The following is a 72,089-nucleotide window of genomic DNA, read 5'->3' as shown; positions in this document are numbered from 1 at the left end:
TATGATCGTGAAACCATCACCACTTCTGTTAATGATGGCGATAACGATTATATATGATGGTGAGTGGTGATGATGATATTATTATGATAAAAATGATGATGAATCTTTGATTATGATTGAACGAATGATGATGGTTAGGGGTATGTACAGTATATGACGATTGATTATGATAATGATGATCCACGGTGATGGAAGAAACCGTAAGGTATGATTTATGATGATGATATATGGAGACGATTTATGATGATGATTGATGACGAAGAAGAATGAAGTTAATGATGTTAATAGATAATAACGATGATGGTGGATATCGATAGTATGATAATGAATATAGAATACGATCCTATAATGTTTGATGACTACCGGCGTATTTTTTTTGTTGATGTTTCTACTTCTAACTGACGTCGACTGAATTCCAAAACTAAAACCTATTTGATAAATTAATTGACAATGATTTGGGCTACTTTTGATTTATATTGTTGGGCTTCCTTAAATGATTAATGGATCATTTATTCGGGTGGGCCGTGAATTTCTACTTTTGGGCCGAATGGGCCAGTTTTATGGGAATAGCGACGACGGGTTAAGGTAATATAGGGCTGCATTAAAACAGAGAAACAAAATCGGAGTAGATGGTTATGGGTGTTAACGGGTCAACGAGAGGTCTCGGGTTCGAATCTTGTTTGGAGCATTTCTTTTTGGAAAAACAATTTAGAAGGGTATACACTTTTGTTTTCATTTCCATTATTATTATTATTATTATTATTATTATTATTATTATTATTATTATTATTATTATCATTATTATTATTAACATGACTTTTATTAAAATAATTATTATTAACATTAATTAATCAAATAGATATTGTAGATATTAGATACATAAAAGTATATTTGATACATAATATAATGATATTAGTATTACATAAAATTTTAGAATAAACCTATTAACATTAATTATATAAATATTACATATAACAAACTACTAATTTTTACTAATTACTTATATACATATATTAATATAGCTATATGTATGAATATTAATTATTTTACAAAATAAGTATATGTAACATAATTAAAAATATAATATAAGTAAAGTATATATATGCATGTATATATATATATCTTAATTAGAATTGGGTATGAGTATTATAAAATACTTAATAAATAAATACTATATAATTATTAGATGGAATTATGTGATTATAGGTTTTAATATATATTACTGATATAGGTTCGTGAATCCGAGGCCAACCCTGCATTGTTCAGTTTGACTAATGTTGTCATATGTATTTTTACTACAAAATACATTAGGTGAGTTTCATTTGCCTTTTTACCCTTTATATTTTTGGGCTGAGAATACATGCGTTGATTTTATAAATGTTTTACGAAATAGACACAAGTATCGAAACTACATTCTATGGCTGGATTATTAAACCGAATATGCCCCTTTATAGTCTGGTAATCTAAGAATTAGGGAACAGACACCCTAATTGACGCGAACTCTAAAGATAGATCTATCGGGCCCAACAAGCCCCATCCAAAGTACCGGATGCTTTAGTACTTCAAAATTTATATCATGTCCGAAGGAGGATCCCGGAATGATGGGGATATTCTTATATGCATATTGTGAATGTCGGTTACCAGGTGTTCAATCCATATGAATGATATTTTGTCTCTATGCATGGGACGTATGTTTATGAGAAATGAAAATCTTGTGGTCTATTAAAATGATGGAAATGTTTATTTATGTTAAACTAATGAACTCACCAACCTTTTGGTTGACACTTGAAAGCATGTTTATTCTCAGGTACGAAAGAAATCTTCCGCTGTGCATTTGCTCATATTAGATATATTACTTGGAGTCATTCATGACATATTTCAAAAGACGTTGCATTCGAGTCTTTGAGTTCATCAAGATTATTATTAAGTCAATTATATTTGGATATATTATGAAATGCTATACATGCCTGTCAACTGTCGATGTAACAAAAGTTTGTCTTTTAAAAACGAATGCAATGTTTGTAAAATGTATCGTATAGAGGTCAATTACCTCGCGATGTAATCAACTGTCGTGAATCGTTTGTAATCGATATGGACTTCGTCCGGATGGATTAGGACGGGTCTCTACAGTAGTGGTCCATTATTCCATGGAAAAAGTATCAAAGGCTATTGTCATTGAAAAGGAAAAAGAGGCAGAGGGTATCAAAAAAGCACTGTTTACAACCAAAAAGTATGGTACAAAACCTAACAATGTGGTCCTACCTGATAAGTCAACTTTAGCTTTAGATCCGTTGGCCCAAAATTCACCTTTCAACTTGAACGAATTTGACTATCCTACCCTTGATAACTTACCACCAAAAAACCCTTCCAGTTCTTTTTAAAAATCTTCTGATTTTAATTCTTTCAACAAAAATAAAGACTCATTTGTTTCCAAAGTAACAGAATCAAGAGAAACAATCGATAATGAACAATGTGTTGGAAGCAATTATCGTTCTTCATGTGATAAAATCAGAGCTCGTTGCCTACATAAAGAGAATCCCGATGTTCTTTTTGCTCAGCCTTTATTCGTTGAAAGAAAGAAAAAAGAAAGTTCCAAAACACATTCATGGATTGACGAGGTTCCTAATTTATCTGGTTTCTTCGACACCACAAGCGAGATAAATCATGTTGTTGGACAAGATACCAATTCAAAAAAGAGTAAGATAAACGGGCATTTGTTCGGAGTCAAAAAATTGACGTATAAAGAGGAGTTGAAGAATTTTGATGTTCTCATGAGTAATATGGCAGAAGACGAAGTTGCCATGTCAACCCCCAAACCATGATTCATACTTGGATTCAAGAGTGGGACTGTTATCAATTTCAAATTTAATTTTCAATTGCAACTTCTACCAATAAAAGTGACCATGGATTAAGAGCTTACACTTCCCATTAGTAATGAGATATTGATAGCTACGCCTTTAAAGCAATCAAAGTAGCAGTCAATGTTTTAATGCAATTCAAAGAAGCAATCAAATTACACTTCCCATTAGGTTTTAATGCAATTCAGGTTAATGGCTTCTCGACACCTTTATTTGGTCGCCTCTCCATCTCTCAGATGTCTATTACCCGTTCCATCAATTCTAGTGAAGAAATTGATTTCTTTCAAGCAATCATCGTCTTCTAGGGTTTGTTTATGTTTGTTGTAATCTAGTTATTTTGGGGGTGAAAGGCTTCAACCTGGACGTTACAATTCTGGCTATAATTTTGGGCTCTTAAGTCCTATCGCTGTTGGGCTTATTAATGTTGGTTAAAGGGCCTGTTCAATTTGGAATTTGGGTCTGCTCAACTTATAGTGACCCGAAATTTTCCATGTTTATATATATTAAATGAAATTGATATTTACATGATTAAGTGTTTCCAACATATTAAGCAATCAAACTTGTTAAGACTTGATTAATTGAAATAGGTTTCATATAGACAATTGACCATCCAAGTTGACCGATGATTCACGAACGTTAAAACTTGTAAAAACTATATGATGACATATATATGATTATATATATAGTTAACATGATATTATGATAAGTAAGTATCTCATTAGGTATTTTAACAATGAGTTATATACATAAAAATGAGACTATTGAATTTAAGAAACTCGAAAACGTTATATATAACGATTATCGTTATATCAACGTCTTACTAAGTACATATGAATCATATTAAGATATTGATACACTTGGTTAATTATGTTAAATGATAAGTAAATATATCATTAAGTGTATTAATAACGAACTACATATGTAAAAATAAGACTACTAACTTAATGATTTCGAAACGAGACATATATGTAACGATTATCGTTGTAACGACATTTAAATGTATATATATCATACTAAGATATATTATATATCATAATATTATGATAATGTAACAATTTAACATCTCTTTAGATATAATAAACATTGGGTTAACAACATTTAACATGATCGTTAACTTAAAGGTTTCAAATCAACATTTACATGTAACGACTAACGATGACTTAACGACTCAGTTAAAATGTATATACATGTAGTATTTTAATATGTATTCATAAACTTTTGAAAGACTTCAAGACACTTATCAAAGTACTTCTACTTAACAAAAATGCTTACAATTACATCCTCGTTCAGTTTCATCAACAATTCTACTCGTATGCACCCGTATTCGTACTCGTACAATACACAGCTTTTAGATGTATGTACTATTGGTATATACACTCCAATGATCAGATCTTAGCAGCCCATGTGAGTCACCTAACACATGTGGGAACCATCATTTGGCAACTAGCATGAAATATCTCATAAAATTACAAAAATATTAGTAATCATTCATGACTTATTTACATGAAAACAAAATTACATATCCTTTATATCTAATCCATATACCAACGACCAAAAACACCTACAAACACTTTTATTCTTCAATTTTCTTCATCTAATTGATCTCTCTCAAGTTCCATCTTCAAGTTCTAAGTGTTCTTCATAAATTTCATAAGTATAGTTTCATAAAAATCAAGAATACTTCCAAGTTTGCAAGTCTACTTCCAAGCTTTCTAATTCATTCCAAGTAATCATCTAAGATCAAGGAACCTTTGTTATTTACAGTAGGTCATCTTTCTAATTCAAGGTAATATTCATATTCAAACTTTGATTCAATTTCTACAACTATAACAATCTTATTTCGAGTGAAAATCTTACTTGAACTGTTTTCGTGTCATGATTCTGCTTCAAGAACTTTCAAGCCATCCAAGGATCCTTTGAAGCTAGATCCATTTTTCTCATTTCCAGTAGTTTTATCCAGAAAACTTGAGGTAGTAATGATGTTCATAACATCATTCGATTCATACATATAAAGCTATCTTATTCGAAGGTTTAAACTTGTAATCACTAGAACATAGTTTAGTTAATTCTAAACTTGTTCGCAAACAAAAGTTAATCCTTATAACTTGAATTTTAACATCAAATAAACACATGTTATATATCTATATGATATGCTAACTTAATGATTTAAAACCTGGAAACACGATGAACACCATAAAATCGGATATACACCGTCGTAGTGAAACCGGGGGCTGTTTTGGTTTGGATAATTAAAAACTATGATAAACTTTGATTTAAAAGTTGTTCTTCTGAGAAAATGATTTTTCATATGAACATGAAACTATATCCAAAAATCTTGGTTAAACTCAAAGTGAAAGTATGTTTTTCAAAATGGTCATCAAGATGTCGTTCTTTCGATGGAAATGACTACCTCTTTAGTAATTGACATGTAACTTAAATTTCTGACTATAAACCTATATTTTTTATGTTTGGATTCTTAAATTAGAGTTCAATATGAAACCATAGCAATTTGATTCACTCAAAACGGATTTAAAATGAAGAAGTTATGGGTAAAAACAAGATTGGATATTTTTGATCTTTTTAGCTACGGGAAATGTTTAACAAATCTATACAAATCATAACCTAGCTAACTTATATTGTATTATACATGTATTCTAATATATTATGTAATCTTGGGATACCATAGACACGTATACAAATATTTTGACATATCATATCGACCCATGTATATATATTATTTGGAACAACCATAGACACTCTATATGCAGTAATGTTGGAGTTAGCTATACAGGGTTGAGGTTGATTCCAAAAATATATATACTTTGAGTTGTGATTTAGCCTGAGACGTGTATGCACTGGGTCGTGGATTGATTCAAGATAATATATATCGATTTATTTCTGTACATCTAACTGTGGACAACTAGTTGTAGGTTACTAACGAGGACAGCTGACTTAATACACTCAAATCTTTAAAACATAATAAAAATGGTTGTAATTATATTTTGATCGTACTTTGATATATATGTACATATTTGTATAGGTTCGTGAATCGATCCGTGGTCAAGTCTTATTTCCGAGGAAGGAAATATCTGTGAAAGTGAGTTATAGTCCCACTTTTAAAATCTAATATTTTTGGGATGAGAATACATGCAGGTTTTATAAATGATTTACAAAATAGACACAAGTACGTGAAACTACATTCTATGGTTGAATTATTGAAATCGAATATGCCCCTTTTTATTAAGTCTGGTAATCTAAGAATTAGGGAACAAACACCCTAATTGACGCGAATTCTAAAGATAGATCTATTGGGCCTAACAAACCCCATCCAAAGTACCGGATGCTTTAGTACTTCGAAATTTATATCATATCCGAAGGGTGTCCCCGAATGATGGGGATATTCTTATATATGCATCTTGTTAATGTCGGTTACCAGGTGTTCACCATATGAATGATTTTTATCTCTATGTATGGGATGTGTATTGAAATATGAAATCTTGTGGTCTATTGTTACGATTTGATATATATAGGTTAAACCTATAACTCACCAACATTTTTGTTGACGTTTAAAGCATGTTTATTCTTAGGTGAATACTAAGAGCTTCCGCTGTGGCATACTAAAATAAGGACAAGATTTGGTGTCCATGTTTGTATGATATTGTGTAAAAACTGCATTCAAGAAACATATGTCGATGTAATATATTTCTATTGTAAACCATTATGTAATGGTCATGTGTAAACAGTATATTTTAGATTATCATTATTTGATAATCTACGTAATGCTTTTAAAACCTTTATTGATAAAATAAAGGTTATGGTTGTTTTAAAAATGAATGCAGTCTTTGAAAAACGTCTCATATAGAGGTCAAAACCTCGCAACGAAATCAATTAATATGGAACGTTTATAATCAATATGAACGGGACATTTCACAACTCTTTGCAATCAAATGGGCTTGGTGGGTTTGGCTTTTCCAGGTCCCTTGGATGTGTTAAGAAGTTAGGATCGTCAAGCTATCATTTGTTGTAGTTTCAATTTCAATTTGGTTTCCATTTTTTTTAGGGCTTAAAAGCCTCTTTCATTGTACCATGTTGAATTTTCATCTTTTTGATGAAAGTTTTTATATATATACATATCTCCTTTTTCGCCGTAAAAAAAAAGTTACCGGAAAGAATCTAGATCCATTATTATCACTTGTTTAAAAGATTTTTACTTTTCTACACACACACCAAAAAAAAAAATAAATAAATAAATAAATAAATAAACAATTTTTTGGGCTTAATAGAATAAGTCCATAACTCTTAAAAAGGCTTTGTAAGCCTAAATACATGAACGCATCATCTATTTGTATTTACACATTTTATTGTTGCTATCGTTATGATTTTTATTTTTATTTTTGCCAAAAAAAAAGAAAAGTAAAAATGTGTGGAAATATCAATTCCTGTTGTAAATTTAGTAGTAAAATATGGATGGTAATTAGTCAAATATGGATAGTAACATTTGTACTATATATATGTGGATAATGAACACACATATACACACCATTTTCTTACATATAAGAAGTATACTCTCTCTCTATCTTCCATTACTACTCTCTCATATTTAAGGATTGTATAGGCTTAGGTCAAAATTAGTTATAAGCCTACTGAATTATAACACGTTATCAGCACGAAGAGCTTAGTGTAATCAAATGATATCTCAAACGATCACGAGTCACTAATCAAGGTATGAAATTATTAAGGTTTTTCAGACTCGGACATATCAAATTTTGGACTATTAACATTTTGAACTACTAATTTTTATTAAGTTCTTAGTGCATTTGTATTGTTCTTATTATATGGTTGGCTCTGCCACCTAAATTATATATGGTCGACACTGTCGCCTAACTATCATTTATGTTTACTAACTTTTATTAACTTCACTAACATTTATATTTATGTTATTTAAGTTATATATGGCCGGTTATACCGCCTGAATTATATTTTCTGTAATCTAACTCTTATTAACTTCACTAACATTTATATTTATGTTAATAAGACCTCATGATTGTACGCAACATGTCATTTGACAACACGGTACTTTATGTACGCAACACGTCATTTGACAACACGGTACCATGGGTCGAAATTAATTCCGATCAATACGAATACGACGGGGTCTTTATATGTTATCTAACATTTATGATTACTTATGCAATTAATCATTATTTATTTCATGCATACTAATGTTTATTCTTAAATTTATAATTTTAAAAGTTAAAATAAAAAAAATAGTTTGTATTTTTATTAAAAGTAAATCTTAAAAGTTAAAATAAGAAAAAGTAGTTTGTACTTTTATTAAAAGTAAATCTTAAAAGTTAAAATACAAAAAATAGTTTGTATTTTTATTAAAAGTAAATCTTAAAAGTTAAAATAAGAAAAAGTAGTTTGTATTTTTATTAAAAGTATATCTTAAAAGTTAAAGTAAGAAAAAAAAGGGGATGGTAAAATGGAATAGTTTTTTTGTCAAAAATGAAGTATTGAAAATGAAGTGGTCTCTTTCTATAACTAAAAAAAATATATATATACTTTTATCAAATGAATTTTTTTGTGGCCGACAATTTCAAACACGAGTCCGTGTTTAGTTTATCAAGAATATCTCTTGCTTTGGTGAAAGGTCACGATCACGATATCAGGTGTTGTGAAAGAATTAAAAAATTGGTCAAGTGGCCTTTTAAAAACTAGAAAAAAAATTTAAACAAAAAGTTTTTTTTATATATTTATAATTTACGGGTAGCGTAAAAAAAAGGAAGTTTTTTTTAAAAAAAAAACAACAAAGAAAGTGTTTAAATGAGTTTTACAGAAAGGGGGAAAGCAAAGTAAAAAAAAACTTTTTTCCAAACAAAGGTAAATGAAAGTAGGACTTAATACAAGAAAAAAGTAAACATCTCCTAGACGTGATAAAATCTATCAATGATAAGTATTAGACTTGATGAGCTAAATGTGACAAAAATGTTTCAACATGTCTTATGTTAATTTTCTAAATTAAGTTATTATTATTCCGAGTTTAACACATATACATATGTTAATTAAAAACAACCTTTTTGTTCTTATGTAGTGTTGGGTTGCAATTTTGGTTGTATGCCATAATTCCATCCAGTAGAGTGACAATAGAAAACTTTTGATGATAATCAATAAAAAACTTTTTTCCAAACTTGTCAAATGTTTTGTTAAAAACGTGACCGTTGAAAAAAGGAGGTTGAATAATAAAACTTAAAAAACAAATTATTTTTTTTAAGAGTGTGCATCAAAATGGCCCGTTTAATAATGGGGAGTAAAAATATAGTCAAATTGTTTCAACGAACAAGGGTTCAATTGGATGTCTCTTAAAAAAAAATCCGCGGGTACGGGTGATGGATCCAATGGATCCGCATCCACGACCCGCGGGTGCTATCTCTAATTGTGACAAGTACAAATCAACTAAAAGTCTAAAAAATAAATGCTCTTATAGGGACCAAATGTTCACAATAATTGCCTAAGCTAGATATGAAACAAATAGTTCATAAAAAAAAAAAAAGGTCGTTGTGCGTTTTCGGGATGATAGCCGAAATACACTTACAAAAGTAGGTCAGCCGTCAATTCTTTATGGCCATATCAACGTAGATCAATAAAATCATTTATGGTTTTGATAAAAGATTAATTAAAAATTAATTTTTTTTTGGTCTTGGATTCTCGGTAACAAAAGCAAAGGTTGTTTTTGGTTGCCACAACAAACAAGACAGAGGTTGTTGACTTTTGTTGTTAAACATGGCACAAGTGAACAATAACAATAGATTATTGTTTTTGAAAAGAATAATGATGCGTTAATTTTATTGTATAAAATAAAATTAAAGAAAATGATTTTCATTGATGACTATGAACAAACGCAAACAAAGTGTTTGTGGTATTTGGTGATTAAAAAAAAGTGCATCTAAAGCTTCTACTGAAAATAATATGCATCTAAAGCTTCTACTGAAAATTAATGTGCAAGGTACAACGTATAACTATATGGTCAAATTCATTTGAGCCTTCGGAGTCACAAGTATATGATGTATATATATATTACTCAATTAACAAAATAGTAAATCTAAATTAATTCATATGAATAGTAAAACGAAATTAATTAATTTACTATTCACATAAAAAAGCGCATATGATAAAAAGCGCATCGCATATGATAAGCGCATATGATAAAAAGCGAATATGATGAAAAGCACAACGCATATGATGAAAATCGCATATGATTAAAAGCGCATATGGTGAAAAACACAGCGCATATAATTAAAAGCGTATATGGTGAAAAGGATATATGATAAAAAAAAAAAAACACATATGGTGATTTATAAAATAAAAAAAAAACACATATGGTGATTAATGGAAAGCACATATGGTGATTAATGAAAAGTATATTGTGAAAAAGAATCACAAATGTTTCTTGAAAGAATTCAAGGTAAGATATATGAACCAATTCATCCATCATGTGAACCATTTTGATATTTCATGGTTCTAATAGACGCATCTAGCGGATGGTCTCATATTTGTATGTTATCAAGCCGTAATATGGCATTTGCAAAGTTTCTTGCACAAATTATTAAATTGAGAACACATTATTCTGATTACACCATTAAAAGGATGAGACTTGATAATGCTGGTGAGTTAACATCTCAAGCATTTAATGATCATTATATATCTACAGGGATTGTTGTTGAACATCCAGTTGCTCATGTGCATACACAAAATTGGTTTAGCTGAATCAATAGATAAACGCTTACAGCTAATAACTAGACAATTGATAATGAGTACAAATCTCTCAATATTTATATGTGGACATGTAAATTTACATGCTGCGACATTAATTCGCATTATACCATGTGGAAGTCGTAAATATTTTCACTTAATACTTGATTTTGGCCAAGAGCCAAATATTTTCTACCTTAAAACATTGGTTGTGCAGTGTATGTTCCAATTGTATCACCACAACACAATAAAATGGTTCTTCAAAGAAAGATGATAATATATTTTGGATATAAAACATCTTCAATCATAAGATATATTGAACCCATGATGGGTGATGTTTTTACAGCACGTTTTGCTGATTGTCATTTTAATAAAACATTGTTCCCTAGATTAGGGGGAGAAATAAAAATAAAAAATAAAATGATGCTTCATGATGCCAACATCAATTAAGGTATATTGAACTCGCACAAAAGAATGTGAAACGAAAGTTCAAAAATAATGCATATGCAAGAACTTGCAAATTAATTACTTTATGCATTTACAGATATAAAAAAGTGACTAAATCATATATACCAGCGATAAATGCTCCAGCTCGAACTGAAATTCCAAAAGCTGTCAATAATGTCACTGTTGAGTCTTTGCCACGCATCAAACGTGGAAGATCAATTGGTTCCGAAGATAAAAATCCTCGAAAAAGAAAATCAGCTGATAATGAGGTAAGAGAAAGTGTTCAAGAAGAACCACAAATCAATATTCCTTCTGCAGAGGATATTGATAAATGTAAATACTAAAATTGCGATAAATTATGCAATATTATGGAACCGAAATGAAACTAAAATCTCTATGAGATATTTTCATATAATGTTACAATGACATCATGAATAAAGATGATGATCTGGAACTAAAATCTGTCATTGAATATACAAAATGGACATGATTGAGCTCAATGGAAAGGAGCAATAAGAGCTGAATTAGAATCGCTCGATAAAAGAAAAGTTTTCGGATCAATCGTTATCACTTTTAAAGATGTGAAACGTATGGGATACAAATGAATTTTTATCCGAAAAGAAATGTGCAAATGAAGTTACAAGGCAAAACTAGACTTGTAACTCAATATTTCCCACAAAGACCAGAAATGAATTAGGAGGAAAAATTATCCTCCTGTAATGGATACAATTACTTATTAGATACTTAATCAACCTGGTAGTTATTTAAATGCATCTCATGAATGTTGTTACTACTTATCTGTATGGATCACTTAATAGTGATATATATGAATATACCTAAAGGGTTAAGGTATCATAAGCATATAATGTAAAACCCAAGGGAATATATTCCATTAAATCACAAAGATTTCTAAGTGGGTTTATACAAACGGGACGTATGTGGTATAACCGATTAAATGACTACTTGATAAAAAAAAAAGGTATAAATATAAACTTATTTTGCACGTATGTTTTATAAAAACAATGTTCGGATATGAGATCGTAGTTGTTTATGTCAATGTTCTTAACATCATATGAACAAATAAAGAGATCTATGGAATCATTCAACTTCTAAAGAATTATTTTGAAATGAAAGATCTTGAAAAAACCAAGTATTACCTTGGATTGAAAATTGAGCATATGCCTAATGGTTTACTTGTACATCAAACAACTTATACCGAAAAGATTTTAAAACATTTTTTTTAAAGACAAACTCATTGTTGTTAGATCACTCAATATTGACACTGATCTATTTCATCCCTGCGAAGATCATGAAAATTTTAACAGATCGGAAGTTCTATATTTTAGTGCAATTGAGGTTCTTATGTATCTTATAGATTATACAAGATCTGACATTTCTTTTGCAGTTAATTTGTTGACAAGGTTCAGCTCAGCCCCTACCAAAAGACATTGGAATGGGATCAAACAAATAGTTTGATACCTTCGGGGAACTACTGATTTATAATTATTTTATTCTAACAACTCGAAACAAGATTTGTTTGGTTATACAGATGCAGATTATTTATCCGATCTACATAAAGCTAAATCTCAAACTGGATATGTATTCCTAAATGGAGGCACCGCAATATCATGACGTTCTCAAAACAAACACTTGTTGCAACATCATCAAATCATGCCGAAGTGATTGCATTACATGAAGCTACTCGGGAATGATTTTAGTTAAGATCAATGATACAAATCATTATTGATTCTTGTGGACTAGAACGCTATAAAAGCCTAACAACTATCTATGAAGATAATACAGCTTACATAGTACAAATGAAAGAAGAGTATCAAAAAATGACAGAACAAAACATAAATGCTGACGAGGCGCTAAAGTTATAAACAGTCTCAACGGTCATAAGTTTGATGGAAAAGAATGGTATATTAGTAAGGCTCAGAAAAAGACTGAAAGGGAATAGGAATTGAAACAACAGTTTGAACAAACCATGAAGGAGACTGTAGACAAATCACGTGGACCAAACTTGTACATAAAAGATTTAGATGATACAGTTTCAGATGAAAACCTCAGATTCTTCTCATATACTCAAGATCTCGTAAAAGACAACCAGATTAAAATGAGATACGTTCAATCAACAACTCTGTTGATCTTTATACCAAAGCACTGTCAATCGCTGTTTTTCAAAACATACATTCACAATATTGGCATGAGGCAAGTTCAAAAGATGTGACGACTCAGCGTTGTCTACTTGAGGGGGAGTCAACTCTATGCTGCACTCTTTTTCCCTTAGCTAAAGTTTTATCCCACTGGGTTTTCTTTAGCAAGGTTTTTAACGAGGCAGTATTAATTGCTTTTTAAAAAAAAAAATTACCATCCAAGGGGGAGTGTTGTAAATTTAGTGGTAAAATATGGATGGTAATTAGTCAAATATGGATAGTAAAATTTGTACTATATATATGTGGATAATGAACACACATATACACACCATTTTCTTACATATAAGAACTATACTCTCTCTCTCTTCCATTACTACTCTCTCATGTTTAAGGATTGTATAGGCTTAGGTCAAAATTAGTTATAAGCCTACTGAATTATAACAATTCCAATATTAAAATAAATACTCGTATAAAATGTTTTTTTTTTTTTTTTTTTTTTTTTTCCCAAATCATATTTATCTATTCTCTTCGTGAAACCCTAAACTCAGCTGGTCGATCCATCTATTCTATATCTCTTTAATTTGTGATCGTTAATCGTTATTCTTTCTTAAGGTAAGCTCACAATCTACACTACATGTATGCGATTCTTGGTTATTTTCTATTCAATTTTGAATGTTTTATTATGGCCATAACTGACGCAATCGTAAGTGGCATCCTCTAAGCTAATTGAATTCAATTCAACTATCCGTTTGTTGGATCAGTAGTTGAATTGGTCCATGTTTATTGAATGGTGTTGATTTAATATTGGTATACTGTTTTTTATTGCTTGTATGGAATAAAATAATTCTTTTTTGCCAAAAATAAATTCAATTGGTACGATTGATGGATGATTTTGGTTAAAGTTATGATTTTTAATGTTTTTCGGGTTCAGAACCAAATTAAAATTTGATTTTCGATTTTCGATTTTCGATTTGGTTTTGGAACATAGATACATAAAGATAGATGATTATGATTGATTTTGATGCTACAGTTGTTGAACATACATACATACAGGTGGTGATGAAAGGCATAAAGGTGATGGGGATGATGAGGATGAGGATGATGATGATGAAGCCTCACTCATTGATTCCTTTTCGTAATGCATCTGCTGTTAGTGTGAGTCTTAAGATCACTATTTATATTTATATATATTGTGTTTTATATTGTAAATTTTAAATTCTAAATTCATTGTTATGGGTAAATTTCAACATCAAATTTAACTTGACTTTGTTGTTTGTTTAAGAGCCTGTATTTTTATTTACGACGTATATGTATATACTTACAACAACATTGTTCGATTAATATCCCATTCCCAGTATGATAATCATGATGATGATGATGAAATGTACAAGCCAAGTCAAAAGACTGTTGCTAATGAGTTGAACAAGATAGAACCATTCAGTTTGATTATCCCCGGAATTGGAAAAGTGGAAGATGTGAAAACGTCGTGTGTGAAACTGCAAAACGGAGTGGTTCTTTTGAAGAATTACGTCAGCCTGAGGGATCAGGTATATCAATTAATATTATTAATTATTATTATTACATACATACATGTTTGATTCTGATGTGGTCTACTGTTAAACAAACAAACAAACAACAGGTTGAATTAGTGAAAACTTGTCAAGAATATGGTATGGGTCCCGGGGGATTCTATCAACCTATAACAAGTTCTGGAGGAAAACTTAATTTACGTATGATGTGCTTTGGTCGAAATTGGGACCCAATAACAAAGTATAATTCAATATACAGAGGAAACGATGGGTCTGAAGCACCACCCATTCCTCCGCAACTCGTTTCGTTGGCTGTAAAATCAATACAAGATTGTAAAGCATATGATGATTGCATGCCTTCAATGGACCCAGACATTTGTATCGTCAATCATTATAGTGCCGTCACTGGCCAACTTGGTCTACATCAGGTTAGTTTTTTTTTTTTTTTTTTTTTTTTTAATCATGGTAGTGTATTTGATTTAATTTTTTTATAATATTTTTTATGTAGGATCGGGATGAAAGCAAAAGTAGTTTGGAAAGAGGGTTGCCGGTGGTTTCGGTATCGGTTGGTGACACTGCAAAATTCATATATGGTCATAGTAAAGACGTGAGGAGGGCGAATCGGGTTTTGTTGGAATCGGGAGACGTTTTAATATTCGGGGGAAAGTCTAGACATGTATTTCATGGGGTCACCAAAATCATCTCGAATTCAGCTCCTCGCTTATTGATTCAACAAACCGACCTCAGACCTGGCCGTCTCAACCTTACTTTCAGACAATATTAATATTAAATTTTTTTTTTTTTACTAAACTACTCTCTTTTCATTTATTTCCCTATCTATATCAAACTTTCTTCTTTAGATTCTAAATAACTGCTCTGCTACTTCTACTACTCTTAAGGCTTAACCTTAATAATTTGGTTTTGATCTGTATTTTATATCATCTTATCTTCATTTAAGATGACTACTGTATAAGTAAAACTTACTTTAAGATCATTCTATTTCATTTCATTTTCATCCCGCTGCAACAGCAATTTGGGATGTTGAGCTCAAACAACGAATCACTTAAAACAACAATGAATCACGTGGCGTGCACACATTTGCAATGTGTTTTGGGCAAAGAACTAGTTTCCTTTTCTTTCTTTTTTTGGGCAAAGAGTAAAGACAGTGGAAATCAAGGTTGCAAAAAATGTGAGACGGGGTCGAGACGTTCAAGATGGGGGTCCAGGCGGACGTTGACCAAAGTTGACTTTTAAATATATAAGTATATAAATGTATATATGTGTACATATTTTAAAGCCAAAAACTTTAATTGACTAATTTGTACCCATAATCGCTATCACCGTTAATATAATACAGAATATTCAAACTAAAATACGATAAAATTGACCGATTTTACCGACTTTCTGACTTTTTCGAAATTTGGGAGACTGTGACCTGATATTTTTCAACTTTGACCCGAATTTTGACCGTTGACTGTCATATTAGACGGTTTTCTTCGAGACGGGACGGGCTAGTCACCAAACCGTCGCAACGGGCGTCGCAACGGCTCGAGACGGGGTGTTTTGCAACCGGGGTGGAAACTATGCAAGAATTACAAAGTGAAAGAGTAGAGCTGCTACTATTCTTACAACCGTTACAAGGCAACGAAAATTGGAAGAGGGCGGGACCCACGACTATCTTCTCATCCAGATTTATTTCTGAACTAGTTCATTGACCCGTGAATTCACGGGTTTGATGAAGAAATCTACATTATAATATTAATATCATTGATCTGTTAATTAATATTTATTACTCCGTATTTAGTTAAATTAGTTAAATTTAAATATTACTCCATTTAGGAAATATGCGTACATGTACACATAAAAATGGGTCCAATGTAAATGGGTCAAAAAACATAAAATCGGAAAGAAAAACCGATACAAAACACATACTATATATCAAATGTTTATGAACAAAATTACATATAATTACCAAATAAAAAAAGCTCCATGTTTGATATTGTTAAGCACATTACAAAGAATCATCCAACTTCTTAATCCTAGTCCAAATTATGTAGTAGCCTTCAGAGAGCACTTTCATGAGCTTTGTAGCAGAGGGTTTACTTGGCTCACCAAGTGACATAATTCCTATTTCCTAAATGGAGTGAAACTTTTTCACCTACACATTAACAGTTAGTGTGCATCAAAATCAAATTATTGCAATTCATTTCTATTAGTTCATTACCCAATTTAATGATACATGTACATTAAGAGTCGAATGTACCTCCAATTTCTGGTCAAATTCAAAAGTACTAAACGGAGAACTGACCATAGTCTAACTCTTTTTGACATATCTCAGTGTAATCAACCTAAGCAAACCCACTACAAAAGGTAGTCCGAGAATCATATTCATAATGTTGGATTGAAGCAAGTTGTACCGAAAAAGAATAGGAGATTTACAGGTAATCTGGAGGCAATAGTAACAATTCCAAAAGATGAAATGTCAATAGTAACAACCAGTAGATTGAAGCAATAGTAACAATTACAAAAGATGAAATGTCAATAGTAACAACCAGTAGATTGATTATTTCATTACCTGGCTCAATAAACCCATTCATTTACCTGCAAAAAATCAACCATGAAACATGAAATTGTAATAGAAAGAATTGAGGGTCGGTTGGATTACCTAGGGTTTAATTTGAATTGGAGAAAAGATAAAACAAAGACAGAAGGCTTTTAAAAGTAATGTACACCACTTTTACTCCACCTTCTATCTATATAGATAATAAAACCCTAATATCTTAACCTCCGTTTTTCTATTAAAACAGCCACCATTCTTATCTTCATCATCGCTTCTTCCTTTTTTGCTTTGTAGTTGTCAGCGTGCATCACCTTTCCTGCCACAGGTAATCGCCGATGGTCCAGCTGTTTATTGTTATCTAGTAAGTTTCCGCCGACCTCTTTGATTCCCTTTATTAGCTCCTTCTAATGAAAGAAAGACGGATACAAAACACAGAGATAAATTTTTTGAAACAACCACGATGCATCTTCAAGATAAATCGAGTTGGAGTGAATCAGATGTAATTGACAAATTTGATAATGATGAAACAAAATAGGTATTGTTGAAGGAGATGAAGATGGATTGTTGGTTAGATGAAATGAGAAAAAGTAAATGATTAGTGAATAATGAATGAAGAAGATATATGGATAAAGATGAAGATGATAAAAAATTTGAATTTCAAATACATATGAGAAATTTGAATCAGGCGTAGATGTGTGTGTAGAGATTTCTGGTTTCAATACACAACATACGGAGTAATTATATTGGGTGATGTTTCATATATTATTTTTGTATGTAAAGTTAATTGTGGAAATATAGTAAGATAATTATGACATATAAGCCAAGTTCAATGTTACAACATAACATAGAAGCACATATTACAACCTATAAAAGCATGTAACGACATCAGCTTAAACTCCCTTTTATAAGATAGAATAGATTAAGTATATGATCCTTTGACTTCGACTTCTTTTTTTCTTTACTTATATACTCCGTATTTTTTTTTTTTCCTCCATAGCTTGTTTTGTACTCGTAAAGCTAATAGGTATGAGAAATTAGTGTGGTTGGTCATGCTTCTTTTTTGTTGTATTATTTTCTTACTTAAGTGGCTATGTATAAGAGAATGACATCAGTAGCAAATGCAGTGATGTCACTGGTATGGCTATAATATGAGGCGTCTCGATAGATGGGTGTAAAATATTACTCCAAGGAGGCTAGCAGAAGAGGTAAGTAGACAATCTATTCTTGCCACTGTCACTGGTATGAAAGTGCTTCTCCGAAACCACACAATTTAATTGGGTCATCTTGTAATCGTTCACAACTATAATGCAAGCGAATATTTTTATTTACTTTCCAATTGAAAATTGTGTTCCAATGCTCATTAACTGAAGATTAAATTATAGGGTTCTTTTTAAAAGATTGAATTGCTATAATCGAGCTCGAAAGAATATAAAGATCTCGAGCCTTAAACTATATAAAGAGCTGATCTCGAGATTATAAACGCTACTTTTAACTTTTAGAACTTTAAAGTTGTCACGTAAACAAACTGGTATAAGCATAAGATTTTTTGATGTTCTAACTAATCAAAGAAGAGAAATGCCATCAAAATTTGTTAACTAAAATCTCAAAAACGTTTTAATGGTAAAAAGAAAAATCTCTGTGTAACATTTTTAACAGAACAGTTACAGCAATCTTTGACCATCTTGACTGGCGCAACGGGTATGGTATATTCGCAACCCACCCGTGACCTATTAAAGGTACAAATTTTTACTCGATCCATAATCATTGGTTTATTTTTCAATTTTATCCGCCCGTTATGAGCACGAATACTCACGGGTAACGGGGAACTGTTCTCAAACCGGTTGACAGAAATAAGCTTGATCAAATATGAAAGATCACACATCCTTCTATGTTGCTTCCGTTACCAGATCATCCCCCAAGTGTTTTCGTTAGTAAAATGGGCGTACGGGTCTGTTTGGGCAGCCGAGTAAAAAAGGGTTCAAGTCATCAAACAACAATGTTGCAAAAGACATGAGACGGAGTCGAGACGGTCGGGTCCTAAAAAGGTCGAGACGTTCGAGACGGGGTCGAGACGGACATTGACCAAAGTTGACTTTCAAATATATAAGTATATAAATGTATATATGTGTACATATTTTAAAGTAACAACTTTAATTGACTAATTTGTACCCATAATCGCTATCACCATTAATATAATACAGAAAATTCAAACTAAAATACGACAAATTTGACCGATTTTATCGACTTTCTTGCTTTTCCGAATTTTGTAAAACTTTGACCTGATTTTTTTCAACTTTGACCTGAATTTTGACCGTTGACTGTCATAGTAGACGGTTTTCTTCGGGACGGGACGGGCTAGTCACGAAACCGTCGCAACGGCTCGAGACGGGGTGTTTTGCAACAGTGAGCACAATGCATCACAAAAATCTAGATCAAGAAACTTCAAATTTACTAATGCTGAACAATAAATACTTCACTTGAACGTTAGATTACCTTAGATGATTCATACGCTAAAACAGAGTTAACAGAGTAATTAAACCTGGAATTCAATACCCAATTCGACAACCCAACTTTGAATAAAAACTAACAATAGAAGAAGGGAATCAGTTTTTTTTATTTATTTAAGGTCAACAAAGTGCAGGGCGCAAGACATGGAGTGAAACAAACAAGATATCTACAAAACCATCCTGAAGGTTAGGTTAATTCGTGTAGATATAGCTGCTTTCATAACTCGTTTAGGAATCGAGTGTAGCCAGTCACGTTGTGTATTGCCCCTCATCATCAACAATGATCCATGTTTCAACTTGAAATTGTACTTCTCCTCTTCACCATTAATCTTAGCTCGCTTACTTTCAGGCTCTCCATCAACTTCAACTACATCATCCACAACAACAAAATTAGTATAAAATATCACACACACACACACACACACACACACACACACACACACACGTACCAGTGTGTACCTTGAGATTTGTTAGTACTAGTTTTTTTAGGCTTTTTCTTCAACAAGAAATCGCCCTCACAACCAAAGGATATGGAGGCAATATTTGGTGTGGGCCCATAAACCTTCTCATCATCAGCATGCCAACTAACATAGTCGTTACCAGTCTTGTATCTATTCAAAAGTAAGCTGTTGAACTGACTCTCAGGAACAACTTTTTGTACCTAAAATAAAAACCAACGAATGTAACTAATGTGCACCCATTCAACAGTCGATCGATCAACAAAGTAAAATAAAAAAAAAAAACTTATTTTCTTTTAAGTTACCTCATCCAGAATCTCCTTGAGCGGCGGGTAATCATCCCAACAATACGTTTGTGGCGTATACCCACTATAACTATAGTCCTTCAATCCTTTACTTGCTATATAGCATACATCTCTAGGCTGCAAACACAACCAACCGGTTAATTCAATACAAATTGTTGGTGCATAAATCCCGAGTTCTATTACGTTTATTGTTCTATTTGTTATGTACTTGATATTTCAGTCATATATGTACGTGGACATTTATACTTTGTGTTTATGATGCTTAGTATAATGTCGTGAATAGGTCAAGCAGTCGGTTGGCTGCTCAAGACCATCGACCGATGGTAGGGACCATCGGTCGAGGGACTGTCACCATCGGCCGAAGGTCCCCGACCACCGGCCGATGGTCACTGTATTTAGTATAAATACGGGTTTCGTGGTTTTGTGTTAGGTTACACACCATAAACCCTTAGGCCGTCGAATTACTTGCTGCTAATCGTCCCAAAACCCTTACCAACCGAATACACAGTCTTAGGCATCGATTCTATCAATTATTCATTGGTTAATTCGATCCCGTTAGTCTAATACGTATTCGACTCATTCTAATTAGTGTTTCCGCCATTAATCTAGATACAACGTATGATCTAAGGTCCGAATTACATCTTCAAAGTGGTATCAGAGCGATGTGTTGCTGATCCATACGTTATTTGAGTCGAATTTTTGATTTTTGTGATTAGGGTTTGTGTCAAAACGGGTTTCAATTAAAAGGTTGGAACTTTTACGTTTAAATCCAGTGTTTTCGAGTGTTTTTGTGTTCAAAGGTGTTTTTGTGAAGTTTTCATCGGTTTTGTTTGAGTCCAGAACGTTAGAATCAATCAAAATTTGAGTTTTGGCCAAAAACCCTAGTTTTTTATGCCCAGATACGTAAGAACTACCCTCGACCGGTCGTCATTGACCATCGACCGAGTGTCTTGACCTTCGACCGATAGTTTCTCACACTCGACCGACCGTCTTAAGTTGAACCGGAGGACAGTTTGTGATAACCTTGAACCGTTTGTCTAGACCATCGACCGTTCGTCCTTAGACCATCGACCGATTGTCTCAGTCCTCCGACCGATCGTCTCAGTCCATCGGCCGATCCTCTTTTAATCCAGAATAATTTAATTAATCCATAATTAATCACTTAATCAGTTAATAATGTCTGATACAAACGAGAAATTAACAAACGAATACAGTGCACTTATTATTGCACCCGGAATTCAAAGACTATTATTAAGCGAAAGTGAATCAGGATCTAACAATAAAGTTCCGAGGCTTGAAAACTTAAAAGACTTTTTAGAATGGAAAGTTAGGTTTGTGATTTACCTTAATGGACAAGATTCTCGACTTTGGGAGTGTATTGAGACTCCTTTTGTTTGGCCATCAGGGGCTGACGGTGAACCTAAAGAAACTCATGATTTTGATCCCGCAGAACGCGAAGGGTATAATCTTGAGTGTCGGTGTTATGCTCAGTTAACGCAAGCCTTGTCTAAGGAAATCTTCGGTCAGTTTAAGAACCGTTATAAGACATGCTATACTCTTTGGCAGGCTATTGTGTCCGCAACTGAGGGTACTGCTACTTATAAAGCAACTAAAGGTAAAGTGTTGAAGGATGAGTGGAAGGTGTTTGCAGCACTTCCAACAGAAACTTTGAGCCAGACCTTAGAAAGGTACAGGTTATTGGTTGCCGAGATGACGGATTATGGGATTGAGGTAAAAGATGATAAGGCAATAAAAGTGTTGGCACTTGGTCTTCCTGAGAAGTGGGATTATGAAGTAGAGAAGATCCAAAACCTATATGTTGCTTCGGCACGTCCTTTGACATTGACTACATTTACTTCAAAGTTAATGGAGAAGGATATTCAGGTTGAGGCCAAAAGGAAAAGGCTTGGTACTGTAGCAGCCAATGTCACATCTAGTGCTTCTTCTTCTGGTCATGCTCCATTGCAGACAGCGTACATCATAGCAAATGCAAATCAGATATCTGCACCAAAGTCACAATCTGGTTACTTTAATGCCAAAATACAGAACTCTACAATTAAGATGATTGAGGACGTTCCGACTCAGCAGACTCAGATTCCACCTCAGACTCAGACTCAGAGTCCTATGTTTCAAACTGACAATATCAGGAAAAGGTCTATTGAGTCCATTCAGGAGGACATGGCTTTAGCTGCTATCGTTGTTAACTCTTACAACGATATGATTAGTGGACAGGTTCTTAACAATCATCTCGAGAATGAAGATTATGATCAGATCGATGAAGATGAGCTAGAGAGGATGGACATTCTGTACTGTATGGGTAGCATTGTTAGGCGTGCAAGGAAGTATTTAAAGAGAACTGGTCAACGATCTTTGAGTTTAAACAGGGATTCTAAGTTTGGTTTTGACATGGCGAAGGTTAGATGTTATAACTGTGATGAACTTGGTCACTTCAAGAAGACTTGTACTAGACCACCAAAGGCTGGTTATCATGATCCTTTTCTTAGTACAACCATCTCAGTGACTCCCCAACACGTCATTGTTGAGAAGGAATCATCTGGTTCTGCTCAACCTAAAGCCTTAACCGGTTCCACAATATATCCTGATGAAGTTTGTGACTGGTCTATTCCAGTTGATGCTCAGAAAGCTAATGTTGTATTTGTGGGAAAGAGTCCGGCTGAAATTGAGGAAGAAAGAGTAGTTCGTAGAAGAGCAGGTTGTAAGGGTAAAGATAATCCAAACTGCACATGCTACGTGTGCAAGTGTGATGCAAGGTTAAAGAGAGCTGAGGAGCTTATGAAATGGTGTTTCAGAAAGAGGGTTAAGGAACAGCTGTATGATAAGTTCCGGAAAGCCAAGGATTTGTCAGACATTGAGTTTACTACTGATCCATCCGATGAAGAAGAAGGTAAAAGTTGTCATGAGGGTACTTGGTTCAGAGAAGTGTTGGGTCATTTGCTCAACCGTGATTTTGTGAGTGGTGATAAGAAAGTTGTGACGGTTCAAAGTCAAGTTAGTTCAGATAATAGTGAGGGTAAGGAAGGTTATGAAGCTGATTATTCGGACAGCACAAGTTCGGAGTACGAATCAGAGTCAGATGCAGAATCACAGGATGGAAGGCATAACTATGCTTTTATGGCTAATACTTCCAGTAACGATAAGGTATGTACTGATTCAATTTCTAAATGTGCTTATTGTTTTGGTTATGAACAGGAAATTGAAAGACTTGAATGCGTTATTTCTAAGCTAAGTGAAATACCTGTTACTTGTGAGACCTGCCCTAAACTTAGGACTGACCTTAAGAACCTAAGCTTAGAAAATCAGACCAACAAGAAGAACTATGAAGATGCCCTTTTCTACCTTAACAAACAGAAAGAATATGTTGAGGTGATTAAGTCTCTAGAAAACCAAATAGGTCACATGAAATCAACGATTAGAGATGATGAAAAGGTGATCACAATGTATTTGGGGCAAATAGAGACTCTTAAGGCTGAAAAGGATTCTTTTAAGTTAAAATATGAGTCGGAGAAAGCTAGAATAGATAACTGGCAGAGGATGTCGTATGTGACTCAGACTTTTAATCATTCTAATCGGGAGGGTCTGGGATATTCTGAGGTTGCACCACCTCTTATGGGTGAGTATGTTAATAAGCCCGTAGAGAAGTTTAAGGAACCAGTGGTGGAACCACCATATGGTAAACCTAAGGAGACCCCAGTGGTTAGTGCTAGTAAGGTTGTTGATTCTAAGAACCCTACAGAGGTTGTTTATGAGACTGAGTCTGATACTGACATAGACACTGAGAAAGATAGCAAACCATTTGTACCAGTGACTAAGCCATTTACGATTCTTAAGAATCCAAAACACAGTGAGAATAGGAGTGAGAGTCTTAAGACGCCGACAAAGAGTGTAGAAAGGCCCAAACAGAGTAAGAAAAAGACCACTTTGTCTACTCCTATTAAGTTTGTTAAAGAAAATAATTCAGGAAAACAGCAGGTTAGTGTTCCTAAGGTAGAACAACCACCTAAAGGTGGGAGTTCTAATTCTGAGATAGTGTCCAAGTATGTTCCGCCTAGTCGGTGTCAGATTGTTGAAAAACAGGTTTTGACACCCCCTACGATTAGACAACGTACTGAACAGCCTAGGAGACAGTTTTCACCGATTAGACGCAGGTTGTTTAACGTTAATGATTTTGATAATGTTAACTGTTTCAAATGTGGGAGGCTGGGACACAGGGCTGTGGATTGTGGACCCATTAGACAGACACCCCGCAGGAAGATTGATCTCAGTCCAAATCGTTCTTTTTATAGAAGATCATCTTCTCCTGTGCACAATTCAAATGTGAAAGTAATTGATTCAAAGGTTTTTCAAACTAACGATTATTATAGAAAACCATTGCCTAAAAATACAGTTTGGAGACCAAAATCTGAGGTGAAGGGTGTTCAACGTCCTGCAGGTCCTTCTGGATCCAAGGGACAATGGGTGGAATTACCAGTTGTTGGCATTGACGGGAAACCCACTGCCATTAGGGCATGGGTTGCCCTTTCTAACTAATCCTCTTACTTTAATGTGCAGGTCGCCTACAATCCACGCTGCAGTACTTGGATTGTTGATAGTGGGGCGTCCAGGCACATGACAGGGAACTTGTCCTTACTTTCTAATGTGAAAACAGTGGATGGTGGACCGGTTTCTTTTGCTGGTAGTGAAGGAGGGTTTATTACTGCTCAAGGTGTAATCGCGAATGAAAATGTCAGCTTTGATAAGGTTAATTTTGTGGAGCAGATGTCAAACAATCTGCTTTCAGTCTCTCAGGTTGCTGACAAGAACTATACAGTAGCATTTGATGATAAACAATGCTATATTTTGAAGAAAGAATTTGTTATTCCGGAAGACATGATTCTGATGACTGCTCCCAGATTCAAGGATCTCTATATCCTTGACATGCGTAAGGCTCATGTAAAGGAAGCTACTGGCCATCAGGCTTTCGTTTCTAAAGCTACTGAACAAGAGTCTATCATATGGCACAAGCGTATAGGTCATTTGAGTCTGAGGAAGATGAACAATCTAGTCCACAATGGATTAGTTGATGGTGTTAATCTTAAAAGTTTTCATATTCCTGATGTGTGTCTTCCATGTAAACAGGGGAAACAAACGAAAAAGTCACATGCTACCAAAAAGCATCATTCTGTTAACATTCCTTTGGAGTTGTTGCATATGGATCTCTTTGGTCCAGTCAACTGTAAAACTCTCACAGGAGAATCTTATTGCTTGGTAGTTACTGATGAATATTCACGTTTTTCTTGGGTGGTGATGTTGAAGAATAAATCGGATACTTTTGAGCATATTAAGGTGCTGATTCTAAAGCTCGAAAGTTTATATAAATTGAAAGTGAGAAAGATTCGTACTGATAATGGTACGGAGTTTAAGAACAATCAGATGCTGCAGTTTTGTAACGAAAAGGGGATACAACAGCAGTTCAGTCCTGCTTATACACCACAGTCAAATGGTGTTGCTGAGAGAAAGAACAGGACTTTGATTGAGACCGCAAGAACAATGTTAGCTGATTCATGTCTTCCGATTGCCTTCTGGGGTGAAGCAGTGAGTACAACGTGTTATGTTATGAACAGAGTTCTCGTGGTGAAGCGTCACGGTAAAACTTGTTACGAGCTGCTGCATAAGAGAAAACCTAATATTAAACATTTCGAACCCTTTGGCGCACCTTGTACTATTTTGGTACGTGATGCTGGAGGAAAATTTAATTCAAAGGTTGTTTCTGGTATCTTCTTGGGTTACGGGAATCCGAACAAGCGGGTGTACAACAATGAGACAAAATGTCTGGAAGAACAGTTTGAAGTTGATATTCAGCGCAATGCACCGCCTCGTGTCAGTAAAGGTTATGCATGGCAGTTTGAGTATGATAAGATTTTTGATTCATTCAATCTTCCACCAGGTGCTACAGAGGAAGAACTTCTGACTCAGATATTGTTTGATTCTCGGAATTCTTCAGAAAATGTTATCACTATTCCTACGCAGGTTCAGAATCCGGTTTCTAGCGTGCAACCAAGTCCACAAAGTGTTCAAGGTAATCTTGAGTCTAATGAGGACGGGGTAGTTGATACAGATGAAGATAGTGAGTTAGATGATGATGTAGAACGTACAGTATTGACAGATAGACATCTGAATCCTCTATATAACCAACCATCTACTGTGACTGATCCAGAACAGATAGCAGATGCAGGAGGTGTACGGAGATCGAATCGTGTTATTCTGCCACCAAAGCGTCTGGCAGACTATTATGTGGATACAAGAGGACTGCCTAGTGTCAATCCTCCTCAAACTACTACATCTGGGGCATCCACGTCAGGAGTTATCTCTACATTCGAGGTTCCCGCGGTTACTGAAAATATGACTGCAGTTGAAGATGTTCAAAGTGAAAGTGCGAATTTGGTGACAGCTTTTTATTCATCATTGAACAAGACAGGGAGAGTGTTTGTTCATGCCCACTCGTGTTATGTGTGTCAAATCGAGCCGGAAGATGTATACGAAGCTTTAAAGTACGATGAGTGGGTAAGTGCTATGCAGGAAGAGCTGTTGCAATTTAAACATCTTAAGGTTTGGAGGTTAGTCAATCCACCGCATGGTTGTGTACCCTATGGTCTTCGTTGGGTTTTGAAGAATAAGAAAGATGAGCAGGGTATAGTGATTCGTAATAAAGCTAGATTGGTGGTTAAGGGATATCAACAAATCCCGGAAATTGACTATGATGAGGTTTTTGCTCCAGTTGCGAGACTGGAGGCTATCAGGATTTTCTTGTCCTTCGCGTCCTATATGGGTTTCAAAGTTTATCAAATGGATGTGAAGAGTGCGTTTTTGTATGGTGAGATAAACGAGAAAGTGTTTGTTGAACAACCGCCTGGTTTTGAGGATCCGCATTTCCCAGAAAAGGTGTATCGACTAGAAAAGGCGCTATATGGTCTACACCAAGCTCCTAGAGCTTGGTATGCAACTTTGTCCAACTACATGCTTGAGAATGGTTTTCGGAGAGGTGTCATTGATCAGACACTTTTCATCAAGAAGAAAGGACAACATCTTATGTTAGTGCAGGTCTATGTTGATGATATTATTTTCGGGTCTACAGATCAGAGTATGGTTGATGAGTTCGAGAAGGTTATGCAACGGAAGTTTAAGATGAGTTCCATGGGAACTATTAAGTTTTTCTTAGGTTTGCAGGTAGCTCAAACAGATAAAGGCATCTTCTTACATCAGACGAAGTATGTTGCTGATATCCTTAAGCGCTTTCAGGTAGATACAGAGAGACCAGCTAAGACTCCGTTGTCGGTTAATCATGGGATTTCACCAGATAAGGAGGGTGCTCCAGTGGACCCTACTTTGTACAGGGCTATCATAGGTTCTCTAATGTACCTAACTGCTTCTAGACCATATATAATGTTTGCGGTGTGCCTGTGTGCTCGTTATCAGACAAACCCTAATGTTCATCATATGTTAGTGGTCAAGAAGATTCTGAGGTATCTAAAAGATACTCCCAGCTTAGGGTTATGGTATCCGTGTGAGGATGGTTTTGATCTCACAGCGTACAGTGATTCAGACTATGGAGGTTGCAAGAAAGATTTCAAGTCAACATCAGGAGGGTGTCAATTTCTTGGTAGCAAACTAGTAACCTGGCAGTGTAAGAAGCAGACAGCAGTGGCTCAGTCCACTTGTGAAGCAGAATATATTGCTGCGGCCAGCTGTACATCACAGGTTATCTGGATACAACAGCAACTACGTGACTATGGTTTGCAAATCTCTAACACTCCTATTTATGTTGATAATACTGCTGCCATAGCTGTCACTAAGAATCCCGTGAATCACTCTAAGACGAAACATATAGGGATTAAATACCATTTCATTAGAGATTGCTATGAGAAAAAGTTAATTGATGTAGTGCAAATTGACACTACAGCCCAAAGGGCTGATCTCTTCACAAAAGCTTTTGATAAACCACGTTTTGAATTTCTATTAAATGAGATAGGTGTTAAGTTGCTTCAAGATGTAGTTCCTGAAACTGAAATTCCTGAAACTGAGGTACCTGACACAGAGGAATCTAAGCCTAAGACTGAGTTGTGAATGGTTAGAAACTGCTTGTAGAGTTTGAATAGTTTTGCATGATAGCTTCTAGATCATTTGTATTTTTCGTTTGCATGTTAGATTAGTTTTTACTGAAATTTGCATGTTTGCTTATGTTTTTAGATAGTTTTATGCTTTTGTACAGAGAATATCAAAAAGCCATAAAAATTGAAAAACCAGAAAAACAAATAAAAATTAGAAAAATAGAAAATCCATAAAAAGTGAAAAATCAGAAAATGAGTTGCTTGTTATGTTTGTGGGGAAGTGATTGCAATACTGAACTGACATGTAAGTTGTGAAAAACAAGTAATACAGGATGATTGATAATATGTTGGTAAACTTTATTGATCTAATTCTAGATAGAGATGATCACACTAATAACGCGTAAATATCATGATGACGAAATTGTGGAAAGGTTTACAGCGGTTGAGGGTAGTCACCTACTTATCACTGAATATCTACCGAGAAATGATTGAACAGAAACTCGACAGACGGTTGAGGTCTCCCCTACTACGATTTATACTCGGTAGCAAAAGGATAATTTTGTGAGTCCCCAAGGTGAGCATATTTTGTCTAGGATGCATACTTGTTTCTATTTACCTTTATTACTTGGACCGAAATCCAACAACATACATATCGGGTACCCAAAGGGAGGTGTTTTCTCTAAAAGGGTTGAGAAGTGCAGTTTTGTATCACAGACACAGAATGATTTTTAAAAGGCAACATCATCGGGTTCAAGATTTCCACATACGAAGATTGGTTTTCCGTGCAGTTATAACAAATGTCAAAGACAGTGGTGCGTCATCATCATGTTTAGTTGTAATCTTTTATTTATTTATTTTGTTTATGTATTGTAAGGAGAAAATGCAACATCAAAAAAAAAATAAAAAAAATAATAAAAAAAAAAAATGCAAGTTATGGATTGTTTATGTTTATTTATGTATTTATTTCAATTTGTAAATAACATGATGCACTACATAGCTGCAAGAGAATCAATGAAAGAATTGAACAGAGTTTCAGAGATTTCTCGGTTATCAATGTTTGAGACAACATACATTCCAATCGGAGACTTATTTGAACGATTTCGTTATCTACATCCGAGGGGGAGAATTTATCAGATCATCAGATATAGAGAACTTAAATCATTTAGTTCACATCTCAATTAGTGAACTTTACATCTTTTGTCTGTGATATGGGATTGTGCCTATTGACCTGGATAGAGGAAATATCTTCTGGAAGGTATCTTAGCGTTCCATCACTCAAATATTTATATCACTTCCATCCATCCAACACCATGCATCATACTATTTCCGTTTAAGTATGGGGTTTATAGCGGCCGGTATGCGTCCTTAACAGAGTATGCAATAAATATGAGATTAACAATGTTATCTGAAACGAAAGGTATAAGTTTAAGGTAGAAGCCAAAGGCTGACAGGGTTGCTAGAAACATCGTGAGATGGTTCTGTTCAATAGAATCGAAAGTACATTGATGTGATAAGAGGACAGTGTCAACAGGTTTGTGCTCAATTGTTCTACCCGAGAAATCGTGCGATCTCAAACGAGGACTGACTTTGTGATGTAAATCTGACATTGAAAAATGTTAAAGTAATTAATCTAACGTGATCATCGAAGTCTAGGGTGAAAGTTGATGAATGTTTATTGATATATTTGAAGGTTGTTCTGTATATGCTTTAATGAATAAGTTCGTGAATGAACTATGGAATAACATGTCAATATAGTTCAGTTCTGATCCCCGAATCAAAAGGATTCAATCAATTTTATATGCCAACTCACAAAAGATATGTTATTCTTCTGGAAGTGTGACTGATGATAAGCAGTATTATTTGTTCCTATGCTGATAACATCATGAATTTGTTAATGTTAATGCTTTATGAAACTGATGTTAAAAGTTTATTATCCACAGATCTAAAAGGGTAAATGTTACTGATTATATCTGTTATTATATTGCTGATCATGATACACTTGATCTTGTACAGTTATTTGCTTTGTGTATTTGCATGAGCATGCATTTCTGAATTAGTTTGCATTCATGTGTTAGTTGCATGTGCATTTATATTTCATCTTTTAAGTCCACAACTCAGTTCTGGGTAAGGTTTACTGTGAAAGGAACCTTAGGTTTCTTATTGTTTTGAATATAAGTTGTTTTGAGCTTAAAGGAACAAAGCGTGATGTTTTTTATTGTGGAGATCAGTCCCAGGGGGAGTTAGTGTAAATGGGTAAAAGTCTGATATTGAAAAGTGTTAAGTTTTAAAAGTTTTCAAATGTCAGACCACCGGCCGACAGTCCTTACATCCGGCAGATGGACTCAGACCCTCGCCCGAGTGTCAAGACCATCGGGCCGACGGACTTGACCATCGGCCGATGGTCACTGACAGGGTATAAAAGGACCCAGCGACGAATGGGTCAGTCACTCTGGCCAAAATTGTGTGATTTTACCCTAATTTTCTGAAGTTAAGGAGAAAGGTTTTGATCCAGTTTTTATTATTCATCTTTTCTTTGTGATCTTAGCGCCGTAAACAAGGTAACATAACTCTTAATCGTTTGTTTGTAATCGATGATTTAGTGTTCGAAGTATAAACTTTAAATCGGATGAGTTTTATTTGAGATCTGTTGAAATTGATGTTTGATGTATGATAAACGGCCCCTTTAGCATCTGTTATAACAGGAATTTGAACTAGAAACGTCAAATCGGACGATTTGATCAATTTCGAGTCACAGATCTGATGAACTACCTCCGGCCGAGGGTCTCTGACCATCGACCGATGGTGTCCATCGATCGGCCGGACATCTTGTCACTCGGCCGAAGGTCGTTATTTGACCAGTGTGTGTATGTGGTTAGACCATCTGCCGTAGGTCTAGACCATCGGACCGATGGTCTCCACCATCGACCGATGGTCATTCTGTTGGACTGATGGTAGATTATTTTGATTAATTTTCATTGAATGATTGGTCTCTGATAATTTATGTGATGCCCATCTAATGCTAGTGTTTGTAGTTTGTATTAGAATGTCAGGTGGCTCATTTGTTGGTCAATGGATGTTCAACATCGACCGTAGGAGAATCCTAGCTAGATATCGACCAATCTTAGTAGAACAAAAGGTCATTGCGACTCGACAGACTTATAGTCCTTGGGAACAGATTGGGTGTCAGGCTTTCATAGATATTGGGGATTATTACTGTCCTGCTCTACTTAGAGAATTTTACGCCAATGTTGCTTTAGAGGATGGTAAGAAGAAGTTTGTACACTCGGGTCTATTTAATCAACAGTATAGGTGGACTTTAGAGGAATTCTCAAACCTGTTAAACGTTCCTCATACTGGGGTTAAGATACTGTACCCTAGCAAAGATATCAGAAAGATTCCCAGTAGATTCAGATTGTCAGATGTTATTGTTAGGATATGCAAGCCAGAGAAGGTAGTGTATACTGGTAGAGTTGAGGTTAGTGATGAAGATATCTTGCCACAATATGAGATACATTTGAGAATCATCAAAAGAAATGTGACTTTTAGGAGAGAAGGAGATCATTTGCTGTCTGGTACTGAAGTCTTGTTTCTATATTGCCTACTAGAGGGTATTCAAGTGAATGTGGGACACTTTCTCATTCATGTGATGAAAGATTTTCTTGAATCAGAAGAACCATTCCCATATGCAGCTTTACTGTATAACTTGTTTGAGAAACTTGGTGTGATTCAACATGAAGAAAAGTTAGTGCCAGAGGATTCCATAATGGGATGATTGATTCTGATATTATGTTTATGTTTGATTATTTTCAGATTATTGTGTAATTTGATAATGCTAGCCTGTTAGCATTGATACGGTATCTTATGTCTGTAATGATCTAACTTTGAACATGTGATTATGTAACCGTGATCGTATTAATGTGATATGTACTATGATGATAAATCAGTGATACTTAATTACTCATGAATTTAACGCTGATTAAGAATTGTGTTTGCAGTTTTTTGTTAATCATGTCAGGTGCACAAATGGATCAAGAACAAGCTGTCCACAGTTCTGAGACTGAATCATTAGGAGGACCCACATCTACTAGTCTTCCAGGGTTGAAGGCGAGCCCTAACTCTAATCTGATGGCGTGTCTAAATGACAAAGGTCCAAATGCTAGCAAGTACAAGACTGTGATTGAATTTTTGAAGCGTTCAAGGATATTTGCTGCGGTGTCAATGCCATGTACTGCTTACTATTCTCATCAGAGAGAATTCTGGGCTAACGCTAGAGTGGAAACTGTTGATAATAAGCCTGTGATAGTAAGTCGAGTATGTGATCAAGAGGTTAAGATATCTGAGTATACTATTCGGAACACGTTTTTGTTTGAGGATGATGAGAAAATGCCCAAGAGATTGTTGAAGACTAAGATTACTGGATGTGTGCTGAGATGTGAGTATGCTGGTGATATTACACGTGCTACGATCAAAAGAAGCGGATTCTCTCCACCGTACAGATATCTGTCTTTAGTGATTGTTAAGTGTTTGAGTACGTTACAAGGCGGATTTGATGAGCTGAGTGAGATTTATCAGGGAATGTTTGCTGCCTTGATTCTGAAAGCTGATTTCAATTTTTCGGGTGTTATCTTTGATCTGTTGATGGAGAATGTTACGAGCCTACAGTACTTGATTTATCCGAGGTTCCTGCAGATAATGATTAATTCTCAAACTATGGATCTGCCGAGATCAAAGAAGGACGTCATCAAGCTGAAACATATGACAGAACTTACGTTTAATCGATTAAATCAGAAGAAGAGTGCTAGTGATGGAAAGCTGGTGTGTCATCTTGCGAGGGAAGATTATCAATGTCCACCAGGCAAGAAGTGGAGGAATGAGAACAGTCTATCTGGTCATGAGCCTGATTTTGAGCTAGCAAACAGTGATGAAGAGGTTGATCAGCCGATGAATACTCAGGGTATAGGTGGTTCTGGTACTGGAGGTTTGGCTGATGAGCCCGTTGATGTTAATACTGGTACTGGTGAAGAAGCTCCTAGAGGTGAGAGGAGACGTCTGGTAGAAGATGAAGGTTCTCAGGTTTCTACAAAGATGAGACCGAGCAAGAGGTTTAAGTTGGTTTTGAAGAATCCAGGTGGTTCTGCTACAGGTGCTACACAAAGAACTGCACCTACTCAAGCACAAAGTCAGCCACGGCAACAAACTCAACCGCAACATCAATCACCGCCAATTGTTCAACAATTGTCTCAAGAGACTGTGTCTACTCCAACTCCGGAGGCACCACATACAGGAGCAGAAGGAGGAGTTAGTTCATCTGCGCTTCTGAATCTGAATGATTTGTATGTTCAAGCTATGGCTGATAATCTGAGAATGAAGAAGGATATGGATGCGAAAGTGGAGGAGTTGAGAGAAGAGAATCGTGTGAAAACTGAGGATGTTACTAGGTTGAGAACTCAGGTTGATTTGTTACAGAAGAAAGTTGGTGATCAATCATTATTGTTAACTGCTGCAAAGAAAGAAGCTTCTGAAGCTAGAAAGGTGGCAGAGTCGGCTTTGGCTAGGATTACTGCTTGGGAAGAGAAGTTTGATCTGGTTGAATTGCCAGAAGGAGAAACTGATGTTCAAATGGTGGTGGCTCCTGGTACTTCAAAAGAAACAGCACTGTCAGTAATTCCTTTACAAATTGATTATAGTTTTAGTGAATTGTTGTCTAAACAGGATGAGCTCAAGCATTCTGTTATTTATGATGATTTAGAGGAGGGGGAGATCCCTCACAACTTCACCAGAGCTGAGCTGGACGAGCTGGTGCGTCTAGAGCAAGAAGAAGCTAAAGCTGCTGACGCACAGTCCGATGATCCTCCATCAGAGGATGATTCTTTTGGCCCTGAGATTTCTAAGGATATCGATGATGGGGAAGTTGATGGTTTAATGGAAGATGTTACTTTTGAAGAATATCCTACGTATATGAATGATAGGAATGAAGATCTTCCTGGTTTTGAGGAGTTATTTAGAACAGATGACGAAGTTTTGAATCGAAGGTGTAAAGAGAAAGAGAGAACTGAGGTTTTGCCTGAAGGGTTCTTGCCAGTCAAGTATAATGATGAGGTTGCTGCGAAGTTAGAAACTGACTGGCGTGATATCTTGAGGATTCGAAAGTATTGTGAAAAGCCGAAGCTTGAGCCAAAGTATTTGAAGATGATAAATTTGAGGAATGGTGCGAAAGGAAGGATCTTGGCCTGGGCATACATTGAAGAATTCAACATGTTTGCAATTAAACGAGAGTTTGGAGTTGACTACATCAAACATGGTCATGAGTTCAAGTCACTGCCGTATTTTGAGCTTATGCAGATTGCCAGGTTAAAGATGTTGTATTGTGGAATGAACGATCGCTCATCATTGTTGGTTAAGAAAATTCGAATCGCGTACAATTCGAATAACTGGAAGGATTTTAGACCACAGTATCCGAGGATTAAGTACAGGGTTGATCCTGTTAGTGGAGTATCTCGACAAATTTTGAAGTATAAGCCGGCAAAGACTATGAAGAAGGTTCCGTTAAGAAAATTGCCGCAGAATTGGAGTCAGAGATTTCGTTGGTGGTTTTATGATGATCGTTCTGAGGAAGCTGTGATTGTTTTAGATAAGCTGAAGGAAGATGATATCGATTGTATTCGTGTGTTGGATCCGATCTGGTTAAGGAACTGTACCGAAGCTGATATTTTTACTTTGTACTATAACCGTATGCTTTATCGTCGTGAAAACAGGGTACAGGCTGAACAGTATGTTAAAGTGGCTAAGCTGTGCTACTTGAAAAACATGGTGATCGATCCGTATGATGACTGAAGACTTATGGAATAGAACTAGGTCTTAGGGGGAGTTTGTTGGTGCATAAATCCCGAGTTCTATTACGTTTATTGTTCTATTTGTTATGTACTTGATATTTCAGTCATATATGTACGTGGACATTTATACTTTGTGTTTATGATGCTTAGTATAATGTCGTGAATAGGTCAAGCAGTCGGTTGGCTGCTCAAGACCATCGACCGATGGTAGGGACCATCGGTCGAGGGACTGTCACCATCGGCCGAAGGTCCCCGACCACCGGCCGATGGTCACTGTATTTAGTATAAATACGGGTTTCGTGGTTTTGTGTTAGGTTACACACCATAAACCCTTAGGCCGTCGAATTACTTGCTGCTAATCGTCCCAAAACCCTTACCAACCGAATACACAGTCTTAGGCATCGATTCTATCAATTATTCATTGGTTAATTCGATCCCGTTAGTCTAATACGTATTCGACTCATTCTAATTAGTGTTTCCGCCATTAATCTAGATACAACGTATGATCTAAGGTCCGAATTACATCTTCACAAATAAATAAACATTTTTGTATGATTTGAACTACTTTTAACCGACTTTGGCCGATTTGAAATAAGAAATAATACCTGAAGACATTGTCTACCAAAGACACGAATGGTAGGTCTGGTCCACGGGATGTTTTTATCAAGGTAGTTAAAGTACTCCCATGACTTATCTTCCGTAAAAAGACGGGGACAGTACACCAACTCACTCCCATCTCCCAAATCTGTTATTTCCTTCTTCATGCTCAAATTAGGGCTTTTACATACTAGCTTCTCACTCCCAGTTTTCAAATCCCCAGAATTAGGGCTCGCAAATACCAACTTCGGTTGCATCCGCAGCATCTCTTAGCACTGAATAAATAATTTTATTAAGCCACCTGTGACTTTTTAATGTAGAATAGCATATAATAAATAATAATGCCAATTAAATTGCTATAAAATCGACAATCAATAATTATATTTGTAACAGTAATTATTTCAAATTTCAATTTCAAAAATAACAGTAGAAGTCTTAAACAATATAAACCCTAATAAATAGAAAATCACTTGTGAAAATAAGCTGCGGAGGAGGCAAAAATTAACCTTACTTTCAGACAATATTAATATTTATATTATTATTATTATTATTATTTTTTTTTTTACTACACTACTCTCTTGTCATTTATTTCCCTATCTATATCTAACTTTTTTCTTTAGATTCTAAATAACTGCTCTGCTACTTCTACTACTCTTAAGGCTCAGCCTCCTTAACTTGGGATCTGGAATTTGTTTTATGTATATTTAGTTATTAATTTGGTTTTGATCTGTATTTTATATCATCTTATCTTCATTTAAGATGACTATTGTATAAGTAAAACTTACTTTAAGATCATTCTATTTCCTTTCATTTTCATCACGCTGCAACAGCAATTTGGGATGTTGAGCTCAAACAACGAATCACTTAAAACAACACTGAATCACGTGGCGTGCACACATTTGCAATGAAACATTACTAATCAACGTAGAAGAACTAGTTTTCATTTCTTTTTGGCAAAACAGGAATTAAATTAATAGGATTCTTTACGAAATAGTGACATTTAAAACAAGAGTGAAGACAGTGGAAATCATGCAAGATTTACAAAGTGAAAGAGTAGAGCTGCTGTTATTCTTACAACCTTTACGAGGCAACAAAAATTGGAAGAGGGGGGAACCCACGACTTTCTCCTTATCCAGATTTATTTCTGAATTAAGTATATGATCCTTTGACTTTGACTTTTTTCTTTTTCTCTACTTATATTTTTTTTTCCTCCATAGCTTGTTTTGTACTCTTGAAGCTATGTATGAGAAATTAAGGTGCTCTTTGTTTTTAAAGATGTTTTTGTCAGAAGATCTGCGAACCACGTCTGTAGAGAAGTAGACAATCTATTCTTGCCACTGTCACTGGTATAAAAGTGCTTCTCCGAAACCACACAATTTAATTGGGTCATCTCGTAATCGTTCACAACTATAATGCAAGCGAATATTTTTATTTACTTTCCAATTGAAAATTGTGTTCCAATGCTCATTAACTGAAGATTAAATTATAGGGCTCTTTTTAAAAGATTGAATTGCTATAATCGAGCTCGAAATAATATAAAGATCTCGAGCTTTATATTGAAATTGGTGATCAAAGATGATTTTCATACGTACCAATAATGAGTACATATACAGATACAGATCAAGTTAATAAGGAAACTATATAATTACATGATCATGTCTAAATATAGTGTATCCTAAGAATAAGAAAAGAATATTTGATGGAGCGTTAATTAGGTGGTTTCCAATACTCCCCCTCAAGTTGACGCATGTAAGTTTCTGTGACGACCCGGGAATTTCCGACTAAATTTAAACTCAATCTTCATACAAATTCGACACGATAAGCAATGTCTATTAAATCGAGTTTCAAATTTTTTTTTTAAAAAACTAATTCATGACATCATTTGACCTTTGATTAATCCCGACGATTCACGAACATATGTGTGTAAATAAATATGTAATATATATATATATATATATATATATATATATATATATATATATATATATATATATATATATATATATATATATATATATATATATATTATTTGAGTAATCAAATACACATTAATCAATTTAGAATTTAAAAGGTAAAATAATAAATAAAATAGTTGAGTTACCATAAATATATGTAAATATATATATGATTTATATTAATAAGTATTTGTATATATATATATATATATATATATATATATATATATATATATATATATATATATATAAAACATATAAATATTAAATAAATGTTATCTTATAATATAATAAAATTAATATATTAAATGTAATTACAAGTTTATTTATAGTTGTTACATTAATTATTACATGAAATATTGTTATTAGTATCATTAAAGATTATAAATTTTTAAATTCGATACATGTAATTTGTTATATTATTATTAATATTATTATTAGTATCATTTATAAGATTAGTATTATTTTTACTAGTATTACCATATCTGTATTATTATTGTTATCTATCTTGATTATTATAACTAATATAACTATTAGTATTAGTATTATTATTAGTATTTTGATTTTATTATCAATAATTTTATTAATTTATTACTAGTATTAATATTTGATTAATAATAACATTATCAATATTGAAATTTATGAATTTTAGATACATATAAACATATATATATAAACAGGTATATATATATATATATATATATATATATATATATATATATATACACACACATATACAGAATCGATATATAGATGGATACAAGAATACAGTTAAATAAATAAATACAGTATATAAGATAAATATAAATACGGTATAATTATAAATAAAAATATGTACGTAACCTGTTTTATATCTTTGTTAAACTATAATTGAAATTGAGTTTTTGTCTTTAGAATCTGAACATGAGCAAATTCCATACAGATATATCCAAATTCAATTACCCATCTATATATGTTTTAATTTTTTTTATTCATATTACTGTCTCTAATTGAATTTCTTGTCGAGACATTTAAGCTACAAAACAAATTACAGTTGAGCGAATTTAGCTGTAATATTAATCATTCAACCTTTATATAATACTCTTCTTATACAATTTGAGATTAAAAACAGAAAAATCAAAATTTTATTTGAAAAACTCAGTATTACTTCTTTGTTCTTGTTTCCATTTTCAAACAGCTCGAATTCGTTTTGTTTATCAAAATCTATAAATGCAAAGTTGTTAGAAATGGTTTAATCAATCTTTCTGCAAGGTATTAACTTCCAATTCCTCATAACAATTTCGAATTTTGGGGTCAAAGTATTAATTAAAAAAGTCAAACTATTTGTTCATCGTGAAATTCGTAAGATTTTTGATGTTATAGGTTCAATTGATGATTGCAGAAGTTTATAGGAATGATTTAAAACCTTTTTCATGTAGAAATTTTCATCTAAAACGGTCTTAATGTCGAAATCGAATTTCATGTTCTTCCTTATTTTATTTTCGTTAACAGCGACTGTTTTTTTGGTTTAATTTTTTTTAGTTTGCTATTAATTTGGAAATGATCAAGAGTCGTATAAGTTTCAATTAACATACCAAACCCAACAAACTATTGTACGTTTATGATTATTAGAGTCACAGCCGATTTGTGATGGGTAATGAAGAAGATGAATACGGTTTTTATTATAATAGGAATTAGAATGAATATAAAGACAGAAATATAGCGATGGAGGAATGGTTCTGTGGGAGTTTAGGTGAGCGAGAGGTCTCGGGATCAAACCCGGTTCATGCCATTTTTTTTTGTGAACAAACCCTTAAGGCAGTTATTATATTTTTATTTCTTTATTATTATTATTATTATTATTATTATTATTATTATTATTATTATTATTATTATTATTATTATTATTATTATTATTATTATTATTATTATTATTATTGTTATTGTAATGTATTATTAATTATTATTATGTATTATTAATTATTGTTATTAATTCAAGTATTATTGTTATTATTATCATTATTAGCATTATTATTTAGAAATTATTAGTATTAACATTATTATTATTATAAGTATTATTATTATTGCTAATATTATTGTTAATATTAGTTATTATATTTATTATCATTATTACTAATAAAAGTTATCATTTATTATTGCTAACACAATTAAAAATTACAACTATGACTACTAATATTATCATTATCACTAGTATTATTATTAAGTAATAATATTATTAATATTATCAATTGTATTGTTATAAGTAATATTAATATTATTAATCGTACGATTTTAGTATTATTATAAATATTACGACTATGATTAACATTGGTAATATTATTATAAAAACGATGCGTATTTATTAGTACTTTCATAAGTATTAGTATTATTATCATTTTATATATATAGTAGAACTATTATTATTAACATAAGTATATTATTAACGTTATTATCATTATTTTTATCTTTACTAATACTAACTTAGTATAATTAGAACTACGGCTTTGATAAACAAATGATATATATATACATAAATATATTTAACACATACAACATAACAAAATATATTTTTTTTACATATATAAAACGAATATATGAAACCTAAATATATTATTAATATAAAAATGATATAATTAATAAGTTATATATATATATATATAAACTTATTCGATTACGATTATGTATATTAATAAATATACAAATGATATAGGTTCGTGAATCCGAGGCCAACCCTGCATTGTTCAATATCGTCATATGTATTTTTACTACAAAATACAGTATGGTGAGTTCATTTGATTCCCTTTTACTCTTTACATTTTTGCGACTGAGAATACATGCGCTACTCTTACAACTGCTTTATTAAATGCTTTTGAAATACATTTTGAACTGCGAATATATGAAATGCTTTTATAAATGTTTGACGAGATAGACACAAGCAAAACATTCCTCGAATGAATTGTGTGGACGTGATAATTACCACCATTGAATTATGTGGACGTGATAATTGCCACAATTGATATGAATATTTTTCCCCTGATTATTATTGCTTGGTAACCTAAGAATTAGGGAACATCACTAATTTTGAGAATTAGTGCACGCCTAATTGACGCGATTCCTAAAGGTAGCTACCGGATTTAACACCCCCACCCAGAATGTTCACTAGACGGAAGGGCTAGTGGGCGTGGTGTTTAGTACTTCGAAGTTTATATGATTATTATACAGACGAGATGTTCTGTTCTGGGGATATTATTTATGCGCATTATATGTTAAGGTCGATTACCAAGCCAAGCTATGAAAGCAATGAAAAGTGAATGTTATGTATCAAGAGAATAATTTTATACACAGGTTATGTGTATGTTATTTTTATGCACAAGATATGTGTACGGTTACTAAGATTTATGAAAGATGATTTCGTACACAAGAAAGGTGTACTGTATTTAAAAGATATCGCATGTACATTACAGGTGGGTATAGGATTCGGGTCCATTTGTACCATGCAGGATTTAAACCATGTGGTCTATCAAAAGGATGAATTTTATTGTTTTATGATAAACCTATGAACTCACCAACCTTTTGGTTGACACTTGAAAGCATGTTTATTCTCAGGTATGAAAGAAATCTTCCGCTGTACATTTGCTCATTTAGAGATATTACTTGGAGTCATTCATGACATATTTCAAAAGACGTTGCATTCGAGTCGTAAAGTTCATCAAGATTATTACTAAGTCAATTATAGTTGGAAATATTATGAAATGGTATGCATGCCGTCAACTTCTGATGTAATGAAAGTTTGTCTTTTAAAAACGAATGCAATGTTTGTAAAATGTATCATATAGAGGTCAAGTACCTCGCGATGTAACCAAATGTAATGTATTCGTCCAGATGGATTAGGACGGGTCGTTAGAGTTTCGAATGCCCAACTTGCCAAATAGAGCTCGCAAGTGATTGGATCCAAGAGGCTTAGTAAGTAGATCAGCAATCTGTCGTTTGGAATCAATAGGAAAGGGCTTGATTTCTTTGGTTTCTACACGTTCACGAACGAAATAGCAATCCATCTCAACATGCTTCGTCCGTTCATGAAAAACCGGATTATTTACGATGTGTCTTGCTGCTTGGTTGTCACAAAACAGTGAAGTCGGCCCATAAAGAGGAACACCTAATGTTTCAAGTAACCATCGAACCCACAACACTTCACTAACCGAAATTGCCATGGCTCGATATTCGGCTTTCGCTGATGATCGTGAAACAACATCTTGTTTCTTAGACTTCCAAGAGATTGGAGCTCCTCCAAATATAAGAAAATAGCCGGTTCGCGAGCGCCTGCTAAATGGGCACCCGAGCCAATCTGAATCGCAATATGCCTCCAAGTTCATGTCACCTTCTTTTGGAAGAAGAATACCTTGTGTAACATCCCAACCCGTAATACAAACGATCACACGGAAATATCAATTAAAAAAAAATTGATGGAACAGCATATGGTGCGGCGCGCCATATGGCCGCGCGGCGCGTCAAAGTGGCCTGTCCAAAAAGTCATGAAATGCGAAAATGTTTGACCGCTTCCCGACGTATTTAGACAAAACGATTTTAACCATACATTAATATATGTAGAACTAACACGTTCCATTAATAAAATTAGTTTTACGAAGATCGGGCCCACATCGGCCGTTTTACGACTTTCGTACGAAAATACAAGTTTTCAACCACATGATTTGTAATACAAAATAAAGGCCGAGCATGGCGATTGGGGATACGCTACCCAATCCTAATCAATCCAAAAGCATGCCTTCTAAAGCAACTACGCAAGTCCACTAGTCCCCGCTTACCCGAGCCTCCGCATCCATGCAATCTATATAAAAAAGTCAACAATGAGAGGGTAAGCTAACGCTTAGTGAATGATAACATACTACATGCATATATATGTATAAAATGGACACGCCACACAAATATCAAATACCGCATACCGAAGCATCCAAGCATAAAGGCAAGCTAGTCTAAGCATACCGTAACATCACTAAGCAACAAGCTAACAATAAATAAAGTGAGTTCACCAACGACGATGTGAACAACGCCAATAAGCCACACCCAGAGGGTTAGCTACATCACAACAATTCATTAATATAAACGACATTATACGTATACAATATATATATATATATATATATATATATATATATATATATATATATATATATATATATATATATATATATAAATATCTCGAATAGCATAATTGCTTACGCTTACATCACAATAACCATGGTTAACCAAATCTTCGCAAGGGAATGACTTCGCGAAATAAGTCATCGATGTTCATAACATTCTTTAGTATACTTAACACCTCGTATCACTAAACCCTAGGGTGGCACCTTAACACCTCGGTACTTCACCCCGAGTGGTATCTTAACACCTCGATGCTTCACTCATTATTTTACGGAGTGGTGTCTTAACACCTCGACACTACACCCCTAGGTGGCACCTTAACACCTCGGCACTTCACCCCGAGTGGCATCTTAACACCTCGATGCTTCACTCATTATTTTACGGAGTGGTGTCTTAACACCTCGACACTACACCCCTAGGTGGCATCTTAACACCTCGATGCTTCACCCCGAGTGGCATCTTAACACCTCGATGCTTCACTCGTCACGTGAAACGTGGTGTCTTAACACCTCGACACTACGCATTTCATGCTAGAACAAATAGATACATTATATACCTACACATATAATTATTCCACTCACTATATTAACCCTTCGTCATTGGGGTTATATAAGTCCACATCACACGCCCATGTGATAACGTACACACAAAGTGTGCACCTCGCCAACATGGTCAACCAAAACGCACAACCGTGCCAATTGGACCTATACACAAGTCCAACAATTCCACCTATACGAGAAGCGAGCTCTACAAGCGAGAACCCCTTCTCCCGACCCGCACCCATCCTACACATACATATGCATATAGGACATTAACACTCACCTTGTCGCCTTGAAGAATGCTACCGAATAATCCGCAATCACCGATGGAATGTACCTAATCCATTTATCACATAACAAGTAACACAATTAGGTTGGATATACAAATCAACCCAAATTGACAACTAGTGCAATTTCGACCCAAATGCACTTTCAAGCACAAACCGCGCCCAAACTAACCAATAATCACTAACACAAGTGAGAATGGTCCTAATATGCCAGTCAAACCCAATCATAGGTGTTAAACACCTATCTTGCCCAAAATGACACTTAAACCCTAATTTGACCCATAAGAAGTCAATATCACGCCATTAGCAAGTTTTGACACCAAAACATATTTAACTCGGTTCTATGCTTCAACTTAATCCATTTTAAGTTTATAAACCTTATTAAATCGACAATTGGGTTATAATCATCACCAAACCCTAATCTTTGACTCTAGTCAAAGTTAGTCAACCAAACATACCCAAAAGAGTTTCAACACTACTAGAATCACTAATACTAGAGATTACACACTACATACAAGCCTTAAACATGGTTAAATCATTAACCAACCCTAAACCCACCAACATCAACAATAACTAGTTACAATTACCCATTTCACCTCATAAATGGGTTTTATAACTAACTAGTTCAAAACCCTAAACTTGAATATCAAATTACAAAGATGAAGTTAGGAGTTTGAACTTACCAATACCGCCAAAATGATGCCGTTGACGAGTAGAACAACTTTAATACCCGAGGTTTGACCCGAAACACCCTTCTTCTTCTCCAATTGGAGCTCTCTCTCTCTCTAAAACTCTCCTCTCAATCTAGGGTTTGAAGATGAGAGTGTTTGATGAGTGAAAATGAGCTCCAATGGAGTTTTAGATCAGTTTTGGTGACCCTAAACCGACCCTAAATGAAAAGACCAAAGTACCCCTCATTTAAGCCTTTTAAAAAGGCTGAAAATTGCATCAGACGGGTTCGGCGCGCCGCGCCGAAAGGTGGAGCGCCGCTCCAACCTGCAGGTCAGTTTTCAGAAACTTGTTTTGGCCATAACTTTTTGACCGTAGCTCCGTTTTCGATGAATCAAATATCGTTGGAAACGTAATAAGATTTCCTTTCCAATGGTAAGGCTTTGAAATATCAACACAAACTTTATTTGGGGTTGAAAAGATACGTACACACCTTGTCACTTCAGACAACGTCCAGTTTCCTTCGGCGTTCGAGCAAGCAACACGTACACTTCATACACGCATCGTACACCATAAATACATTATGTACAATAAATATTTGGGTCTTACAACTCTCCCCCACTTAAACTCGATCACGTCCTCGTGATCTTCTCCACTTAACCAATCCGGAACTACTCAACGGCCCTCAATCCTAAGTTCCAATCCGAACTTTCCTAGACAATTCTTCCCAATGAATCACCTTTAACAACAAAATTGTCACCCGTGATTTATCAAAACCACTATCCGAGCATTAAAACCTGCTCTTTTCCCCATATCGGGAAAAACTCAACCAACCTCGTACCGAGATATCAATTCCTTAGCGTACCTTTACCAAGGACAACGCTAAAAGTGACCAAGTCTCAACCTAAAGTCAACGATCTGAACGTTGAAGATCGAACCACATGAATCCTTACGGATTACACTTACCACTAAACATCCTTTGTAGTGTGCAATACAACCAATATGCCACTATCCTAACATCATAAGCAACGGCTAAAACCAAAAGCGCCTAAAATAACTATGGCAACGCTAAACCTAAGGTGTACAAAATCGACTATTGTCACACCCGTAACAACATGTGAGCGAAACACGGCTATCGCCTCACTAATCCCACGACATGGTCCTCATTATCCCACCATCGGTGTATAAAACAGCCGATAGATCACACCACATGGTCCTTACGACCCCACCATCGGTGTATAAAATAGCCGATAGATCCCTCAACACCGGATGAAGTCAGCGGACCCTGTCAACGGTCATGCTTCACCGATATAACACTACACCCATGATGAAGTCAGCGGACCCCGAAGGTCATGCTTCACCAATCAACGATCTCATGATGAAGTCAGCGGACCCCGAAGGTCATGCTCCACCAATCAACAATCCCATGATGAAGTCAGCGGACCCTGAAGGTCATGCTTCATCAATCATCAATACCATGATGAAGTCAGCGGACCCCGAAGGTCATGCTTCATCAATTAACGCCCTTTTGGCCTCGAACGACGAGTAGCGTAACATCGCGCTCTGCTACGCCATAGTTAATCCTAACGGATACCACTAACCATTCACACAATCGAGCAAGAACCACCTATATCAAACATAGACACAAAACATTAATTCGCTAAAAGAGAATCCGACACACACATCCCTTAACCGAGGGATTTCACCTTGCTTGCCAAACACGTCCATTATCTCTCAACGAGATTTACCACATTACCACCTTGGTGATAATTCAAATCCAAAATCATAAGTACAATTTAACCGAAATTGTACTCTACCATTACCGACCAAATCTAGGTCCCGACACAAATTTCGGATCTACCAAAAGCATTGTCCGAAATCTCACACTAAAACCTCCGCGTGCGGGAGTGTAACTCCCCCACTTGGAACTACATTCCATAACCGCATCTCGTACACCCGTACCATGCAACCAAAGGTAGACTTTACAAATAATTGGGTTCACACGGCCCATCACCATGTCTTGCTCCAACTTTGAGCATACCAAGGATCCTAACCTATCCTTAAACACTTCGAACGAAAAGTGTACCACAAATTACACGAACTATACACTCGCAATCATCCAATTGCTTTAGTTTATCGAATTTCACCCGATCACTCATGTACCTAAGGGTTTCACTTCGGTACCCTAAGTACAATGTAACCACAACACAATCGGAGTCGAACACCACGCTAGTAGGTATAAAAAGGCACCTAATGTCGCGTCACGTAGACTCCTTTACCAACATACATCGAGATCAACACTCGATTTCAAGAGTTTCAATCCACTCGACGAACCTCATGGTTCATCAACTTCAACATGAAAGCGAACACGCGCTTAACGACCGAACACCAAAACCCATTTCCATGGCTTGGTAGAAACATTTCCCAAATACTAAGGAATGCTTGGTTACGCCAAGTCTTACGCCCTTCGCCCGACAATCCAAAGTCACCATAGGGTACTTCCATTAGGAACGTCACCCATATCAATAATATGCACAACACAATTGAGACCTTAAGGGTCTCACTCGAACGAGCTTAACGACCCGGTACTAACCAAAATGCCTAAGCGCCCAAGGATTCGCACCATAGGATCAAGGCACAACACACCACTTATACACTCTGCTGAGAGCAAACCGGAACCATAAACGTAAACCGCCCGTTTGCTACGAATTATCTCCAACGGAGAATAAAGTTTAGCTAAGACTTACGCACATACCGCATGTTATTACAAACGAACAACATATAATTTCGTACTAAAAGTACCTGATGTAGAACTGTTGGGCTTCCGTGCTCCACTTCCCATCATGTATTCACGCTCTAACTTCCTAACCCGATCGTCATGCGATTCGGAACACTCTGACTTTCGGTGTCCCTCCATCCGGCAAATGAAACACATGATCGAGTCTAAAGGCACCACCATACAATCTTGTGCCAAATGACCTCGTTCCCCACAATTAAAGCACGTGAGCTTGTAACCCTTCTTACTCTTCTTCTTCACATTCCCGACGGCTTCAGGCGTACTTCGTGCCCTCTTACCATGAGCACCATGTAATCCTAACCTTGCAAGTACATCTTCACCATCACTACCTCGAGGCTTGGGAAACCTCTTTTCAAACTCTTCCTTTACAACTTTAGTCACTTGGTCTCGGACCATTTCCGTCATTTGTCCTTCGACCAACTCCTTGGTTACTTCTCTAACCTTGCCGGTGAAAACCGAGATATATTGTTCAAACACGGCCTCAATCTTTAACGTTAACTCATCCTTCCCTTCGTGAATAGGCTCACTCGTTCCGCATCCATCTTCCGTTTTCATTCTAAGGAATGCAAACGATTAGATCACGAACGTATAAACCACACGCACAACACCGTCCCATCTTGCTAACACTCGTCGTACATCACTTGTTAGACATGATTTGCACCCGTAATAAGGTTTGCAAGTCCTTATTACGCACACACACCGTATCAACTCGTTAGTACAACGACCGCCTCACTCGATGATATAAACAAACACAAACAAAATTCTACGCGATATGCACATACGCGAGAATTATTATCACAACACAATTAATATATTAATAATATCCGCATTACTAATATAAACGTTAGTCCACCTACAAACAAGGCACTAACTATAACCTATTCCGACCCGTAATCCCTACAAGTCCCGCAACAAATTAAGCACACACACAAGTCTAAGTCTAGGCACCTATCTCAAGTCACCTAAATCCCTTAGACCATGCTCTGATACCACTTGTAACATCCCAACCCGTAATACAAACGATCACACGGAAATATCAATTAAAATTTTTATTTTTGCTGGAACAGCATATGGAGCGGCGCGCCAAAGTGGCCTGTACAAAAAGTCATGAAATGCGAAAATGTTTGACCACTTCCTGACGTATTTAGACAAAACGATTTTAACCATACATTAATATATGTAGAACTAACACGTTCCATTAATAAAATTAGTTTTACGAAGATCGGGCCCACATCGGCCGTTTTACGACTTTCGTACGAAAATACAAGTTTTCAACCACATGATTTGTAATACAAAATAACGGTCAAGCATGGCGATTGGGGATACGCTACCCAATCCTAATCAATCCAAAAGCAAGCCTTCTAAAGCAACTACGCAAGTCCACTAGTCCCCGCTTACCCGAGCCTCCGCATCCATGCAATCTATATAAAAAAGTCAACAACGAGAGGGTAAGCTAACGCTTAGTGAATGATAACATACTACATGCATATATATGTATAAAATGGACACGCCACACAAATATCAAATACCGCATACCGAAGCATCCAAGCATAAAGGCAAGCTAGTCTAAGCATACCGTAACATCACTAAGCAACAAGCTAACAATAAATAAAGTGAGTTCACCAATGACGATGTGAACAACGCCAATAAGCCACACCCGGAGGGTTAGCTTCATCACAACAATTCATTAATATAAACGACATTATACGTATACAATATATATATATATATATATATATATATATATATATATATATATATATATATATATATATATATATATATATATATATATATATATATATATAAATATCTCGAATAGCATAATTGCTTACGCTTACATCACAATAACCATGGTTAACCAAATCTTCGCAAGGGAATGACTTCGCGAAATAAGTCATCGATGTTCATAACATTCTTTAGTATACTTAACACCTCGTATCACTAAACCCTAGGGTGGCACCTTAACACCTCGGTACTTCACCCCGAGTGGCATCTTAACACCTCTATGCTTCACTCATTATTTTACGGAGTGGTGTCTTAACACCTCGACACTACACCCCTAGGTGGCACCTTAACACCTCAGCACTTCACCCCAAGTGGCATCTTAACACCTCGATGCTTCACTCATTATTTTACGGAGTGGTGTCTTAACACCTCGACACTACACCCCTAGGTGGCATCTTAACACCTCGATGCTTCACCCTGAGTGGCATCTTAACACCTCGATGCTTCACTCGTCACGTGAAACGTGGTGTCTTAACACCTCGACACTACGCATTTCATGCTAGAACAAATAGATACATTATATACCTACACATATAATTATTCCACTCACTATATTAACCCTTCGTCATTGGGGTTATATAAGTCCACATCACACGCCCATGTGATAACGTACACACAAAGTGTGCACCTCGCCAACGTGGTCAACCAAAACGTACAACCGTGCCAATTGGACCTATACACAAGTCCAACAATTCCACCTATACGAGAAGCGAGCTCTACAAGCGAGAACCCCTTCTCCCGACCCGCACCCATCCTACACATACATATGCATATAGGACATTAACACTCACCTTGTCGCCTTGAAGAATGCTACCGAATAATCCGCAATCGCCGATGGAATGTACCTAATCCATTTATCACATAACAAGTAACACAACTAGGGTGGATATACAAATCAACCCAAATTGACAACTAGTGCAATTTCGACCCAAATGCACTTCCAAGCACAAACCGCGCCCAAACTAACCAATAATCACTAACACAAGTGAGAATGGTACTAATATGCCAATCAAACCCAATCATAGGTGTTAAACACCTATCTTGCCCAAAATGACACTTACACCCTAATTTGACCCATAAGAAGTCAATATCACGCCATTAGTAAGTTTTGACACCAAAACATATTTAACTCGGTTCTATGCTTCAACTTAATCCATTTTAAGTTTATAAACCTTATTAAATCGACAATTGGGTTATAATCATCACCAAACCCTAATCTTTGACTCTAGTCAAAGTTAGTCAACCAAACATACCGAAAAGAGTTTCAACACTACTAGAATCACTAATACTAGAGATTACACACTACATACAAGCCTTAAACATGGTTAAATCATTAACCAACCCTAAACCCACCAACATCAACAATAACTAGTTACAATTACCCATTTCACCTCCTAAATGGGTTTTATAACTAACTAGTTCAAAACCCTAAACTTGAATATCAAATTACAAAGATGAATTCGGAGTTTGAACTTACCAATACCGCCAAAATGATGCCGTTGACGAGTAGAACAACTTTAATACCCGAGGTTTGACCCGAAACACCCTTCTTCTTTTCCAATTAGAGCTCTCTCTCTCTAAAACTCTCCTATCACTCTAGGGTTTGAAGATGAGAGTGTTTGATGAGTGAAAATGAGCTCCAATGGAGTTCTAGATCAGTTTTGGTGACCCTAAACCGACCCTAAATGAAAAGACCAAAGTACCCCTCATTTAAGCCTTTTAAAAAGGTTGAAAATTGCATCAGATGGGTTCGGCGCGCCGCGCCGAAAGGTGGAGCACCGCTCCAACCTGCAGGTCAGTTTTCAGAAACTTGTTTTGGCTATAACTTTTTGACCGTAGCTCCGTTTTTGATGAATCAAATATCGTTGGAAATATAATAAGATTTCCTTTCCAATGGTAAGGCTTTGAAACATCAACACAAACTTTATTTGGGGTTGAAAAGATACGTACACACCTTGTCACTTTAGACAACGTCCAGTTTCCTTCGGCGTTCGAGCAAGCAACACGTACACTTCATACACGCATCGTACACCATAAATACATTATGTACAATAAATATTTGGGTCTTACACCTTGGCCTGCTATGTTTTTGAGGTAGCAAAGAACACGAGTGGCTGCTTCCATGTGATTACTTCTGGGGTCAGCAACAAACTGACTCAGAACATTAACAGAATACGTGATGTCGGGATGTGTTGCCTGCAAATACAAGAGGCGACCCACAAGTCTTCGATACTGGTTCGCATCAACCTTTTCTTCTTCCTCACCCTTGTCTAGTTTTAAGTTAGGTTCCATTGGAAAAGAGCTTGGACGGCATCCTTTCAAGCCGCTGTCCTCTAGTATGTCCAACGTGTACTTTTGTTGGCTAAGAACTAGGCCCTCTGATTTTTTGCTACCTCAATACCCAAGAAATACTGTAAGCTGCCTAGGTCCTTTATACTGAATTCTTTGTCAAGATGAGACTTTGTCCTCTTAATATGATGTTGGTCATTTCCCACAAGTATCACATCATCGACATATATAAGAGCGGCTACAAACATACTGTTCTTTTTGTAGATGAACAAGGAATAGTCCACTTTTGATTGTACGTAACCAATGTCAGCGAGTGACCTTGTGAACTTATGATACCAATTGCGTGAAGCTTGCTTCAAACCGTAAATGGACTTCTTGAGCTTGCAAACTCTTGTCTCGTTTTTGTTCTCAAAACCCTGCGGTACTTTCATATACACTTCCTCCTCTAAGTCACCATGTAGAAAAGCGTTATTTACATCGAGCTGTTAAATGTCCCATTCCCTCTTAACCGCTACGGCGAGAAGAGTTCTCACCGTTACCAACTTAGCAACGGGTGCAAAAGTGTCATGATAATCAACACCTTCCATCTGTGTGAACCCCTTTGCTACGAGTCTTGTCTTGTGTCTGTCTACCTCTCCGTTTGGTTTGAACTTCACCTTGTACACCTATTTCGAGTCAATCGCTTTCTTGCCTGCTGGTAACATTTCAAGTGTCCATGTCCCATTTTGTTCAAGGGCCTTTATCTCCCTTTTCATTGCTTCCCTCCATGATTCACTTTTAGCTGCTTGTTGAAAGGTTTTAGGCTCATCATGGTACGTGATGGCCGACAAGAAAGCTTTATGATTATCAGAAAATTTATCATACGAAACATAATTCGATAAGGGATGTACCGTGGAGCTTGATGGATTGGTCACTGAGTGCGTGTGGTCGATCGAAGGGGGGAGCTCGACATGGTAGTCCTTTAAATGCTTGGGCTGTAACCGTGATCTCTTCGGTTTATCTTCTTCGAAATCGTGTCCTTCGTTGGAGTGGTTACCAACATTATTTTCGTTAGTCTGCTCTTCATTTTCCTCCATATGAAACTCTGGTTCCATGTCTTCCATTTTGCTGTCAGAAGAGTTATCAGATGCATTCGTAATGGGCTATTCAATATTATTCTCATCTGCTTGCATTTGTACTTGTGACGACCCGAAAATTTCCGACCAAATTTAAACTTGATCTTTATACGATTTTTGACAAGATAAGCAAAGTCTGTTATGTTGCGTCTCAAAATTTTTGAACTATTTTTGTAGATTCATTTGACTTCAACCATTTTAGACGATTCACGAACAAATAAATTGTAAATAGATGTGTATATATAAATATAAATATAAGGATATATATAATAAATTGAATTAATAAAAATACACTTTAATCAATTCAAATTAGAAAATGCCAAAATAATATATAGAATAATTACGTTATAACAAAAATGGATATATAAATTCCATATTTGAATAAAAAGTATTCAATATATATATATATATATATATATATATATATATATATATATATATATTACGTAAATAATAACATGTAATAATAAAATTTAATATAATAAGTATAGATATTAAAATATAGTTGTTATAATAATATTATTATTTCTTTCAATACTAATATCAATACTTGTATTATTAATATTACTATCTACAGTTATGGGATTTAATATATGTAAAAAAAAATTGTTATAGTACTATTATTATTAATCTCATTATATTCATGAATAATACTAAGATTATTAGTGTTATAATTGTTATCAATAGTAATATTATAGTTATTATTGTTATAATAATAATAACTAATGGTAAGTTTATAATTTTTTTTTACTAAATATTAATAATCTATTTAAAACTGATACTTCATTATTTAACATTATTTTTATTATTAATTGATATTATTATTATTATTAATCCTATGATTATTATTATTATTTTATTTTATGATATTAACAGATTTTATTAATATAATTATTAAAGAGTATTATCATTATAAATATGTTTTTTTTAAAAAGGTAATCATACAATCAGGTACATACGCGTGATTTAGTTTACCCCAACAGATTCATTTTTTTTTTCTGTCATCTTATTCTTGTCCAGGAACTTTATGTCGACCACCATCAATAAACAACAAGCAAACCACTGCTCAAATAATTCAATTAAGATCTTATATACTGCTGGTATTGGCTATCAATCGAACATCACAACAGAAAAACATGAACACATTTTTTTCTTTCATTTATCTGTGACAACTTTTCACCCATAAATTCAAATTCGAATCAACACCAAAATGTATTAATGCAGAAGTGTTAGGAATCCTCTAGTGAAACTTTCTGCAAAATATTAAATCCTAATTCGTTATATCGACTACGAATTTCCAAGTCAAAGTTTTGTTTTTCAAAAAGTCAAACTTCGTTCTTCAATCAAATTTGAGTTTTCTGTGTTAAATTAATATAAAATAACGATTCCTATAGTTTGTATATGAGATTAGGAAACTATTTCGTGTTATAGTCTTTAGCTATAAAGCAAGTAAAATCGAAAATCATATTTTTTTTCTCTTAATATGCTCGACGAGCAGTACCAGTTTGTTCCCTTTTATTTTTATTTATTTTTTTTGTATTTTAATTCACAAACAAATCACTTCTGTATCGTTATAAATTCTAAAATCAATTAAGAAACGTTTTTTTTTATATATCAAACTTGGTCGATTCAATTTTGAGAAGAAGAAGAAAGACATATGAACTAAGAATAAACAGTTAAATAAAATATGCTGGGGTTTTAAAACAGAAGTGCTAGGACAGAAGAGTGGTTTAGACGAGTGTCGGGGTAACAAGAGGTCTCGGGTTCGAGCCACGCATGGGCTGTTTTTTTTGTTGGAATTCATTTCTGAGGTAGTCTTATTTATTTACCTATTATTATTATTCTTATTACTCATTAATATTAATTATTATTACTAGTATTACTATTATTATTATTATTATTATTATTATTATTATTATTATTATTATTATTATTATTATTATTATTATTATTATTATTATTATTATTATTATTATTATTATTATTATTATTATGATTATTATTGTTATGATTATTATTGATATTGTTAATATTACACTTATCATTAGTGTTATTTTTTTTTTTTATCATTTCCATTAAATATTAGAATTATTATTGTAAGTATCATGAATATTAGTTGTTACCGCTACTATTACTAATATAAGTATTAGTTACCATGTATTATTATTATTATTATTATTATTATTATTATTATTATTATTATTATTATTATTATTATTATTATTATTATTATTATTATTATTATTATTATTATTATCATAACCCTAGTTACAATTATGATTATGATTATTATTAATGTTGTTACTAATATTATTATCAATAAAAGTATTATATTATTATTAAGTAATACAATTATTAATATTATCATTCTTAACAAGACTACTATTATTATAAGTATCAGTATTAACATAAATTATTCTTAGCAATATCATTATTAGTAATATTACTATTATTATTACTATCACTATTCTTAATTTCGTATTATTATAAATATCAATTTTTACAAACAGAAGATATTTTTATAAAAAATATATCCATTATAAGTTATACTAATATTACATAATATTATGTTCTAACTAATATAATATTATAACATTAAATAAATTATATATATATCAAATAAGTATAATAACAAAATATATAAATTTACTCAATTACGATTATATGTTTTAATATATATATACGAATGATATAGGTTCGTTAATCCAAGGTCAACCCTACACTTGTTCAATATCGTCATATGTATTTTTACTACAAAATACATTAGGTGAGTTTCATTACTCCCTTTTTATATATATTTTTGGGCTGAGAATACATGCGCTGTTTTATAAATGTTTTACGAAATAGGCACAAGTACTAAAACTAATTCTATGTGGGTTTAAACCAGAAATATACCCTTAGCTTGGTAACATTAAACTACTTGTCTATGTACGGTAGGCGTGAATCCTAAAGATAGATCTATTGGGCCTGACAAACCCCATCCTGACTATGGGATGCTTTAGTACTTCGAGGTTATTTTAAACACACCTGATCTGGTGTACTTCAGAGGGTAAAACATGAACGTTAAGGCTTGTTACCGGGTGCCTACAGCTTATAGAATACTTGTATACACTTGCGAGTGTACATATATTTATAAACGGAAATCTTGTGGTCTATCAAAATGATGAATTTTATTGTTTTATGATAAACTTATGAACTCACCAACCTTTTGGTTGACACTTGAAAGCATGTTTATTCTCAGGTATGAAAGAAATCTTCCACTGTGCATTTGCTCATACTACATGGAGTCGTTCATGGCATATAGAAGTGAGAACCTCGCAATGTGACCAACTGTTGAAGACTTCGTCCAGATGGATTAGGACGGGTCACTAAAGGTGGTATCAGAGCGGTGGTCTTAGTGAACCAGGTCTTGCATTAGCGTGTCTAACTGATAGTTTTTTAGATGCATTAGTGGGTCTGGACTTTGACCGTGTCTGCATGTCAAAAGTTTTGCTTATCATTTCGTGTCGAAAATTAATTGCTTATTATCCTTAAAGTCTAGACACGTCTTAATGCCTCTATTGCATAGACAGTGCATAGATAAATTCATATCTTAGCATATCTGTTACTGTAGACTTTATCTGACACGTTTCCTTAATTTCCTCCGTAATCTACGGGGTCTTCTGTACTATATATAGGTATTTTATGTAAAAAGAATATCATTTGAGATCTGAAAATCATTGCATATCAAAAAATCCTTTATTCAATCGTACGAAATGGAACTCGCCGCTAGTTCAAGTCCCTCGGATTCTGACATGGAGTCCCACTCAAGCTCCGAAAGCAGTGTGACTGGAATGGACGAACCAATCAGCCATTATCTATTCTGGATGAATTGGGGCTGGGTTCGTAGCATACTTAGTCATTGGAGACAAGAAGAAGGTGATCCTTTTCATCCACCACATTGCCCTCTTGGCGAAGAATCTGAAGCACTTACCGGCGAACCTATCCGAAACACCATTTTCTCTCTCATTTCCAGAGTATCTCGTCACGATTATATACTATACTAAATTCTAGATCATATTTATCTGCTCGTCCAAACTGAAAATCACCCCGGTGTAATAGAAGAAGTCAACGAGCTTCGTGCTCGGGTAGTGGCTTTGGAGAATATGATGCAAAGGTTACAAACACCAGCAGCAGCACCAGCAGCATAATCAGTACCACCATCATCAATGCCAACAGTACTATTACCACTACCAACAACAACCGCATCGCAAACCTCAACATCACAATCTGTCACACGAACATCAACGTCATACGCACCATAGATACCAAGGAGTACCAACAACAATTAACGATGAAGTATTGATTTATAACTTCATTAATATTATACGAAGAATATATGGTTCCTAATAGTTTTAGAGATTACTTATTCTAGCTCAAACTGAAAAGCAAACGAGATTAATATCATATTAACTCATTAAATCCATGATTACATCTGAAGAAAATATATATGCAAGTATATTTTCATCAAGATTGTAATTAAGAATTCTTTTGTACAAACTGTTAATGGTGAAAATATTTTAACGGGTAGGAATACCCGAGGAATATTTAGATTTCACATTAATAAGTACACTGTACATTATTTTAAATCTAATTCAACAGTCATTTACTATCCTATTTACAACCACTGATATACGTATCCGTTCACCGCAGAATAACCATTTTCATTCAATTTCATATTTGAATTTTGACCTATCAGAATCCAACAAGTGGCATAATGAAGAAAACATTTGACAAAATAAAATTTATTAGAAACAAACAAATTAACTATGAGAAATTCTGTTAAGAAACCACGCTAACAAAATCTTAGCTAACTGTTCATAGCTAACTGATTACATTTTATTTTATCGCAATTTAATTATCGCATTTTATTTATCGTCATTTAATTTCTGTTATTTACTTTACGCACTTTATTTATTATCATTTAATTCCTGTTATTTATTTTACGCACTTTAAATATCGGGACACGTATACAAGGTTTTGACATATCATATCGACGCATCTATATATATTATTTGGAATAACCATAGACACTCTATATGCAGTAATGCTGGAGTTAGCTATACAGGGTTAAGGTTGATTCTACAATAATATATATAGTTTGAGTTATGATCGAATCTGAGACATGTACACGGGTCACGATACATATTAATTAATTCGAATATTATATATTAAACTATATATGAATGATTGGACTGTTAACTGTGGACTATCGACTGTGGACGAATGATATTGGACAATTAAAATGAATTAAAATACTGATTATAACATATGAAACTAAATAATTCTTCAAGTTTGTCACTTGATTTCATCATAAACCTCATTTGTATCTTGACGATTACAATCTGTGTTCAACCCTTTCGTAAATCTCGAAAACACCTCAATCGAAAGGATGAACCAACCGCACTTCATCTACAAGAAGAAAGATTATGCATATAGTTATGCACCGAAAAACACTCGGAACCTGAGTAAGCATTTAAAACGTATTTGTGTTAGCTCCTTTGGCGTTGTTATTACCGAAAATAACTTTGCAATTTCTTTTCAAATTAGCCAATTTTGTCACAGCTCCAGCAAGTCAACTTCGACTTTTCACTCGAATTAGCTTATTATAACCCTGATATATAAGTTGTCTTTCGTCATCAATACCAGGAAACCGTTTATATCTCACCCCATTAGCAGTAAATTTACCAACAACTCTGTTAATCTTTGACTTTCCGAAAAATCACTATATTCAGTGAAACACTATTATTCACTCATTTACATCTTATAACGAGAATTACTATATCAACTACCGGGAATTAGTAGTCAGTATTTTGAAATCTCGCAGCATGTCTACATCAACAGTTATATGTAAACATATAACATTTATCTCTTAGAATTATGATCTTCAATTCTGAAATTCTGAAAAGCACTCAGTCTACAAATCAATACCACAAATTTTGAAGGAAAAAAAAGCTGAATACAGCAGCAAAAACTGTACAAGCTGAACACAGCAGCAAAAACTGTACACGACCTTAACCGTCGAAAGTTTGATGATAAAGAATGGAGTATTGGAAACACTCAATAGAAAATTTAGTACCGAAAAGCGGATTATGCGAAACTATGAAGGAAGCCGTGGACAAATCACAAAGAATAAGTTTGACATCAAAGAATCCAAATGATTAAATACCTGCTGAAATCTTTAGCAAATATCTTGCTCCTTACTCTAAACCCTTGCGGACAATAGTTTCCATCATCCTCTGATCTTAGATATTCGAAGATATTATCGTATCTTTCATTATAAATGTCCTCGATATTTTTGAATATATTTTCATAACTAATATTATCTGAAATCATTTATCTCTTTGAGCTATCAGTGTTACATCATATGAGAAACTATTAGTTTCTATATTCTGTAAATTTTCGAGCTTAAAATATGAATGTTATTAAAGTAATGTTGGGAACTGATGCATGAGTTAGTATAATATAATGACACTTGATCAACGTAATTATATTACAGTAAGTTATGCTGAGTTTCTAATGAAACATGATGATTCACAGACTATAACGTCATCATATGCCATTTACACGACTCTTACATTCTACCTAATCTCTATATATATCAAAAATATATTCTCTTGATAGTTCTATTCTTTCTCTTGAATTCTGGAAATATAACCAGTCAAGATCGTGCTAATACAATTTCTCTCTTAGAACATTAGTCATGTTCATTCAAAACTTCATACCTACGAATTCTGGATCATTATTCGCTTGATTTAAAGTCGAAAATAGAAAACAAAAGTATGGAACCTCAAAATATAAAGGAAATGAGGAGGGTGGATTTATAGTGGAAATATCAGACGTAGCAAATCGTGACAAATGATCGCATTTAATTATAGAAATCTTAATTTCCTTATTCGCCGAAGAATCAAATCTTTTAGATCTCGAAGATTTTCTTTAAATTCCTTGATTTTCGGAAATCAACCATGACTACGTCACAGGTTAAGACAAACTTGCATTTATTCATTTCACTCTTTTGTGATAGCTTCACTCGTACTCTTCAGATAAACGAATTGTTTATTCCATATTACTCAATGATGATAAAACTCTATTTATCAACTTATATTTGTCATGAAAACATTTCTAGTGTTAAACATGACGACCACACTCAAATTTCGGGACGAAATTTCTTTAACGGGTAGATACTGTGACGACCCGAAAATTTTCGACCAAATTTAAACTTGATCTTTATACGATTTCGACAAGATAAGCAAAGTCTGTTATGTTGCGTCTCAAAATTTTTGAACTATTTTTGTAGATTCATTCGACTTCAACCATTTTAGACGATTCACGAACAAATAAATTATAAATAGATGTGTATATATAAATATAAATATAAATATAAGGATATATATAATAAATTGAATTAATAAAAATACACTTTAATCAATTCAAATTAGAAAATGCCAAAATAATATATAGAATAAGTACGTTATAACAAAAATGGATATATAAATTCCATATTTGAATAAAAAGTATTCAATATATATATATATATATATATATATATATATATATATATATATATATATATATATATATATATATATATATATATATATATATATATATATATATATATATATATATATATTACGTAAATAATAACTTGTAATAATAAAATTTAATATAATAAGTATAGATATTAAAATATAGTTGTTATAATAATATTATTATTTCTTTCAATACTAATATCAATACTTGTATTATTAATATTACTATCTACAGTTATGGGATTTAATATATGTAAAAAAAAATTGTTATAGTACTATTATTATTAATCTCATTATATTCATGAATAATACTAAGATTATTAGTGTTATAATTGTTATTAATAGTAATATTATAGTTATTATTGTTATAATAATAATAACTAATGGTAAGTTTATAATTTTTTTTTACTAAATATTAATAATCTATTTAAAACTGATACTTCATTATTTAACATTATTTTTATTATTAATTGATATTATTATTATTATTAATCCTATGATTATTATTATTATTTTATTTTATGATATTAACAGATTTTATTAATATAATTATTAAATAGTATTATCATTATAAATACATTTTTAAAAAAAAGGTAATCATACAATCAGGTACATACGCGTGATTTAGTTTACCCCAACAGATTCATTTTTTTTTCTGTCATCTTGTTCTTGTCCAGGAACTTTGTGTCGACCACCATCAATAAACAACAAGCAAACCACTGCTCAAATAATTCAATTAAGATCTTATATACTGCTGGTATTGGTTATCAATCGAACATCACAACAGAAAAACAAGAACACATTTTCTTATTTCTTTTATCTGTGATAACTTTTCACCCATAAATTCAAATTCGAATCAACACTAAAATGTATTAATGCAGAAGTGTTAGGAATCCTCTAGTGAAACTTTCTGCAAAATATTAAATCCCAATTCGTTATATCGACTTCGAATTTCCAAGTCAAAGTTTTGTTTTTCAAAAAGTCAAACTTCGTTCTTCAATCAAATTCGAGTTTTCTGTGTTGAATTAATTTAAAATAACGATTCCTATAGTTTGTATATGAGATTAGGAAACTATTTCGTGTTATAGTCTTTAGCTATAAAGCAAGTAAAATCGAAAATCATATTATTTTTTTTCTCTTAATATGCTCGACGAGCAGTACCAGTTTGTTCCCTTTTATTTTTATTTTTTTTGTAATTTAATTCACAAACAAATCACTTCTGTATCGTTATAAATTCTAAAATCAATTAAGAAACGTTTTTTTATATATATCAAACTTGGTCGATTCAATTTTGAGAAGAAGAAGAAAGACATATGAACTAAGAATAAACAGTTAAATAAAATATGCTGGGGTTTTAAAACAGAAGTGCTAGGACAGAAGAGTGGTTTGGACGAGTGTCAGGGTAACAAGAGGTCTCGGGCTCGAGCCACACATGGGCTATTTTTTTTTTGTTGGAATTCATTTATGAGGTAGTCTTATTTATTTACCTATTATTATTATTCTTATTACTCATTAATATTAATTATTATTACTAGTATTACTATTATTATTATTATTATTATTATTATTATTATTATTATTATTATTATTATTATTATTATTATTATTATTATTATTATTATTATTAATATGATATGATTATTATTGTTATGATTATTATTGATATTGTTAATATTACACTTATCATTAGTGTTATTTTTATTTTATTTTTTATTATTTCCATTAAATATTAGAATTATTATTGTAAGTATCATGAATATTAGTTGTTACCACTACTATTACTAATATAAGTATTAGTTACCATGTATTATTATTATTATTATTATTATTATTATTATTATTATTATTATTATTATTATTATTATTATTATTATTATTATTATTATTATTATTATCATAACCCTAGTTACAATTATGATTATGATTATTATTAATGTTGTTACTAATATTATTATCAATAAAAGTATTTTATTATTATTAAGTAATACAATTATTAATATTATCATTCTTAACAAGACTACTATTATTATAAGTGTCAGTATTAACATAAATTATTCTTAGCAATATCATTATTAGTAATATTACTATTATTATTACTATCATTATTCTTAATTTTGTATTATTATAAATATCAATTTTTACAAACAGAAGATATTTTTATAAAAAATACATCCATTATAAGTTATATTAATATTACATAATATTATGTTCTAACTAATATAATATTATAACGTTAAATAAATTATATATATATATATCAAATAAGTATAATAACAAAATATATAAATTTGCTCAATTACGATTATATGTTTTAATATATATACGAATGATATAGGTTCGTGAATCCAAGGTCAACCCTACACTTGTTCAATGTCGTCATATGTATTTTTACTACAAAATACATTAGGTGAGTTTCATTACTCCCTTTTTATATATATTTTTGGGCTGAGAATAAATGCGTTGTTTTATAAATGTTTTACGAAATAGGCACAAGTACTAAAACTAATTCTATGTGGGTTTAAACCAGAAATATACCCTTAGCTTGGTAACATTAAACTACTTGTCTATGTACGGTAGGCGCGAATCCTAAAGATAGATCTATTGGGCCTGACAAACCCCATCCTGACTATGGGATGCTTTAGTATTTCAAGGTTATTTTAAACACACCTGATCTGGTGTACTTCAGAGGGTAAAACATGAACGTTAAGGCTTGTTATCAGGTGCCTACAGCTTATAGAATATTTTTATACACTTGCGAGTGTACATATATTTATAAACGGAAATCTTGTGGTCTATCAAAATGATGAATTTTATTGTTTTATGATAAACTTATGAACTCACCAACCTTTTGGTTGACACTTGAAAGCATGTTTATTCTCAGGTATGAAAGAAATCTTCCGCTGTGCATTTGCTCATACTACATGGAGTCGTTCATGGCATATAGAAGTCAGAACCTCGCAATGGGACCAACTGTTGAAGACTTCTTCCAGATGGATTAGGACGGGTCACTACATTACTCCCCCTATTTGCGTACCATCAATTGCTTCATCATAGCATTGATTCATTTGGTCGAAGATCTCAGGTTCTTGGGTCTGGTTCAATTCAAGTTTTGAAAAAGGGAAGACACTTTCAAAAAAACTGACATCCCTTGTTATCACCATTTTCCTTTGTTCTAAGTCATAAATTTTATAACCCTTTTTCCCATTAGGATAGCCTAAAAATACGCCTGACTTGCCTCTTGGCTCAAATTTGTCCCCATTGGTCTCGGTGTTTCTATAATAGGCCAAACAACCAAAAATCCGCATGTGATCATACTCGGGGTTTCGACCAAGCAAAATTTCATAAGGGGTTCGGTTAGCTATGACTTTAGATGGCAACCTATTCACTATATACGTTGCGGTTAGAATACATTCTCCCCAGAAAATACTAGGTAGACTAGCCTCAAACCGCAAAGCCCGAGCAATTTCCAAAAGGTGTCTAGGTTTTCGTTCCACGACCCCGTTTTGTTGTGGGGTGTGAGGGCAAGTCGTTTCTAAGACGATCCCTTGTTTGGCATAGAATTGACTCATATAATTAGAGACAAACTCTCTACCATTATCACATCTAATTCTTTTTATGGTCTTACCAAATTGAACACTGATCATGTTATAAAAATTGATCAAGCATTCACTAGCCTCATAATTGTTTTTGAGTAAATAAACCCACACAACACGACTGTAATCGTCAACTATTGTCAAGAAATAATTGGCTCCTGTAAGGGACTGTTTCCTATACTTTCCCCAAATGTCACAATGGATTAAATCAAAACATTCATTTGTTTTTATAGAACTCACCGAAAAAGGCAAACGAGTGAGTTTCGCTTTATTACAAGAATCAAAAAACTTGTCTTTAAAACTTAAAGAAACATCTTTGAGAATTTTAACATGAGAAAGTTTTTCATGCGGAGCATGCCCAAGACGTTTGTGCCAGGAGTCAGCTGTTACCATCATTCCTCTTCTGCCTTCATTCCGCACCCCCATTCGATAGAGACCGCCACGACAGTTACCCGTTCCAATCAAGTTCCCCGTCTCCAGTCCCTGTAACACGAAAAAATAAGGAAAGAAAGTCATGGCGCAATTTAGTTCCACGGTTTGATAACAAATTGCATTTAAAATTTGGTACAAAAAGAACTCCTTTAATCATTTGGGTTCCCCACAGTGTCAAGTCGCCCTTCCCTTTAACAGGAATGGATTCGCCATTAGGGATCGTGACGGGTAATTCAAACGCATTTACATTCAAGTTTTCCAAAAGATGTTCTTTATGCGTAATGTGCTCAGTCGCACCCGTGTCAACGACCCATTCATCGTTAAAATCTGTTCTACCTGCCATATTAGCCGATGCGGGTTCCTTTGCAAAAAGTTTCAAGAAGCTGTTGTATTGCTCCTCCGTTATGCCCGGTATTGGACACGTCCCTGATCCAATCTTTGTCTTAACCATTGCTGCCATTGGCTTTGGCTTGTCCTTCTTTGCCTTTCCCGGCCACCATTCCGGGTATCCAATCTTCTTGAAGCATCCATTGTCATTGTGTCCTTCCTTACCACAAATACCGTATTTCTCTTCTTTGTCATTGAGAGTGCTTTTATCATTCCTTGGCCATCTCTTCTCATGTTGTCTTCCTTGGTATGTTGCCTGAAAAGCAGCCGGTTCTTGTGTTGTTCGTTTAGTGGAGTTAATGGCCCGTTGTTGTTCATCTTCTGCTACATTCTCTCCTTTTCCTTAAAATCTTCAAGTTTCTTTCCGAGTTCGCATGTGCAACTATTGAAAGTACAATGGGGCATGGGTAATACGGACTCCAGTTCATCCCATACACTTCTAAGTTTCGTGTAATAGGCTAAAACTGTCGATCCTTCCTGCCTGGTCACTGTGAGAGAACGTTTTAATTCATATGCCTTAGGAGCACTTTCCTTCCCAAATCGTTCGGACAAATCGTTCCACATCTCAGCCAATGTTTTGGTATATTTGACGCTGCTGCGAATCTCCTTCTCCATGGCGGTAGTCAGCCAGCCTTTTATCATGGCGTCACACCGCATCCACGACATATATTTTGTTGATTCTTCTGAGGGTTTCTTGATCGAGCCATCAACGAATCCTATCTTTTTTTTAGCGAACAAGAAATTCGTCATTTCTTGTGCCCAATCGTTGTAGTTTCTATCGTTAAGCAAGTCGTTCACTTGCATTTGTTTCGGGTAATCGGAAGCGTGTAGATAGTAGGGAGAGGTGTGGTCGATTGCCTCTTCCTCATTTGTTTTTTTGTGTTATCACCCATGGGTGGCTGTCGATGATGGTGTAGATATTTAGGGTTTGGTTTCTGCTCTTGATACCATATTGAAATTGGTGATCAAAGATGATTTTCATACGTACCAATAATGAGTACATATACAGATACAGATCAAGTTAATAAGGAAACTATATAATTACATGATCATGTCTAAATATAGTGTATCCTAAGAATAAGAAAAGAATATTTGATGGAGCGTTAATTAGGTGGTTTCCAATACTTTAAACTATATAAAGAGCTGATCTCGAGATTATAAACGCTACTTTTAACTTTTAGAACTTTAAAGTTGTCACGTAAACAAACTGGTATAAGCATAAGATTTTTTGATGTTCTAACTAATCAAAGAAGAGAAATGCCATCAAAATTTGTTAACTAAAATCTCAAAAACGTTTTAATGGTAAAAAGAAAAATCTCTGTAACATTTTTAACAGAACAGTTACAGCAATCTTTGACCATCTTGACTGGCGCAACGGGTATGGTATATTCGCAACCCACCCGTGACCTATTAAAGGTACAAATTTTTACTCGATCCGTAATCATTGGTTTATTTTTCAATTTTATCCGCCCGTTATGAGCACGAATACTCACGGGTAACGGGGAACTGTTCTCAAACCGGTTGACGGAAATAAGCTTGATCAAATATGAAAGATCACACATCCTTCTATGTTGCTTCCGTTACCAGATCATCCCCAAGTGTTTTCGTTAGTAAAATGGGCGTACGGGTCTGTTTGGGCAGCCGAGTAAAAAAGGGTTCATGTCATCAAACAACAATGTTGCAAAAGATATGAGACGGAGTCGAGACGGTCGGGTCCTAAAAAGGTCGAGACGTTCGAGACGGGGGTCGAGACGGACGTTGACCAAAGTTGACTTTTAAATATATAAGTATATAAATGTATATATGTGTACATATTTTAAAGTAACAACTTTAATTGACTAATTTGTACCCATGATCGCTATCACCGTTAATATAATACAGAAAATTCAAACTAAAATACGACAAATTTGACCGATTTTATCGACTTTCTTGCTTTTCCGAATTTTGTAAAACTTTGACCTGAATTTTGACCGTTGACTGTCATAGTAGACGGTTTTCTTCGGGACGGGACGGGCTAGTCACGAAACCGTCGCAACGGCTCGAGACGGCGTGTTTTGCAACAGTGAGCACAATGCATCACAAAAATCTAGATCAAGAAACTTCAAATTTACTAATGCTGAACAATACTTCACTTGAACATTAGATTACCTTAGATGATTCATACGCTAAAACAGAGTTGACGCAGATAATTAAACCTAGGAATTCTACACCCAATTCGACAACCCGACTTTGAATAAAAACTAACAATAGAAAAAGGGGATCAGTTTTTTTATTTAAGGTCAACAAAGTGCAGGGCTCAAGACATGGAGTGAAACAACAAGATATCTACAAAACCATCCTGAAGGTTAGGTTAATTCGTGTAGACATAGCTACTTTCATAACTCGTTTAGGAATCGAGTGTAGCCAGTCACGTTGTGTATTGCCCCTCATCATCAACAACGATCCATGTTTCAACTTGAAATTGTACTTCTCCTCTTCACCATTAATCTTAGCTCGCTTACTTTCCGCCTCTCCATCAACTTCAACTTCAGCTACATCATCCACAGAAACAGAATTTAGTAAAAAATATTATATACACACATTATATATATGAGACACGTGTACCGTGTGTGTACGTACCTTGAGGTTTCTTACTACTAGTTTTTTTAGGATTTTTCTTCAACAAGAAATCGCGCTCACAACCAAAGGATATGGAGGCAATATTTGGTGTGGGCCCATAAACCTTCTCATCATCAGCATGCCAACTAACATAGTCATTACCAGTCTTGTATCGATTCAAAAGTAAGCTGTTGAACCGACTCTCAGGAACTGCTTTTTATACCTAAAATAAAAACCAACGAATGTAACTAATGTGCACCCATTCAACAGTCGATCGATCAACAAAGTAAATAATAAAAAAAAACTTATTTTCTTTTAAGTTACTTCATCCAGAATCTCCATGAGCGGCGGGTAATCATCCCAACAATACGTTTGTGGCGTATACCCACTATAACTATAGTCCTTCAATCCTTTACTTGCTATATAGCATACATCTCTAGGCTGGAAACACAACCAACAGGTTAATCAATACAAAAAAAAACAATATTGTATGATTTGAACTACCTTTAACCGACTTTGGCCGATTTGAAATAAGAAATAATACCTGAAGACATTGTCTACCAAAGACACGAATGGTAGGTCTGGTCCACGGGATGTTTTTCTCAAGGTAGTTAAAGTACTCCCATGACTTATCTTCCGTAAAAAGATGGGGACAGTTACCAACTCACTCCTGTCTCCCAAATCTGTTATGTCCTTCTTCATGCTCAAATTAGGGCTTTTACATACTAACTTCTCGCTCCCAGTTTTCAAATCCCCAGAATTAGGGCTCGCAAATACCAATTTCGACTGCATCTGCAGCATCTCTAGCATTGAAAAAACAATTTTATTAAGCCGCCTGTGACTTTTTAATGTAGAATCTATTACTACCTAAATATTGACACCCTGTGTCATAAACCAGCATAATTAATTCCATGGTATTTATTCCTACAATTGCAATTTTAATAAGTTTTTCCATGCTAATTCCAATTTAAATACCTTTACTATATTAATATATATATAAAAATAAAAATTCAATTCATCCATAAAAAGGATTGTAAATTACATATAAAACTGATAAATTTATTTAATTAAATCCATTTATCCCGCTACTGGCCACAACTCTTATGTCTTCACCGTTTCTTCTCCCTATTCGACTTTAATTACAGAATCATGTTCGACGGTTATGCAATTGCATCTTCTGCATGAACCCTATCTTCCCCCTAAATCAATCATCCACCTCCCTTCATCCCAGATCTGTATCCGGCAAACCCTAATTTTCCCATGGCGAACCCAATTCAAATCCTATATTACAGTCAATTTTAATTCAAGATATTTGGTTTGGTAAAAAATTGGACGGTTACTCTGTTTCCTATTACTCCAATTCAATATCTGAATTGAATGTGCCTATTGCAGAGCCCTTCGTTTGTCCAATTGAATCTTTTAATTCAATTCGTCTGTTGAAGAGCCCATTGGTTTCCTGCATTACCAGATACATGTTTCGGATGGGTATAAATTGCAAGGTCACTCAGTATTGTCTACAATATCACCTGCAACAGAATAGTAAATTAATAATATTACAATGGCACATGCTAAAGAAACACCCGCCGGCAGTGTTGAGAGAAAACCATACGCCTTTCTTAGGCAGCTCGAAATTGGCAAGGAAGCTGAGGTGAAACTCATGATATGTAGAAGTTGGGATACGTATACCACCTACGACACGTATCTGAGCACAGACTTCATCGCTTCAGATGAGCAGGTCTACAAATTAACTTTTGATTTGCATTTACATTGGGTAATTTTGTTGCATTATTATAAGCTTAGTTCTAAATGAATATCTAATTACTGGCTGAGGTTCAAATAGGTGAATGATACTTATACACTATTGGTCAAAACTATATCCTATTACAGGTTTTATTGATAAACAGAGGTTAAATCTATTTTTGAAAAAATGATATTGTTTCACAGTGGACTATTCCTCATACTTATTCAGTGCTTTACTTTCGACCGTGTTTACTGTTAGACCGTTTTAACCTACATAAAGGTCATAGATTTAGAAGGTATTTACCCACAAATAAAGGTTATCAACCTTGGTTTTTAGGGTGTGTGCAACACTTTGGTTATAATTGTATTTAAAAGGTCTCTCAGACTTATGTTTATTATTTACCTGTAATGATAAGTAGCCATTTAAATAGGAGCAACATTGTATGCAATATACGACTTACACTTTCGTTAACCCTCATTCTCCAACTTACCCTAATTTTCTAATTTTCTGCAACCGCTCCTTTATTCTCATGTCTTAGCCTACTATGTACCGTGGCTTTGTACCGGTTAAACTAACGAATTGCCTTTCATGTGATGTAGGGTGATGTAATCTAGTTGACCGCTAAGAGCAATGTTGTAGTGACCCGAACTTTTCCATGTTTATATATATTAATTGAGATTGATATTTACATGATTAAATGTTTCCAACATGTTAAGCAATCAAACTTGTTAAGACTTGATTAATTGAAATATGTTTCATATAGACAATTGACCACCCAAGTTGATCGGTGATTCACGAACGTTAAAACTTGTAAAAACTATATGATGACATATATATGGATATATATATATAGTTAACATGATACTATGATAAGAAAACATATCATAAAGTATATTAACAATGAACTACATATGTAAAAACAAGACTACTAACTTAATGATTTTTAAACGAGACATATATGTAACGATTATCGTTGTAAAGACATTTAATGTATATATATCATATTAAGAGATATTCATACATGATAATATCATGATAATATAATAATTTAAAATCTAATTTGATATTATAAACATTGGGTTAACAACATTTAACAAGATCGTTAACCTAAAGGTTTCAAAACAACACTTACATGTAACGACTAACGATGACTTAACGACTCAGTTAAAATGTATATACATGTAGTGTTTTAATATGTATTTATACACTTTTGAAAGACTTCAATACACTTATCAAAATACTTCTACTTAACAAAAATGCTTACAATTACATCCTCGTTCAGTTTCATCAACAATTCTACTCGTATGCACCCGTATTCGTACTCGTACAATACACAGCTTTTAGATGTATGTACTATTGGTATATACACTCCAATGATCAGCTCTTAGCAGCCCATGTGAGTCACCTAACACATGTGGGAACCATCATTTGGCAACTAGCATGAAATATCTCATAAAATTACAAAAATATGAGTAATCATTCATGACTTATTTACATGAAAACAAAATTACATATCCTTTATATCTAATCCATACACCAACGACCAAAAACACCTACAAAGACTTTCATTCTTCAATTTTCTTCATCTAATTGATCTCTCTCAAGTTCTATCTTCAAGTTCTAAGTGTTCTTCATAAATTCCAAAAGTTCTAGTTTCATAAAATCAAGAATACTTTCAAGTTTGCTAGCTCACTTCCAATCTTGTAAGGTGATCGTCCAACCTCAAGAAATCTTTGTTTCTTACAGTAGGTTATCATTCTAATACAAGGTAATAATCATATTCAAACTTTGGTTCAATTTCTATAACTATAACAATCTTATTTCAAGTGATGATCTTACTTGAACTTGTTTTCGTGTCATGATTCTGCTTCAAGAACTTCGAGCCATCCAAGGATCCATTGAAGCTAGATCCATTTTTCTCTTTTCCAGTAGGTTTATCCAAGGAAATTAAGGTAGTAATGATGTTCATAACATCATTCGATTCATACATATAAAGCTATCTTATTCGAAGGTTTAAACTTGTAATCACTAGAACATAGTTTAGTTAATTCTAAACTTGTTCGCAAACAAAAGTTAATCCTTCTAACTTGACTTTTAAAATCAACTAAACACATGTTCTATATCTATATGATATGCTAACTTAATGATTTAAAACCTGGAAACACGAAAAACACCGTAAAACCGGATTTACGCCGTCGTAGTAACACCGCGGGCTGTTTTGGGTTAGTTAATTAAAAACTATGATAAACTTTGATTTAAAAGTTGTTATTCTGAGAAAATGATTTTTATTATGAACATGAAACTATATCCAAAAATTATGGTTAAACTCAAAGTGGAAGTATGTTTTCTAAAATGGTCATCTAGACGTCGTTCTTTCGACTGAAATGACTACCTTTACAAAAACGACTTGTAACTTATTTTTCCGACTATAAACCTATACTTTTTCTGTTTAGATTCATAAAATAGAGTTCAATATGAAACCATAGCAATTTGATTCACTCAAAACGGATTTAAAATGAATAAGTTATGGGTAAAACAAGATTGGATAATTTTTCTCATTTTAGCTACGTGAAAATTGGTAACAAATCTATTCCAACCATAACTTAATCAACTTGTATTGTATATTATGTAATCTTGAGATACCATAGACACGTATACAATGTTTCGACCTATCATGTCGACACATCTATATATATTTCGGAACAACCATAGACACTCTATATGTGAATGTTGGAGTTAGCTATACAGGGTTGAGGTTGATTCCAAAATATATATAGTTTGAGTTGTGATCAATACTGAGATACGTATACACTGGGTCGCGGATTGATTCAAGATAATATTTATCAATTTATTTCTGTACATCTAACTGTGGACAACTAGTTATAGGTTACTAACGAGGACAGCTGACTTAATAAACTTAAAACATCAAAATATATTAAAAGTGTTGTAAATATATTTTGAACATACTTTAATATATATGTATATATTGTTATAGGTTCGTGAATCAACAGTGGCCAAGTCTTACTTCCCGACGAAGTAAAAATCTGTGAAAGTGAGTTATAGTCCCACTTTTTAAATCTAA

At 34.0% G+C, this 72,089-nt stretch overlaps 3 protein-coding genes across 4 annotated transcripts; 1 reads left to right on the top strand and 2 right to left on the bottom strand.

The window, feature by feature from the left end:
* The first annotated feature begins 13,729 nt into the window (after positions 1-13,729).
* Positions 13,730-15,699, top strand: LOC139877302 (DNA N(6)-methyladenine demethylase ALKBH1D-like). 2 transcript variants are annotated; one of them, XM_071864709.1, is made up of 5 exons: positions 13,730-13,825; positions 14,267-14,368; positions 14,569-14,760; positions 14,853-15,170; positions 15,251-15,699. In XM_071864709.1, the coding sequence occupies exons 2-5, from the start codon at positions 14,273-14,275 to the stop codon at positions 15,524-15,526; spliced, it is 882 nt and encodes a 293-aa protein (XP_071720810.1). In that variant the 5' UTR covers positions 13,730-13,825; positions 14,267-14,272; the 3' UTR covers positions 15,527-15,699. The 2 variants fall into 2 exon arrangements, with proteins under 2 accessions (XP_071720810.1, XP_071720811.1); XM_071864710.1 differs by having other exon boundaries at positions 13,762-13,825; positions 14,244-14,368.
* Positions 15,700-19,933: 4,234 nt separating this feature from the next.
* Positions 19,934-36,373, bottom strand: LOC139874473 (DNA oxidative demethylase ALKBH2-like). The gene is made up of 4 exons (XM_071861902.1): positions 36,116-36,373; positions 20,573-20,689; positions 20,269-20,470; positions 19,934-20,176 (listed from the first exon to the last, which is right to left on the bottom strand). The coding sequence occupies exons 1-4, from the start codon at positions 36,371-36,373 to the stop codon at positions 19,977-19,979; spliced, it is 777 nt and encodes a 258-aa protein (XP_071718003.1). The 3' UTR covers positions 19,934-19,976.
* Positions 36,374-41,928: 5,555 nt separating this feature from the next.
* Positions 41,929-51,573, bottom strand: LOC139874472 (secreted RxLR effector protein 161-like). The gene is made up of 2 exons (XM_071861901.1): positions 51,354-51,573; positions 41,929-42,440 (listed from the first exon to the last, which is right to left on the bottom strand). The coding sequence occupies exons 1-2, from the start codon at positions 51,571-51,573 to the stop codon at positions 41,929-41,931; spliced, it is 732 nt and encodes a 243-aa protein (XP_071718002.1).
* Positions 51,574-72,089: the final 20,516 nt, after the last annotated feature.

The sequence above is a fragment of the Rutidosis leptorrhynchoides genome, chromosome 11, assembly GCF_046630445.1.
Source record: "Rutidosis leptorrhynchoides isolate AG116_Rl617_1_P2 chromosome 11, CSIRO_AGI_Rlap_v1, whole genome shotgun sequence".
NCBI lineage: Eukaryota > Viridiplantae > Streptophyta > Magnoliopsida > Asterales > Asteraceae > Rutidosis > Rutidosis leptorrhynchoides.
Note: the sequence above shows the minus strand (reverse complement) of the source record. Positions and strands in the feature narration are given on the sequence as shown.

Bases quoted from the DNA above. Each gene is read 5' to 3' on its own strand.
- LOC139877302 (XM_071864709.1), top strand. From the start codon at position 14,273: ATGAAAGGCATAAAGGTGATGGGGATGATGAGGATGAGGATGATGATG. The intron at 14,369-14,568 runs GTGAGTCTTAAG...TCCCATTCCCAG, and splicing joins GTAATGCATCTGCTGTTAGT to TATGATAATCATGATGATGA. The intron at 14,761-14,852 runs GTATATCAATTA...AACAAACAACAG, and splicing joins ACGTCAGCCTGAGGGATCAG to GTTGAATTAGTGAAAACTTG.
- LOC139874473 (XM_071861902.1), bottom strand. From the start codon at position 36,373: ATGCTGCGGATGCAACCGAAGTTGGTATTTGCGAGCCCTAATTCTGGG. The intron at 20,690-36,115 runs GTATTATTTCTT...TTGTGTTTGCAG, and splicing joins TTGGTAGACAATGTCTTCAG to CCTAGAGATGTATGCTATAT. The intron at 20,177-20,268 runs GTACACACTGGT...TGGATGATGTAG, and splicing joins TAGTACTAACAAATCTCAAG to TTGAAGTTGATGGAGAGCCT.
- LOC139874472 (XM_071861901.1), bottom strand. From the start codon at position 51,573: ATGGAACCTAACTTAAAACTAGACAAGGGTGAGGAAGAAGAAAAGGTT. The intron at 42,441-51,353 runs GTGTAAGACCCA...ATGTTACACAAG, and splicing joins CAAAAACATAGCAGGCCAAG to GTATTCTTCTTCCAAAAGAA.